Here is a 72,089-nt window from a genome sequence, read left to right on the forward strand (position 1 = left end):
ACATTTCTCATGAAGTCAGAGAAAAGATTTCCTTCTGATGATGATTCTCCCAAGCAGAATTGTACAAACAATATTTGTACAATTGTGGACAGCATACTCCAACATCAGCCAATTTTTCCAGAAGGTCATCTGCATTGTTCTATGGATTCTGCTTTGCAGATTTGACCAGTTTTCATGTAATTTTGGCAAATATTTTATCACAGTCTTCAGGCAAATATCTCTATTAGTGAAGATGTTGAAAATGAAAAAAGATTGGATATTTCAGCAAGGCAGCAATCCAAAACGTATCTTCAAATTAACCATGGAGTTTTTACAGGAAAGAAAAATAATTGTTTGGAAATAGCTTTCATAGTTTCCAGACTTGAACACAGTTAATGAACTCTGCATACAAGAAGACCTCAGAATATTTTTGAGCAAGAAGAGTAAGGAAGATTGGGAAAAATCCAGTAACAAGATTAGAAGGGATACAGGAAAAAAATGGAAGGTGTCACAACCAGAAACAAAGTTACTGTTACAAAGTTCTGCATAGCTATTTTGTTTTCTTATTTGAATGCATAAATAGCTATACATAAATAGAAAGCATCCAGTTAAATTTGCCAAAGGATCAAATTATTTTTGCACCATGTAGAACTGTGTCAGCTGGAATCAAACAAAGATTAGGGAACAATTTTTTGTATGTTGAATTGATAATGCTGAATTTTTAGCATTCTTTATTGTTAGCCATGCTGACTGGCTACGAGGAATAGTAATTCATCAATATTTGCAGGACTACAGGTTTTTCACCCTTGATTTATGCTGCTGAAAACTGGGCTGAAAAATTTCATCCCTACTCCAGTGGTCTCACTTCCTTACCTGACAAGCTTCTTGCATCTTCTAGGCAAGAAAGAAATTGAAAATACAAATCCCAGATTAAAATAGGATACCCGCTCCTGAATCAAACAGTATTAGGCAAAGTGGATGTATTGTCTTGCTCATGATCTTACATTTCTTTCCGTTTCCCTCTTTGGGTTGGCAGTTCTACCTAATTGTATGCCATGCCAATTCTGTGTAATGTTATTCATCCCATTGGGCCAAGCACCTTGAAACATTTTTTTAAAATCACTCTGCACCACTCTGAATTGATCAGATGTGGTCTTCATTTTTAGTCTGATGAAGACATGAAGAGTAGAAGCTGGCTATTTTAGTGCTGTGAATATAGAAGTATGACATCTTAAAGAAGTGAACCCCAATTTTCCATTTCACATAATTACTGTTTTTTTCCTTGTACACAAACATATTTCCCTTTGGTCTCCCAGTTGCTTCTGATTTTTGTTCTTTTTTCTTGTCCTTTATAAGGAGTTCAGCCAGGCAGATGGTTGCAGCGTGGGCAGCTGTGCTAGCTCCCTTTCACTGTTAACAGCTAAGCATGGTAGATTTGACTTAGGTGTTTGTTCTAAACGGCTGCTTTTCTGGATAAGCTGGAGCAAAGGTTATTGGAGGCTCTAGCTTTAGAGGCTCATTAAATTTAAATTAGAGGACTTTCCCCCCCCTTTCTCAGTGAGACAAGGGAATCTATTTATTAGCAAATGAGCAGGAAGCATCTTCTGTAAATGGGAATAATCACAGTCTTTGCTCCTGATGTGATTAGAATGCTGGAGAGACCATCAAGCTCTAACATTTTCAATTTTGGAAACCAGATTCCATGCCTCAGCCTCCCCTGAATTTTTTGGGAAAGCTGGCTTATTAATTTTTCTAAAGACCTATCAACCCACCCTTAATGTAATATAATTCCAACTTTTAGAAAAAGTGTAGAGATATTTTCTTTTCATTTTATTTAACAGTGCTATGGATCATGAAATATTTTTTGGATTTCCTCTGCCCTACACTTGATCATAGCTGGGTAGGGCTTTTACTGTTCCCACTTTCCAGTTGGGAGTGGGTCATTAAGGCAGAGGACAAAACATTTCCTACAGTAAAACAATTGGGATTCACATCATTAGGATTTTCAAAATTTAGGAAGTTATTAATGTTGCAGCATGTTGTGTGGATAGACTGTATGGGAGAATCCAGGGTTATTTTCTCTTGTTTAGGAGGAACTGAACTGAAGCTCATTGTTTCTTTGTAATTGTTTTCATGTATTATTGTACTTCACACAAAGATGATGATTATGAGTTGAATGAATGTTTGTTTATCTCAAAGGCAACTGTATCTCAGTCAAAGAGATAAATAGTACAGAGCAATTTGTGCTTAGCTTTAGGTGCAGTTTTATATAAACATTATGTCCCTGTACATAATATTCTATTTACTAATTCTATTCAAACTGAAAAATGTTACTGTTGTGAAAGGTAATAAATCAATTTTAGGTCCCTAATATATATATATTATATATTATATATTATATATATATTTATATATTTATATATTATATATTATATATATATTTATTATATTATATATTATATATATATTTGATGTGTGTGGATGCTAAAATGATATGGCTTTGGGTCTTCCATAAGTTCCAACAGATGATTGGTGGTTTTTGTCCCCCTGAAACATCAAATGGTGTGTAAGGACATGTTGCAATGTGTTGCAATCATTATAGCTAGCCCTTCTTGTTGATCTTCAAAGTTCATATTCTGACTAAGATAGTTTCTTCTCACAAGATAGAAGCTGATTCTGTGAAATTATAAAGACTGAGATAAAGCCTCTTCCTTCCAGGGGTATTAATTCAAAGCATGGACATTAAATTGCCATTGCAGCAGCTTTATTAAGCAGTACTACCAGCTGCTTTGTGTTGCATATCAAATTTTATTTCAAGAACGAACTGATTCTCTTCTGATTTCTTTTTTTAAATTTGCGCTACTCATGTACTCTGATTTGTACCAGGTGCTTTGCTCCGATGTGTTCAGAGTGTAGTTGTATCTTTTGGAACACCACAGACCATATCCAGTGGTGTAACACATGTATATCTTAAAGTGTTACTTGTATATTTCAGGATATAGCAATTTTGCAGAATTGGGCATTTGCCACTAAGCAGCTCCACAGATGCTATAGCATCTGTGCATCCTTCTGCTCTTCAGTGGAATTGGACTGGGACAATAGCCTAATAAATCATCTCCAACTACCATTTATTCTGTGTTTTTCCCTGCCCCACCAATCCTATCCTGATACTAAAATGTTACTAGGTGTAATCCCCCTGAAGAAGGAGGGACTTCTTGAAAAATAACCTACTTCAAATGCAGAGCTGAGTCCTGGTTTAAGAGAAAATTAAATTATCTCAACATTGCAAAGCTCTGTGGAAGGCTGGGTAATTTGATGTAACTATGAGTACTGTTTTCTCACATTCTCCAGCAGTATGTTATATCATTAGTAGTATGAGCTTAAATCTGGGCCAGAATAAAAGTTCAGGTTTATTTTGTGTTGAAATGGAGAAAAATATAAGGTGTCTTAGAAAGTCATTTTTGGACTCTGGCAGTTGCTCAAGAAACTAAGACTGATCCCAAATGCTCAGATGCTGCTCAACATGGATCATCAAATTTAAAGTCCCATCTCAAGAAAGAACAATGAATCCAAATGGGTACTTTTTAAAAAAGAAATGGGACTGACATATCTTTTATGGGGAGAAGGCAAGTTGTAAACAACTTACCTTAAAATTAGAGAAACACTGGCAAAAACATTATTTGATATAGATGTTCATCCTTCATCAAACACATCTGACTTCTGTTTTTAATTGACATAAGAACTGAACTCCTCCTAGAATGTTCTCTTTTGATATTAGTAATCCTTAATGGTTGCATTTCTTTGGCAAAGACAGCATCTAATCAAATTATGTTCTGTGGATCCCTAGAGCTCACTGGAGAAGAGATGTGGTGTAGTGGTTAAGGCATCAGGCTAGAAACTAGGAGACCTTAGGCATGAAAACCACTGGGTGACCTTGAGTTAGTCATTTTCTCTCAGTCTTAGGAAGAAGGAGGCAAGGACAAACTGCTTCTGAAACCTTGGCATAAAACTCCAAGGACATGTACTAGCAGTCACCAGTTGTCAACACTAGTTCAAAGACTTGCATACAAACACACATAAAGAGGTGTGTGTGTGTGTGTGTGTGTGTGTGTGTTAGGGCATAAGAATTTTAGGGGGTGGGTTCCTTGAGAGAATAAAGGAAAATATAATTCAAATATAGCATTCTATTCTATTCTATTCTATTCTATTCTATTCTATTCTATTCTATTCTATTCTATTCTATTCTATTCTATTCTATTCTATTCTATTCTATTCTATTCTATTCTATTCTATTCTATTCTATTCTATTCTTTTTCAACCCAATCCATTCCATTAGAAAATATTTTCTTATTGATGAAGGGTTCTATTCTATGTTTTTAAATTAACAGGTCAATGCAGCCTGAAAAAAGTTTGAAAACCCTTGATGGAATTTGTGAACACCATTTTTGAAGGGCATCCATCAAAAATGAACCAAATCAAAGTTGTTGAAGAGCAAAATTTGGACAAAAAGAATCCCATAGAAAGGAGCAACCCATTTCCCCAAAATTCTCATTTTTGGTGCATTTTTATGATCCATCTCTTCATAAATGTATTAGCCTAGACAAAAGAGGTTTCTGTTAGCTTTCACAACAAAACCAAAAGCCACTTTTCATACTGCCCCCCTGCGATGCAGAAGGAAGCTTTATTCTCCATTTCAATGACAGTATTAAAAATAAATACATGATACAGTCAGTGTGGCCATTCTTTAATCAGAGAGAAAGAGGAAATAATAGAGCAAATTGTAGACAAAATAGTGATCTGGCACAAAGAAGCAGAAGAACCCTTGGAGAAAGATGAATGTTAGGTAGATTGATGGGAGCAGCACTAAAACTTGGAAAAAGCAGGAGAGTAGCAAACCTTTTTCCAAACCTTTTTAATAACAATTTCTCACAGCCTCATGTCTCCTAAAGATATGGGACCACAACTCCACAGCATTAGCCATACTAGCTGGGGATTATGGAAACGGAAGTTCAACACTTCTGATGGGCACCACTTTGGGGAAGGCTGTTTGATAGCACCAAAGATTCTATAAATTATGATCCCATCTCTTACAATAACCTCTGAGGTCAGTCATCAATGCATAGGCAGCCCATTTAGAATTAATTGTCTGGGGCAATCCAATGAGTCTAGGTTTAATGTTAAAACAAAGCCTGAAATCTGAAACCAGAAAAGTTAAATTAGGAACTCCTAGGGAATATTTCTACAGGTGAATTTGCTATATTAGGCAAATTAAAACTACCTATGTACAATCATAGTGTGATTGTGTACTGCCATTTGCACAGTGTTTATCAGGAGTCAGCAACTTTTTCAAGTCCCAAGTGACATCGCATGGGGGCTAAGTTGCCTTCCCCTCACAAATCATTTGTAATCTCCTGAGATCAAGTCTCCTGAGATGGTGAAAGCCCTCCCCTGCATTTTTACTTGAATCAGAAACACGCGACTGTAATGTTGTCAATGAGACTTTGTGAAATCTTGAGCAAGCTCTATGAAATTTTATAAGATGTGAAGATGATGAAGTTAAATTTCGAAAATTTTTATTAGAGGGCATGAGAGGCTCATCTTCAGATGTAGAGACAATATGGTTCACTTCATCAAGCAAATTAACATTACCTTAGAGCTTTGACCAGCCATTCCAACAGCCATTAGAGGTTTTGTGTCTGCTTAGGGCATGTGCAGAACATCTTTTCTGTCTGTTGGAACTGCCAGGAGAGGCCTCAGAGCTGAGATAAAATGAAGTAAAGTGGCCGCTTTGTTGATGTTTATAAGCAAGGGGGTCCACACTGCTTTACGAAACAGTTTCATAGCGATGCTTTACACAAACCTTTGTTGAAGTAAGGAGCTCTTTAGAAGCTTAACACTGGCTTATTTTCCCCCCCTAACATTAATTTTATTTTAATTGAGCAGACTGCAGATGCTTTTTCTGAGGACCAAAAGATGCCCAGGTGCATGGAAGCTCTTTATGACTGCCACTTGCTGTGTTCATTGCCCCCACAGTCCCTCCATGTGCTTCTGTGCCACTGAGCATCAGAAAGCATTTGGTACAGATGCAGAATTTCAAACAAATTTGGCATCTTTCCTTGATGTGAAGGTATATCTGTTTGTAATGAAAGAATAATGAATTTCTCTTTGGGAAAAAGCATAAATTTGGAACTGAGAAACAGTAACATTTCTTACAACTGAATTTGAATAGCGCCAAATTCTACCTTCATGCAATGTGTGCAATGCTACAGCAACTGAGTCATTAAAAAGGTTGTTTGGACAGAGCATTAGAACAAGGTGGACTCTGATTTTTTCCCCCTATCATTTCCTTTGTTATTTCTTTTTTCTCAGAATATTAAAACTGCAGCTAGAAAATATGTAGCCATCCAAGACTGAAAGCTCTGTAGGAGGTTTGCTAAATCTTTTATAGACAAGTAGAGGTGTGTTCAGGGTAAAGATAGGGGCACAAGTTTCACTCAGTACAAGGCTCACAAGCATGCAAATTTGTGCCTATTTCCTGCCAAATAGAGACTCTCCAAAGACCATTAAGCCAGAATCTACAACATGTGAATGGTTGACCAGTGAGGTGGAAATGGTTGTCAATGCAGATATTACACATAGTATGTCTTTCTCCATCCCCTTTTCACACCTCAAGAGAAAAATGCTATTCAAAATATATGGGAAATTTTCTCTATGTGTCCCCTATATCTTTCAACATTCTAAAACATTTACAGCTGGAACCAAATGATTACTCATCCTTTAAAGTAGCCTTTAGACTAGGATTCTTCAACTTGGTGCCATGCAAATGAGGATAACTCCTGTAGTCAAACACATTCTGACAATATTGGATTGTGGAAAGACATTTCTAAACTGCCATCTGTCATATTTTCTCATAATCTTGGAATAGTAAATAATGTCTTTCTGCAGTGTTTAAATCTGCAGAGGGGTATATTCTCAACACCATTTTCCTAATTCCTTGAATTGAAGATCTACCTGTCTCTTCCAGTATGACATTTTCTGCCTTAGACAAGTGGTGTCAATTCTGCAAGGCTGCAGCCAAGGACTAATTTCACAATTCCTAGCAAGCAAGCTATCTCTCCTCTGAGACAGCTTCACCCAGATTTGAATCAATCTTCCTTTGTCCAGTAACGTGAGGATGTGCTTTGTCCTTCTACTTCCTTGAGTAAACAGTGTTTCTCCCTCCTTGTCTCAAACGTTAGGAGAGACATTACAAGAATATAATTGAAAAGGTATGGGTTTTTATTCCCTAAAGTAGCAGTTTCCAATGCTGGCAAAATCTAATCATCAAGAAGCAAATACAAGCTTCCAACAGTCCAGGGAGCTCCTCAAGACCAAGTAGATGAATATGAGTGAAAAAGTTTCTCTACCTTCAGGTCATATCTACTACTACTAAAGTTCTTGCTATGACTCAGCCCCAATCCAATTCTTCCCAGTTTGTTTCTGCAGATTTGGCCAAATCTGTTTTATTTTTTTTTTTAAAAAAAATCATTAAGATTAATTTAAATCAAAGGAACAACACTATGATTCCATTTGGGTAACTTTTATTTTCTCTGGCAATGCTAGTCCCAAACCCTCAGTGTTTTGATAGAGACATCATCACAGCATATAATCTATATTTGTGTTCTATTCAAGGAAAACTGACCCATAAGAATGCAGTTAGGATCTGGCTATATATTGGTTCAAGTTAGCGATTGGGAGAGAGACTTAGGGCAATAGTACTGAAAAAGGATTAGAACTAAAGGATCAGGTTTTCTACCACTATGTCAAGTAGGGGATCATGTATAAATTATGTCCCTGCAGTGCTCTTTGGAATGCTGAATGTTCTAGTGTTTCTATTCAATTTTCTAGTTTCAGACTTAGAAATTTTCAGGGACCATGGGTAGAGAGTGAAAGCTAGGGAAGCAGAATTTTTTTCAGTTTTTAAGAGTGGCCAAAAGGGAAATATACATATCAATCCCAAGGGATGAAAAACATTCCTTAAACTGTAGTGTACCATCTGGGACTCAGATACAGATACCTAAATACAGCCTTCCAAGTCTTTTATTCAGATCCTCTTACTGGCTGTTAATTTTTAGTGAGTTAAAATTAAACTTAGTGATATTAAAACTGGATAAAATGCGAGGGATGGATGAGATGGTGAAGTGCTCAGGCAAGGAAGTAGATGGGGTAAAATAGTTTATTTCTACCAAGGTGCCATTGGATCCCTCCCATCTGGAACCCTGATATCTTCCATGTGACCCATGGCGGTCCCTGTTATGGGGAAAAATGTTAAACAGCACCCATTCAACAATGTGGCATGGTCAAGAAGCATCTTATTTCATCTAATTTCTATGAATGATCCCAAAGCTCTCTGACCAGTTTAGATTTCTCTTAGCATCAGTCACAGGGATACTGAGAAAGAAGCAAAGGGGAAATAGAAAAAGCAGTAACAAAAAGAGAAAAAGACATGTCAAATGGCAAAATATGGCCTCTTCCACTTTTGACTCTGACCATGACCACTGTTTGCTTGAGTCTTATGCATTTTTGACGCATGACCTCCTACAGATTGCTTCCCCCACATGTGGCTGTTGACAGATGCAAACCTCAACAGTAGTACCCCTGATGGATTACATCACTTGTTAAATAACAATGCTGAAATGAAAGCACACTGTGGGCTTTCCACCATAAGCACTGAAATATTTTGGCTAAATGTATACATGAAAGGGTAAAGTGTTTCAAGGATATGTCCATTCATGTCCTCTCCATCTCTTTCCCAAACTCAATGTCTCTTAGTAGAAGCCAGGTGTATGCCTGGCATTGGTGAGGCATGTTTCAATCTCTTCATAGTCTATTTTCCTTCCCCAGTCCTCAATCAAGTGACATTTGAGACATGAGTTGCTTTACATTCAAAAGAGGTATGTCATCACCCAGAAGGGTAATAAGGAACATTGTTGTGGTAGTTGTAGTCAGGACACACTTTTTGCACAAGTCTGTAATCTATGCTGTAGAAGGTTATGTAGATACAGATAACTTTGAATGGCTTGGAGCAAACCCAAGAGACCTGACTCTGTGTGTGGTTCAGGAAGCAGGTTTTAGAAGGGTCATAAGTGCACAGGGTAGTCTTCTTTGATTTGCTCACCTTCTCAGACTCCACCCGGCAGTTGAAGATCTTTGATTCTTTTGCCTCTATGAAGATTTGCTGCTCAAGATCAAACTCAACTGCTTTGTTTGGTGGTACCAAGCTGACTGAGATGTTCCCTTGGCCAGTGGAGTTATGACGAAAGAACACATTGACTGTGCCATTCCCATGATCAACCACTTTGCCTGTAATTAAGAGGTTGAGTTTTACTGTCTTGATGTTGGAGTAGAAATCACCCCACCCAAATATTTTTTTGAACTGACTAGGATTGGTGAGGGAATCTCTTCTTCCACGAGGTTGTTTGCTTTGTCCCTGCTTGGACAAACTATCTAGGATATTCCAAAATTCTGGTGCATTACTGGAGACCAATTCTAAGAGAGTTGTGTTCTGGAAATAAGATGGAGTTACAGAGGACTTTAAGGAGACTTGGGCTTTTTTCTTTTGCACTCTGGATCTTTGTTGAGCTTTGGAGGATTTTCCATTTTCTTCTTCTTCCTCTTCTGTTGCCTCATCTTGGCCACAGATTACCTATATGGAACAAGAGGATAGCAGGACCTCATTACCTCATTTTTCCTTCAGGGAGGCAGCTGGACTCCATGGTTTCAATTGCACCTTCCAATTCCATGACTGATAGTTAGAATCATGGCAAAACACTTTCCCAACACGTTGTCCTTCAGATCAGTTGCATCCACAGCTCCTAGAAAACTTAGTCAACATAATTATTGACTGGGAATACAGATGGTTAGATAGAATTTTATTTGTATAACAAATTGTAATTTGTATATAATCTGGCCCCTATAAGGGGAGAACTTGTGCAGGATAACTATGAAAATTCTGACTATTATCTAAAACTTGATAGTCACAAAATAATGTGGTTGAATTCTTTTGGTCTTTCATATGTATGATTTTATCAGTTAAGATTTAATATTACAAGCAAATAAGATTTAATATTACAAGCATTGTGATTATTGATCTCTCTCTCTCTCTCTCTCTCTCTCTCTCTCTCTGTGTGTGTGTGTGTTTGTGTGTGTGTGTGTGTGTGTGAGTGAGTGTTTTAAATAGTAGTGCAATGTGATATATGAGTAGCCTATAAGTAGTTTTTATGTATTTATAAACCTTTTAATTTCATGAAAAAATTGGCTTTTACAGCAAGCTAAAAGCCCAGTGCCCTGAAAAAAAGAAAGACCTGCTTCTATGTGGGCAATGATCTTTTAAACTTTCATCTGTGCTAAATTTGGTTTTTTATTACATAATACCATGAAAAGATTTAGTGCTTGACAGAAAGGTCTCTACCCCAAATATGGTCCCAAATGGAGAGACGTCCAAAATTAGACATAAACTAATAGGTGAGTTGTATGACTTCGGATTTTATTATGCCTGGATATGAAGAAAAAAAAGGCAAACAATGAATGGGAAAAGATTCCAAAACTCATTTTAAAAGAGTAGGAGAGAAGAGAAGGCAAGACATATTTTAAACAGGCACTAAGCTATAGTTTATCATAATGAAACTGAACCCATTTAATCCTCAGTTTTGTGTGTCTTCCCCCACTTTACCCCAAGAAAATACATTTCCATGATTAAGATGTTAAACTGAATTTGGAAATTATGGAATTGTGGATTAGGACCAAAAAAACTCCCCTACTTTTCTCTTCCATGACCCTCCCATTAATTCAGGGAAACATTTTAGTGCATATAAACCCCAAAACTCGTTTTAGATCCTTCCCATACTTTACAGGGAAGTGGAACATTAGATTCCATAGATCCAAATTCATCCCTCTTCATGACACCCAGACATGGAAACTCACAGTAATATTTCCAGAAAAACTAAAGTAAGAGTACAGTGTATACAACCGTCAGCTTCTGGAGGATTTAAATCTAATAAATAAACAATCAAGCATTAAAGAAGGAAATAGTATATTGTAATATTGCTATCCAAAAATGATTGCTTGAGTTGAGCAGCCCTAAAAGCTCATTAAATAATAAATTAATTAATTAAAAAATTGTTTGAAGGAAAATAACTTCATGAGCTATTGTGAGAAATATTGCTTTTATAAGCAGACAAAAGTGAAGATCAACCATGGTTGGCAGGATCACAAAACCAATTAATGAAAACAGAATCAAAAGCCGCAGGATTTCTTACAGAAAATGGGAAGAAGGGAGAAAAGAGATATGAACCAAGGAGAAAAGCAGGGTTATTTTTGAACCATAAACAATAGTTCCTCAGGATGCCTGAATTCTAGATGGCGTCACACCTAGAATAAAATTTCATGCATAAGTAACAGTAAAGTGAAAACAAACAAGCAGAGCAATGAGCAGCACAATCCCATGTACACTTTTTAAGAGTTCCAGTGTTGGAAATTATGGAATTCTTGAATTAAGACAAAAAAAGAAAATAAAAAGACTTTTCCCTCTTTATCCCACTGTTGATTCAGGAAAATGCTTTACTACATATATAACCCCAAAGTAGTTTGAAATCCTTCCCATATTCTGATTTTGTAAGGAAGTGGAACATTAGATCCTACAGACCCAAATTCATCCCCCCTGGATTTTTTAACCCATTCTGAATTCTGAATTCTGATGCAAAAACTTTTAAATCTTTGGGAGATTTCTAGCATTTGATTTCTTCCTTTCCCCTTCTTTGATTTCAGGAGGAAATGAGAAAAAATTATATAAACCTAAGAGGTACTGGAGGAAGGTATCAGGTAGAATTAAAATAGTGTATAAAAAAGAAAACAAATTCTGAATTTTCATAGGAACAAGCATGGTCTTCCTTCCTTCCTTCCTTCCTTCCTTCCTTCCTTCCTTTCTTCCCATAACCTTTCCAAGGGCTTCTCAGCCTTGGTCATTTTAAGATGTAGGACCAACTCCCAGAATTCCCCAGCCAAAATACTGGCTGGGAATTCCAGTATTTAAAATCCATACATCTTAAAAGTGGCCAAAGTTGAGAAGCCCTGCTCTGGAAGGACGGTCCATCCCTGAATATTTGTCTTAAACATGTTTTTTTTAACTGGTGGACAGACTCAGTGAGTGGTTGAAAGCTATGAACAAAGAAAATAATAGGCAGGTGTCAGGATATTATCAACTTCAAATGGAAGAGAAATATTTAAATGAATGGTACACACCGATAGTTGCAAAATGTTGATTCTTTCCTCTTGTCCAATTTTAGCATGACCTGTGGATCACTCAATATAATTTGATTGGCTAGGTAACCAAGGGTTTTAAGAACTGGACTGCCTTAAAAATATAAACATAAAACTGTTTACTCCCCCATCTATGTCCATTTGTGTGTATAGGTATGTATTGGTTTCTCCGTGATATCTTGCAGAGCTCAGGACAAACAAGGAATCAATGGCTGCAGGCTTGTGATATTCAATGGTTTTCCTGCAATGCAGCCTCATTCTAGGGCTGTTTAGGAGAAACCCACAGCCTCCCACTCTCTCTCTCTCTCTCTCTCTCTACTTCTGAATTGCCTGGGAAAGCTTAAAGAGAATCCAGGCTCTTTTGGTCAGAACCTCTTCTTTCTCCAGTAGGAAATTTCATTGATCAGATTTGTATCCCTCATTTCCATCAAAAGAAAGAGCACTTGAGAAATTAAAACAGAAAGCAATTCATTAAAAAAATACAGTGGATAATGGTAAAATGAGCATAATGTAACAATTGCAGACGAAAAGTTTAATATGATGGTGAAATTGTGTAACCATTATAAGCAAAAAAAACAACAGTTCAGAAAACTATAAAAAGAGTTTCACTAATCTATATACCATCTTTTAGCAGAGAACACCTAATCTTTTATTCCAATATAACCCATCTTGTACAAAAAGAAGGAAACCACACCATTTATTAAAGGGAATAAAAGCGATACTAATATTTCCCTGATGTTCCAATATCCTCCCATGGATTAACCAGGATATGTGTTGTCCTCAAAATCTCCAAACAACTGTCATGCAGAAATAAAGCTTATGAGAATTGTAGTCAAAGACACTAGGCAAATAGTTGGTTCACAAATTTTGCTATTGACATTTACTGTTAAAATAAATGCTGTTGCAATGCCAATTTAAGATTTTTTCCTGCTTGAAGCAAATCCCAGATCATGCCCATCAACCTATGCTAGATCCAGCACTTTCAATGGTCCAGTGTCATCTTCAAGTTTTTACCTCGTTATCTTTTTCTATTAGAATAGGAACAGCCTAGAAATGCTATATAATAATGGTTGTTCTTTAGACACATAACAAGAGCTGATTCATCACTAGAAAATATGATAATGCTGGCTAGGTGGAAATGAGGAGGAGGAGGAGGAGGAGGATCCCACAGTGCATGAAGTGGATACACAAAAATAGTGGAAACGACAGGAATGCAACCACAATAATTGCATGAAGTGGTGTGATAGAGAACAGAGAGTTTTTATCTGTGGAATCACTAGGAGCTGATTACAATTTGACAGACCATATCAACAATAGAAATGCCACAACATAAACTCATAAATGTCTCTTTATGGTGAGGTTTGAAGACAGCCTAGAGACAGTCTGGACACATCCTTAGTCTTAAAACCATCAGTGAAATAAATATAATCTTTAGAAGAAACAATAAATTGATGAATGCTTAAAAGTTGATTTCATCAGAGGTCCTTTTTCCAGAAGGGGAGGTATATTTTAGGGATAAAAAAATGTAGCTACCAGCTGTTGTCCCCTCCCCCTATCTCCCATTAGTATTCATGATGAAGACAGCATAGCAATCTGCCTGATAGATGGCCAGAATACATTTCCACCAGCCCCATATTGACTATTCCAAATTTTCTAAAGTTAGCAACTCATCCTTCTCTGTGGGCGCCCCGGAGCTATGGAATCAGCTACCGGTTGAGCTCCGGACGGCGCCCGATCTTCGCTCCTTTCGCCGTGACCTAAAAACATACTTTTTTGAACAAGCTGGCCTGGCCTGATGAGGGGAGTGGGGGGGTTGCTATTGTTATTTTATTGGGGTTTTAAGATGTATTTTTAGTATATGGGCATGTATTTAATTATTTTTTTAACTTTTGTAATCTTGTATTTTTATTCTTGCCCTGTTCACCGCCCTGAGTCCTTCGGGAGAAGGGCGGTATAGAAATATTATTAAATTAAATTAAATTAAATTAAATAAAGACCTCATTCTTATTTAGCTTGAGCATTATGTTGTTTGTACAAATATGAGAATTGGAATGGGACAAAGTAGCAAGGCCTGTACATTTTGATGTGAAGCAAAAACTCCATGTATCAATACCAATACCTTCAACTGAGAAATGCCAGAGATTGAAATAAAGATATTTTACATATGGCTATAGAATATGCAAATTATAAACCTTTGCCCTGATGTTTTATTTGGCATGTGTTTTGTCAGATAAAAAAACATTAACATAACAAGGGAGTTGTAAGGAACTTTGGAGGTCTTCTAATCTAACCCCCTGCTCAAGCAGAAGACTTATACTATTCCAGACAAGTGGCTGTCCAATCTCTTCTTAAAAGCCTCCAGTGATGGAGCACCCAAAAGTTCTGAAGGCAATTCCTTCCATTGGTTAATTGTTTTCACTGTTAGGAATGGTGGAGTTTGGATAGGAGCCTATAAATATGAAATAATATGTAATACCCTCTTCTGACAGACTTGGATGTACTCTGCTTCTGATCCTGGAGGCAGTATATATAGCCTTTGAGAAGATTACCCAGATTTTGGAATTTGTTTCCAATATTATATAATGATAGCCATCAGCTTAGATTGTGTGAAGAGAGAATGAGACCAAGGGTGAAGAGAAAATTCATGTACGCTAATGCACTATCTGTGGCTATTAGTGGGTGCGCCAGCCCTCTGGAACAGCTTACCAACCGAAATCCGGATGGCCCCCGACCTCCGCACCTTCCGGCGCGAATTAAAAACTTACCTGTTCCAGCAGTCCGGCCTGGCCTGATAGCTCTAATTGGGGTCCCAGTTTGTATTTTACTATTGTTTTTTTCACTATTGTTCATTCTGTATGCCTACCTTATTCTGTACACCGCCCCGAGTCCCTCGGGAGAAGGGCGGTTTATAAAAACAAATAAATAAATAAATAAATAAATAAATAAATATTAGAGTTGATGGCTGTATAGGATCTTCTGAATCAGAGACTGTGGTTCCTTAAATAGTAGCTGCTCTAGACACATTCTGGACTGTACTTATGAGCTCACCGGATCCAGCTCTCTGGATCTGGTTAGACAGTTTTTCACACAAAATTGAGATCTAGAATGTCCCTTGGCTTGTCCAGGTATGCTCTTCTTATGTTCTTAGTATTATAATTCCCTGTAAGGGTGTAGGTCTATACATATGTTGTATATAGTATGTTTAAATGTTTGTTATGTATGTGTACACTTTGAGAGCAAGCAACTAAATTTCATTTTTAATGTGTGTCATTGTGCGCACCGTAAAAAATGACAATAAAGGTTATCTATCCTTTCAAACCCAACTAAATTATGGGCATCATAGTATCTTGCAGCACCAAATCTCACAGCTTAATGATGCCGCTTGCAAAATACTTCCTTTTCTCCCACCATTTGGCATTAATGGATGATTAAGGCTTCAAGAATTGTGGAAGAAGAAAAACTATTCTTTCCTCACTTTCTTTGCAACTAGAATATTTTTATTCACAGTTTTTATGTTGGCAGTTTTGTTTTTAATTGCTTCCCTAACAATCCCAACAAGCACTGTTTCTTTTGACAACAGCTACAGCAAATATTTTAATTAAAGTATCTACCAAACCCTTTGGATTCCTTTCTTGGCTAATCACATTTTTTCATTATCAAATGAAATCAGGATTTTTCCTCTCTCCATGTCCACCACTTCAGTTGCTTACCTTGTGCCATATGTGTGAGTTTAATGCCTGTTTTCGTTCTTTGAAGAGATCATTTGGTAGCCTTTCAGAAGCTGCATTTCTTTTAATCATTCCAAATAACTTGACCCTGTTAGAAAATTTGGCCACCTTCCTGATTACTCCTAAATCCAAATGGTTTAGGAACAAATTAAAAAGTAATGATCCCAATAAAAATCCTAGGGGGTGGGTGGAGGAGTATTCAGCTATATCCACTGCAAGTTCTGTCCATCTATTCTTATTCTCTGCATTGGGCACTTAATCTGACTGATCCATAAAATGACCTTGACTTCTATCTCATTATTGTCAGACTTATTCTGATGTTTCTGATGCTTGGGTTCTATCTCATTATTGTCAGACTTATTGTGATGGCTGGGTATTCTGAAATTGTATTCTGGTGGTTACACTAAAGCCTACTCTAATGACCCAGATTTATTTATATTTCACTTTTTCGTTGTATTTTTACCTTCTATTTCATCAGGGGTTCTTCTTTCTGAACCAGATATGGTCATGTCCTGCTGGCTTCCCCCAAGGAACTTCGTAAATATGTTGCTCAAACTTATTTTTTTTATTATTAAAAATATTTGAGAAGAGGAGGGCAGGGGTAGATACTGGGCATGGTGATCTGTACAGAACCCTGCGGCACTGTTGTCAGGATGACTAACGTATTGGTAGGCTGTATTACTCATTCACTTGATCTAAGCATCATTTTCAATTCATATATTTGCTGGTAGACCATCTTAGCAGCAAACCAGTGCATGCCTGTTGAGAATATCACCAAATTCAGTGGGGCTTTCTCTCAGCCTTAGAGATGAGCAGCAACAGTGGTAAACTTGTGGCCCTCCAGCATTCACTGAAGGCAATTCCCAGCAAGCCTAGTCAATAAAGCCATTGGGGAAGTTTTCCCTTTCTAAGAATTGTAGAATTTTAGCTGAGGGTAGGATAGGAATATTGGCTCCACAGCTTCAGTCTAGTGCAGTAGTTCAGAATATTAACTTGATAAATAAACCTCAGCTCAGCATGGGTTTTTGATGTTAATACCAGCTTGCCCTTCAAGATGGCTATTTACTTGAATGCATCAAATATTACAAAAGGATTTCCTCCTAGAACACTTATTCACTCATACATACACACACAAGATTCCCTCCTAGAACACACACACAGACAAACATACACACATAAATGCATACATTTAATTTTTTTTCTTAAAAATCTCTCTTTCTGACCTCAGGAAGAACTTTTATGTATCCATCATGGCATTAAGACTGTAAATGTAAACAACCATACAAATCAGCCAGGCCACAATAATTTTAGTTGGGGCACACATTATTTTTGGCCCAACCAATCTTTCAGAGTTATTATGATGCTGCTCTAAATGGTTTCACTCTTAAAAATAATGAGCTGTGCCACCAATAACTTTCTCAGAATTGCTCACATGTAGGACCTGGATTAGAACATTTTTGGTGAGAACCCTTGACCTTCAGTTCTGATGGCCATCAAACTGGGTGGCTCTGTACATATAATAATAAGTTGGAAGGGACCTTGGAGGTCATCTAGTCCAACCCCCTGCTCAGGCAGGAAACCCTATACCATTTCAGACAAGTGGCTGGCCAGTCTCTTCTTAAAAACTTCCAGTGTTGGAGCATTTACCACTTCTGCTTAAATTTAACAGTACTTCCACTGATATTAACTCAGGGAGCCACTGGGACTGACTCTGCTGGGTGCCAAATAAGACTTGGCTATTCTTATGACATTGGAGCCAGTGAGTGAGTATCCCCAGTTCCAATCTAGAGACAGGCAAGTTGTTTATATATTCATCTTATGGTGATCTGGATGCTGGAGTCAATTTTTAAAAGGAGGGGATTTATACAAAGGAGAACATAAGAGACCTTGTGGTGCTCCACAACTGGTAAGCTTGTTAAATGGAGCCCTGTCTCTAGGCAGGCATGGGGGGGGGCCCCTGCAATTTAAAAATCCTTCATCATCACCAACTTCCGTCTGCTGTGCATTCATTAAATGTCTGCCTCTTAACACTTCCTCCATTTCCACATCTTGAAAATGGGGAAAGTAGTTGCTATCTCACCTGGTGATTATTTAAAAACAGTATATTTTTTGGTCTTCTGGAACTTCAAAGCAGCATTAAAATATCCCAGGGTTACAAAGTGAACCCCCCCTTTCATGCAACTTTTTTTTAAAAATAAGGACATTACCAGTACATCTGTCAGTAGTATAATATTAAATTAAAATCACTAATATTGTTCTGGTACAAAAACATCTTGCTGCACTTTCTAAATTAAAAGGCAATGAAGGAAGACTTGCAAAACAAGAGATCTCTCCGCTCCATTTTTAAGCTAAGTGCTTACTTTGTGTTGTAAGGAGTGACCACAGCTGGTTGAAAACAAGGTCTTTGAAGAGTTTGGTTGAAGGAGCTTCATCTTTTCCTTGCTCCTGAGTTAAGGAGACACTGCATTTCAAGATAAGTGCATAGGTTTTGCAGATAAAAACCCCCTGGTTACCCTAAGCAAATGTCTGGGTCCCAATACGTGAATGGGAAGAAGGTCCCTTAGATGTCCCAGAAGAGCCAGATGACTTCATTTTTAAACCAGTGAGATCACTGTAATATTTATATTGGGAGTCAAAATGGACAATATGTAACTGCACAATTAAGAATGTACTGGGTTCCATCCCAAGTACCTCCAACCTAGATTCAGATGAGATACAGTATTTAGGAACCAGCTTCCCTTGAGAACTAGGAGAGCTACTGCTACTCTGAGCAGAGAACACTTGGCTGAAAGTGCTCAAGCTTTGATTCAATATAAGGTTGTTCCTGTTGCAACAAAAGACTCTTCTGGCTCCTTGTAATTTCTAGAATCCTGCCAAGTGGCCCCTCCCAACTTGCCCCCTTAGGAAGGACAAGAGATTGCAATCTTGCTCCTTGGTGCAATCCAATTTATTTCCATCTGCACAAATTTTGAACAAGCCATTTGTTGGTGAGAGAGGGTATGCATTTTTAAAAAGAGGGTGAGGCAAGATGACAGAAAAGAGGCAACCACTGACCAGACAGGAGGCAACTACAAAATTCAATCAGTCAAACCCAGTCTGTTCAGCCAAGCTGCAGTGCTGGGAGGAAGAGAGATCTGCACCAGATCCACAGGGAGTAAAGGGCACTCAGCTGCCAGAGAAAACTAGGCTTCTTTCCCTGTAGACTAGAATGTTTTTCCTTCCTTTTGCAATTAACAATGCACAATTGAGGGAAAAGCAGTTTTGCAAAGAGGAGAGTTCTGGTCTGTTTGTGCCCATCTCCACCAGAGAACATGAGATTGTTCTCGGCTGCAACCTAACTCGCTTCTAGAGGAGATGAGGCTTGGAGCCCTAGTTCCAAGTGGGGTGTCTGCTTTTTCCTGAGCTGAAAAATGCAATATGAGGAGGTGGGGAGGCAAGAGATCATTGTAGTTTTCAGTGATGCTGATCAAGCCATTCCAAGACAAAAGAGACCTCTTGCCCTATCCTCCCATTTAATCACTGTTTACAAAGCCTCAGGATCATTTCCCTGTTTCCTCTCCCTTCTCCACTGCTGGAGAAAAAACAAGCAAAAAAGCTTTTTGGATCATAGAAGTCCACTGCTGTCGATCAATCAGTGAGCAGCACATCTTGAACTCGCAACTCCAGAGCACGGGGGAGGGGGAGGGGAAGATTTTAAAATTAACTTTATGGTTGTGCCTTTCCATTCTGACTGACGCAAATGCTTCCTCTCTGTTGATAGGTAAACAATGCTTCTCAGCACTAGTGAAACCTGTTCTGTTCCTATGGCCTACTTTGCTAATTAATTTTGTGAATTTCAGCAGCCGCTTAGAAGACAACTCCTACAGAAGATAGATGCAAAATTATTTGCATTTTCAAAGGAAAGATAAAAAAATATATTCTGGCAATCACATTGTTTACCTTATTTCAGCATGGGTTTCTGGCATTCGATTCAAATCTCTCCATGAAACTCAAAACTCATTCAGGGACAGACTTTTATATTTCTATTTGTCTATGCTCAACAGCTTCCCTTTGCACCCTTGTGGTTGGGAGATTATTTCACTTCCCTGAGTTGCACCTTCTTCTTCTTCTTTGGGGCAAAACAGACTTCTGTATGTAGTGGCTTTCTAGTAGTCGCTTCAGAGAAATATGCAGGATGAAGATTGCTTGGGCAGATGATATTGCTACGAGAAGATATAAATTTATCCTCCTTCCCCCCAAAAAGTGAAACTGGCTGGAGATTCTACAACTTCCAGCTTGTGACCTGGGTCACTTATCCGACATCTGTAACAGTTCAATAAACTGTTTTTAGCACTAGACTCAGTGCTTTCTCTTTAAGAACTCGGGGCTGCAAAATAATGTTTGTTCTGGATGAAATGCCAATTCCTCAAAATCAGTGTCCTTATAGAGCTGTGGTCAAAGTATTGAACAACATCTGGAAGGACAAAATCTGGTCAAGTCTGTCCTCAGCCATGGAGGTTCAGTGGATGACTTTGAACTACTATCCCTCTCAACCCTATCCAGCAAGGCTGTTGGTTTGGGGGGTGGGTGGGCGGGTTAATTGGAGGAAAGGAATGCTATGTAGTCTTCTGTTTAAGCTCCTGGAATAAAGGTGGTATATACATCTAGCAAAATAAACATATCCTGGTAACTGTTAATAGGCTGCTGCTGAAAGCACAAGCAAAGAATCATTGCAAAGGAAAAAGAGGTGGCATTTATGGAAAGATGAATGAAAGGATGGTCCTAAACAGAAGGTTCCTCTGAAAGCTAAGATGCAATGACCTGCCCGGCAAAGTTGGTGCAAGGACAATTGGAGAACAGAGCGCAGCGCATGCCAAACTAGAAGTGCTATTGAGACAGCAGACCATGAAACTGCTTGGACATACTAATGTAAGGAGGCGGTTTAAGAAGCAGCCCTTTGACTTTACATTTGCCAAAGCCATGTCACTAGCACTAACATTACCCTTTCCCCAGCCCCTCGGTCACTCACCAGAAGATAGATGCTCCCCTGGATAAGAAATATGAAACAGCACCGAGTCAGCTGCATATCTTCAGCCTCTTTGCTCTCCTCCTTAGCGATCTAAGAGAGCTCTGTAGTGCCTCCTTGGTTTTGTTTGGTGTGTGTGTGTGTGTGGGGGGGAGGAGGATGATTTGGCCTCTGGCCTCCTAGGATCCCCCCATTCCAGGCTTTGTCTTGATAGTCTCTTTCCAGCCAGGCATGGGCAAAACGCAGCCTTCTTCTCACTCTCTGCAGCTGGAGATCTCCATGTGGCTGCTGCCTGCTTTCCAGCTTTGCTGGAGACTCGGGCAAAACTCACTCCAGTCTCTCGCTGCTTCCCTCCCACTGACAGGTGCCACTGCTGGAGCAGCGGAGTCCTGCCTTAACCCTTGCCTGTCTGCAAACTTTGAAACTCAGCCCTGAACTGGAAACTTGCTGTAATACTTTGAAAAGGAGGAGGAGGAGAAGAAGAACTGAGTTCCAGCTCATTTATCCCCTGCTCAGCCGGGCTGGGATCCAGTAAAAGGAAAGCTGAAGAAAGACAAGAAAGAATACAGTAATGCTATAGTTATCCAGTATTAAGTTGACCAGGAAGATTTTGATAGCATTTTATAGGGATGGGTGAAGATACAGATTATGACAATGTAGGAAAATAGGCAAGTTACTTCAACAAGAGGTTTTTCTGAAGGGGAAAGAGAAGCCCCTCATGAGACTGATCACAGGGTTTGAAGGGTTGCCTCTGATATCCCCAAACCAGCCATCCCAGCACCCTGCTCAACAGTGCTGCCCAGGCTGAGGGGCTCTCAGCAAAATGCCACTTTTGGTTTTTTTCCCCCCCATACTCTCTTATGAATGAACTATCTGCCAGATTCTCCTGCCCCCACTAATCCCGTCCTGATGTTCTTTTTCCTCCCTCATTGTTTGTCTGTTTTTTCTCTCCTTATACCATCCGCCTTCCGATGCTTTGTTGAATTTCAAGGTCATCCTTTACCAACCTGTGTCCTCCACTTGTGTTAGGACTGCACCACATCTCTGAATCTCAGTATGATTTATACAGGGCTGGGCTGAAACATCCGAGACTCTGAGATGGCAATACTTTCTGCCTCTACTGTGGATAGTCTGCTCTAGACAATCTCCTACTTAAAGCCTGATGAGGATGAATTGTGGGCTCCAGGTCCAATTTGCTGCAAAGGAGCTTGAGCAAGAAAACTTCCCAGTGAGTCATACCCATATAAAAATATTAATTAAGCTTTTTTGTCTGATCAGTTCTTTATTTTTGTTCCTCCCCAACCCCCGTCACTTAAATTTTGATTCATTTATGCATTAGTGCTCTTATGTTTTAGTGGCGTAATCATTAAAAAAAATCATTTCATTTCCACTTCTTTTTCTCTCTGTAACACATTCCTTTTACAATAAAGACTGGATATTGCATATTATATACATTAAGGATCATACGTAGTTTAAACCAGCAGTGCTGTTGTTTGGTGGGCAAAGAGAAGCTTTACGTGCCAAAGATCCAAGATTCAATATTTGCTTCTTCAAGTAGGGCTAGAAAAAAAAAGTGAGTGAAATCTTAGGAGAAATGCTTTGACCAAAATTGATTGTCTTGAACTGATAGGAACAATAGCCTGATTCCATAATCCATTCTAGGATTGCACTATTCAGGTAGCTAGACTGCCTTATCTCAGAAGAAAACTTCTCTTTTCTGAATTAACATGAAGATGCGGGTGTGCCTTTTTCTAAATTAAACCAAAAAGCAAGTAACCTCTACTTAAAAATAGCTTCTGACCTCTAGCAAAACCTGGTCTGTCCTGGTAGTGCCACTGGGCAGCAGAATGAAAGGCTAGGGCATGCTTTTCAACCTTGGCAAGTTTAAGATGAATGAACTTCAACTCTTAGTATTTCCCAGCAGCACGTTGGTTGGGAAACTCTGGGAGTAGAAATCCACATAGCTTAAATTTGCCAAGGTCGACAAATACTGATGTAGAGACAAATGATGCATTCCAGCAGTCTCTTACATGCTGGACCGAACACTGGATCTGGATAGAGAAGAGCAACAATAAACTTCTTGCAAGTTTAAGGAAAATGAGCCTTTCTTCTTTGAAAAAAGAAAGAAAGAAAATAGGGTGCTTAAGGACACCAGGAACTGGTCATTTCTCATCAAGGATCTTTTCAAGCTTACATCCTTCAAGCTCTACATCTTGGATTGGTCTTTAGCAGATAGCAAAACACAGCTCAGCCAACCATATTGGTGTAGGAGAATCAAATACCAACACTTTCTTCAAATAATACTGTGGGACTTTCATATTGGTAGTGTGATCAATGAAACCATGATTTTTTTATGCATTGGCTGACCTAAAAGTGGATAGAAAGGTTTCTACAAACAGAGAAAGAGATGGTCTTTTATCAATGCAAAAAAGTTGGAGATGGTGCTTCTGTTCAATGGACACAAAACATTGAACACTGAAAACCTAAAGATCAGTTTACAGATTCTCCATTTAAAAGGCTCTTGGGAAGTGTTGGTTGGGAAGAGTTTTTATCTGAGATATTGGATACAATAAATATTCCCACACTGTGGAACATGAGAATTGTACTTCACACATTGTAAAGATAGTGGCTATTCTATGAAGATTGAGCTGGACAAATAATGGGCTAAATGGAGCCACGGTCTTGCTCCATGACTAGGTTTTGTCACTACATTTATCCACAATTGATATTCCAAACCAGTTGTAATTTGTTTAATAAACCATGGTTAAAGAAATCATGGCTTCTATAAATCATGGCTTTCTATAAATCTAATCTGTAAAGACACATTCAAATCATTAGGCAAATAGGGTTAAGATCTGGGTTAGATAATCTGCTGTCCTCCAAGGACTGTAATCCTCATTTCCTATGAATCACAGTTAGCATAACTGATGGCAACACATTGTATATATCTGGTCAAGGTTGATGATCTTTGTACTATGAGTTCAATGTGATAAAAAGATTCCACTGATACATTTCCATGAGAAACAATTTAGCGAAGGGGGCAAAAGTGGTCTGTGGTGGTTTTCTTGCAGATATTTCATTGCCAAGCTAGGTAATATCATCAGTGCTAGAAGGGAGTGGTGTTTACTCTTATTTTTATATACTAGTGGCTTGCCCTGTCAGTGTTGGTTGGAGTGTTCTTGGTGGTTTCTTCATTAGGTTATTGTTTATTGGTATTTTGTTTGTTGACTGGGATATTGTTTACTTGACTGTTAGTCTAATATTAATCCTGGTGTTAATGAGGTGATAGGCTTTGGATGATTCTTCCTCCCTTAATCAAGAGGAGATAAATGGGGTCCATGACTGGAGGAAGACTATTCTGTTTCAAATCTGATTTGAAACATGAGATATGGAGGTTCTCAAAAGAACTAACACTTGATTAACAATTAACCAGTGGAATAGCTTGCCTTCAGAAATTGTGAGTGCTCCATTACTGGAGGTTTTTAAGAAGAGACTGGACAGTCACTTGTCTGAGATGGTAGAGGTTCTCCTGCTTGAGGGAGGCTGGACTAGAAGACCTCCAAGATCCATTCTATTCTATTCTATTCTATTCTATTCTATTCTATTCTATTCTATTCTATTCTATTCTATTCTATTCTATTCTATTCTATTCTATTCTATTCTATTCTATTCTATTCTATTCTATTCTATTCTATTCTATTCTATTCTATTCTATTCCATTCCATTCCATCCCATTCCATCCCATCCCATCCCATCCCATCCCATCCCATCCCATCCCATCCCATCCCATCCCATCCCATCCCATCCCATTCCATTCTTGATTTAAACTTATCTGTAACTGTATGTAGGCATTGATGTTGGAAGGAGGTTGATGGGTAAGCTTAGGTTATAAATGATTGCAGATGGGCCGATGCGTATACCTCGCAAGTCTCAACTAAGTGTTGTGTGGAGATGCGGGTCCTGAAAGCTGATTGGTTGACCCGACTTCCGGTTGGGAGGTAGGCTAAAAGACAAGGCACATTGTTGTTTAAGCAAATCCTAGCTGGAACATTAACATTCACAGAAGTATAAATGTGACAGCTATGCAACCGTTTCCAAAGACTGACACATACATTCCCTGATGTGCAGTGACACAGAAGTCTAAATCATGTCTAACAAGGAACACAGAAGCCAAGTGTAAGTATACAGTAAGTTCCATATTAGGAGACTTCTATGCCTTTAACAGTTACATTTCAGATGAAAATTAAACAGATGCAGAATTTTCTAGTACAGAAGAATACATTGCTTTAATTTCTGCTTGCAATGCAGATGATAAATGCATAGGACCCACAGGAAGTTTTGTTACAAAAAGGGATGACATTCCTTGAGAACACAGTGGAATAATCTGAGCCCCTCAGAAGGCAGACTGCTGAACAAATGTTTCCACTGCTTGATAGTTCCTTTTCTTTTTAATTTAGTCAACTTTGATTACATGGCTAAGGGCATCGTGGCACTACAAAGATAATCAGTCAAAAAGCACGCAGTAGCTATAGAAATCCAACTAGTTTTGCCCACATCAGATCAAGCCAATTAATCACCCGTGCTTTACAAAAAGAAATCAATGTTTCCATTGAGTTTGGCATCCTTAGGTTTAAAATATGCACATGCAACATGCAAATAAAACTGGGACTAAATTGCACAAAAGCTCACCACTAAACATTTCAGAAGGCTGACCCAGATTCCTCAGTGTTGGATCCTGGTTGGGACAGCTTGGGAGCTGCTTCTCTTCAGAGGTGTTGTGGAATTGGCGGGGGAGAGGGGGGGGCAGGTTGTACAGAAAGATCTGCTCAGCAGCTTGATCTGAAATGCGGGCAATACATAAAATGGGCATGGACTCTGGTTTGGGCCCCTTTGACTCATGGAAGTATCATTGCATCATGTCTGGTAGTTTCTTCTTCAGCCCTATATGATTACAGATAAAAAGATTTATATTCAAAAAACAAGAGGAAGATTAGCTGCTTCTTCTATCTATATTTAACCCTTGCCTATTCCCAATATACAATATACAAACTCTAGGCTTTTTGTTGCAGGTTACCATTTTATTTCAATTTCATACAGGAAAAAATAACATCCCAATAGTCCCAATACAAAGATTCTTTTGTCAAGGAAAATAAAAATATGTATGTTCCAAGACTGGATTCTAATTACACAGATACTCTGCATCTAAAGTAGGAAATTTGCTCAAAGGCAATACTACCTGTCATTTAGAGTTGTTTGCAGTTACAATGATGATTAAAAAAATAACTTTATAATCAATCCTTACATTTACTATCTCTGCAATGTAAATGCAAAAGAGAGCTAAAGTAAGATTTGTAAACCCAATATTCCTTTTGCTTCACTTAATGACCAAGTTGCTGGTCTCAATTGTAGTTGTTAAATGAGATCTATCTGTATTTCACTCATTCCATCTTGCTGGGTTCACACAATTCATTAAGCCTTAAACCCAGGCAAATAAAACATAGTTGCTACATTCATATAATTTATATGGCCAAAATCCACCCATTTTATAGTTTAACATGACCTGTTCATGCAAAATATTAAGAAAATGGTTAGATTCCTATAACATACTGTACTACCTATTTTAGTTTAATCTAGTATATTGTACAAATCTAACCTCTAAGTGTCAAAAAGTACCGTAGAGCAAGTATGAGGGAATGTTTTATTATTAAAATCCAATTCACAATATCCTTGATCTAGAGCACCAAAATGATTCCATGGCTGAGTTTACTGAATGCACTAAATGTTGACTTTTTGAATAAGTCATAGTGGCCTGATTTCCACACAAAACTGAACTGCAAAAAATGGCTGTTTTTAACTGTGGTTATGCAAAATACAGCTTAGTGGATTATGTGAATGTAGCCAACCAGTTAAATAGGTGTTGGAGCAGATCCTCTGGTCAACTGTTAGCAATCAGTGAGAATAAGGCAGACAAATAGACTGTGTTTGCATGACACACTGTGATGCAAAATAGCCAATCAAATTTTAGCTTCAGTTATGTAAACCTAGACCATTTGGTTAGTTTAGGATTCAATGTGTGTGCAAAGTCAGAAAAGTGGATTAAAAATCATGAAGAAGCCTCTCATGCAAATTACAGGCTTCTTCCGAATTAGCTTCCTGGATTCCTGTGTGACACCAAATATTGTAATCATTAAGCCAAGTTTTTAGCATTTATATAGAAGTCATTGAATGAAGTCTATGGCCAAGCTAATAATGGGTAGTGTTGTGTAGTGAGTTCTTCGTGCAGGAGAGGAGACGAGGCAAGTGAGTTCAACAAAGCTCATGGTTTATTGCTTGCAGGATCTGAACTGAGAATTGGGCTGCAGCTTGCAGCAACTTATAGTCTGACCCTAGGCGGCAGCCAATAGGTTTAAAGCAACCCATTGCCGCCTAGGGACAGCCAATAGCAGCACTGGAGACCTGGAGTCTGGGTTACTGGAGAGCCGTTAGCTGCTCCAGCTTACCACATGGTGTTACAATTAAGCCCAATACGTAACAGGTAGAATATACCTGAATTTATACATTAAACTGAACTATAAAATTGATTAGTTTTAATTTTATTATATTTATTTATAGCCTATGTAGACTTTCTAATTGGACCATTATAGCCTGTTCGAGAAATCATGAATAAAAATTGTGGATTAGCATAATATACTATTATGAAACTTGTCTGTGACTTGGATCACACATTATGTTGTACAATATGGTTTATTTAGCTATGCCTTAGGATGATGACTGAAATCAGACGTGGCTTATTCAACAAACCATAGATAATAAAAACTATGGCTTAACAGATGTTATGAACTGGGACTAGAAATCTAAACAAAATAATTCAGAAAAATAAGAGTGGTTTAGCTGAATCTATACATGCTCCAGTTTTTTACATATATAGTTAACACTTAGACTAATACCGAGTTTCCCCCAAAGTAAAACCTATCCTGAAAATAAGCCCTAGTTTGATTTTGGGGGGTAGGCCAAATATAAGTGCTACCCCAAAAATAAGTCCTAGTTTTGGGGTGAGACACACACCTAAAAATCAAATTAGGGTGGGGGTGAGGTTGTGGAGCTGCCCCACACTCACTTACCTTGCAGCCAAGGCCTCTCCTCACCGATCCACTTCTTCTGTGGTGTCCCCAGGCCTGCATTTCAGTCAGAGGCCTTTCCGGAAGGCCACTGCAGCTGAGATCCTCTTGGCTGCAGTGGCCTTCCGGAAAGACCTTTGACTGTGAAATGCAGGCTGGGGCTCCATTCTAAGCTGCAGAATGAAGTTGCTCATTTGGCTGCAGAAGAAGTGGGCCAGCTGAGTGGGGCTGTCGGTGCTGGAGGTGAGTGGAAAAGATACCTCGCCCCTGAAAATAAGACAAGGTGTCTCTTTTGGAGGCAAAAAAAAAAGACCGGGTCTTATTTTGGGGGAAACATGGTATACTTCACAGTGCTTTACAGCCCATTTTAAGTAGTTTACAGAGTCAGCATATTGCTCCCAATAATCTGAGTCCTCATTTTACCAACCTTGGAAGGATGGAAGGCTCTCAATCTTGAGCCGGTGAGGACATAATTTCATAATATCTTCATCTCCATTAATTAACAAATATAAAACACTTTATCCCATAATTTATCTCTTAACAATAGGCAAATAAGTAATGTCTTCTCCAATCCAGTTCTCAGGAAAAATTCTAAACACAGCTCTAAAACAATAACATTAATTAACATATATTAAACTCAACATTCAAGAGCTCAACTCTTAGCTGAAAGCAAAACTCATTTAAAAGGCATAAAATGGTCCCAACAGCATAGTGTAAACAAAAATTAAAATATAACATTACAAAGAGGGACCATATCTCCTTTAAAAAAGACAAGCTTCAATGCACATTTCTCCATCCACAAATCTACATTTAGCAATATAAAGTAATCCCAATACCTTAATATAAACAAACTATTAAATTTTAAACATAACAAGGAGGGTTACTTTCTCCTTTAAAAAGAACAAATTCACAAAACTTATTTAAGAAAAAAAGGCATTTAAATACAGATAGTTTAAATGCTATCAAATTAAGACACAAAGTAATTGCAGGGAAAAAAAGTTTAAGCACCATATTAAATGTAAACAAATCCAAGATGTCACATTTTTCCAGTTCAGATATCAGTTTCCAAGGTCAACCGCCCAAAATGATAGCATGTCCCATTTTAACTCTGGTCAAATAATGCACCTTGTATTTCTCTCCTTTCATCCAGAACAATCTCTCTTATCCAGTCAAATGGTTGTTGATCCTTTTTTATGAGCATTTTTCAACTTTCAACAGCCTCTTTTGTAAGTTCTTACTCAGTCCTAAGCCCACACTGAATCTGATTACCTATTTAGTTTTTAGAATATTGCTTAGATAATGGGCCAGTAAACTGTAGTCCTAAAGCTTCTTCATATAATCTGTTGGAAAGGATAAAAACAAAAGAGAGAAAACATGCCAAGCATGGCTTTTGGAATTCTTTCTAACCTTTTTAATAGCAGTGGCCATAGGAGGGGTCTGTATTATCTCCCAAACATGGAGATAACACAGACACAAAGCAATATAATGTATATGTGTGCCTGTACATGTGTAGATGTTTCGTTCTCTCCTTATCTTGTATCTGTCTCTGGGTCTATTGGTATAGTAGGAAGCACAGGATAGATCATATGCTTAGGGTTGACCAGGAAGGAAGAAGGAAGGGAATTGAGAAAGGAGAAGTAGTCAGCATCCCTCCCATAGAGATGCATTGAGGGTTTGTTTTTCTTTGTAACCCTACGCTGAATCCCAAGCTGGGTCCAGTCCAACTTTCTTTTATTGGCTTCTCCCCAGGAGATCTCAGGAACCTGTGATGTGTTTAGGCTTGCTTTGTTGACTCGGTTCCGCTGCCCGAGGTCATCTACCTCACCTCACCAAGATAGAGATGCCTGGGAACATTTTACCACAGTTTCTGCCTGAGTTCTCACAACCTCTTTGCAGCTCTGCATTGGCTCCTACAGACTGAATAGTAGGGAGGGGTTTTGAACAATGGGGTTTAGCCTAACAATTTCACCTGGGAACTTCAGATTCTGTTTGCCTTTTTTTGCTGTCACTGACTCTCAATAAAAGTTCCTTTTGAAATGATGCCAGTTTCAAGAGTTCTGCTTTCTTGAGAGATTCAGCTGAGGCAGGCCCTTACTGCTTCCAGAAAATAAAAAAAAGAGTTAGCTCCATGGCTGATTGAATTTTCTGTGTGCGTGTATGTGCATGTGTGTGTCTTTTTTATATATATAAAAAAAACCATTTAAATGAGACTATATTTGACATATTTATTATTTTTTACATTTTTGTTGTACACAGTCACTTTTTGTGAGATGGGGGGGGGCATATAAATTTGGTATAAATAAATGAAAGCTTAATTTAGTTTCATTTTGTTCAGGTGGTAGAAAATGATTCTGATCATAAGAGTCCAAGCCACTTTACACATTCTCCTTCCAACATTTTCTTGGGATGGAATAAAACTCACCCTTAAAAAAGGCCTACAGCAGTAGCCCAGTATAAGAGTCATTGTGGGAAAATCTTCCCCTGCTAATAAAATAGTTGGTTCTTGAGGTTTATTTGGTAGCTGATCTGGTCAACATCAGAGCTGACATCCTGCACCAAACCATAATTTGGCTTGCTTGGTTTCATCTCACTGCAAAATGAAAGCCCAGCTACTCTGGCTTAACACAAATGATGCCTTTGCATGATAAGGGAATGTGTCTGCCTGTGGCTTATTCAACATCATCCCATGGTAGCATAAGTCTAGCACGGTCTAGCACCTCTCTTGAAAGTTCAGGACTGAGACCAATAAAATATTAGTACAATAAAATATTATAAAGAAAATTAAAAATAAGGTTGCAGAGGAGAAGGTTGCATTTGGAAAAAAAAATCAACCTGACCTTGACAAGAATCTTTTCATTTTGCTAGCAAATATCATCTGGCAGGTTTATTTATTTGTTTTAGAGTTTTAATTTTATCTTAGAATGGTGGCAGGAATAATGTACAAATTCTTCTCTGCCATTTTTAGCTGGCCTACATTACACCTGGTGCCCTTTCCCCTGCAAGATCCCCAGAGGAAACCTGGAAACGGTAGCAAGTGATATCAGCTGGTGCAATATTTCATCACAAACTCATTCACCTGTTGAACAGCTCTGAGAGCAAGATTATAAAGCCCCACTGGCTTTGCAGAGGTAGGTGTGATGCCAAAGGATCGGTTGATTATGCCCCCCAAAATGCAAGAGAGTGACATCTAATTTTGTTATTTTCAGCAAACTGAAATGGACAAATCAGAGAGTAAGGACCTGGTAATTGGTTAGTTTTTTTTAGATCAGAATACAAAAAGTCAATCCGTCCTGTTCAGGCCGTGAACCTATGGGAAAGGGACAACTTGAAGCCATAGGACAATTTTCAGCCTCTTGGTTATGGTGTCTGATAAATAATAATGCTGGGTTTTTGTTTTTGTTTTGCTAACCTGAAGCAGAAAATACATGAAAGTTTTGGCATAAACACTAAGATAGACTTCACACCATTTAAAACTAATCCCTCTCTAAATGAAGAGGAAAAAATGCTGGCCCTGCCAATATTCACAACAAAACACAATTCTTTTCACGTTGCATTATTACTGTGTAGGATAGGGGTGTCAAACTGCTGACCTGGGCCTGGTTGCATCATGCGGAGGCCACGCCCACCCTAGCTTTGGCAATGCAAAAAAAAAGTTGCAATACATCACGACACATCACATGATGCAGCGAGTTTGACACCCATGGTGTAGGGCAATGACGTATCAATGACATATTATTGTGTTATGCATATTCGCAGAACCAATATTTTCCTCCCTAGCAAATAGCTCTGGCTCACCAATGCTGCCTCATCTTTGCCTAAAATATGAATTGCCTCACGTTTTCACCTGTCAGATCTACTGAGTCTATAACTCTCAGAATCTTCATAAATGATTGGGAATTATAGTTCCATTTCTGAATATCCTCACAGTGGGGAAGCTACCCCAAGGGTGCTTTTTCCAAAAAGCAGAACTAAAGAAGCTTCTTGGATGAAAAACAAAATGTTTTCAAAGGGACCGCTCCCTCAAGAAAGTCCAGTTGCCTTTCAGAAAAAGCACCCAAGGGGCAACCATGACCTATATGATTGAGAATATTATTCATAGACAGTGAGAGAGCTAGCTACATGGGTTTAACCGGACTAAAAACTTTTGTAACTCAGTGGAATAAGCATATAAATGCTTGATGTGTTAAAATTAGCTTCATGTTGGCAATTGAAGACAGTTCTGTTCAGCACTACATCAATATATTCCAGCAAGAAGTCAAAGCTTCTGACTCAGAAGGGGAAGACTACACTAACTCACTAGAGGCTGGGATTGGGGAAAATCCGCAGTCTGAAGGACTACAGGTAGTCCTCAATTTATAACAGTTCATTTAGTGACCATTCAAAGTTACAACAGCACTGAAAAAAGTAATTTATAACCATTTTTCACAGTTACGAACTTTGAAGCTTCTGCATGATCATGTGATCAAAATTCAGATGCTTGGCAACTCAGCCATACTTATGACTGTTGCTGTGTCCCAAGGTCAAGTGATCACCTTTAGCAAACCTCTGACAAGCAATGTCAAGGGGGAAGCCAAATTCACTTAACAACCAGGTTACTAAAATATCAACTGCAGTGATTAACTTAACCGTGGCAAGAAAAGTTGTGAAATGGGGCAAAACTCACTTAATTTATTTATTTATTTATTTATATTTGTTTGTTTTTATATACCGCCCTTCTCCCGGAGGACTCAGGGCGGTGTACAGAGAAATACAGTAAGAATACAATAAAAATAAAAAATTTAAAACCCAAATCCATCAGGCCAGGCCGGCTTGTTGGAACAGATAAGTTTTTAGATCACGCCGGAAGGAGCGAAGGTCGGGGGCCATCCGGATTCCAGCTGGTAAGCGGTTCCAGAGGATTGGCGCACCCACCGAGAATGCTCTCCCCCTGGGGGTCATCAGCCGACATTCTCTCACCGGTGGCACCCTGAGGAGGCCCTCTCTGTGGGAGCGCACAGGACGGAGGGATGTTGACGCTGGCAGTAGGTGCTCCCGTAGGTAATAAATAAATGTCTCACTTAACAACAGAAATGTTGGGCTCAATTGTGGTCCTAAGCTGAGGTCCACCTGTGTCTGATTGAGCTATACTGGTGTGTGGGGGGAACCATGTAGACAAACATGTCCCCTATTTGCAGTCCTTCCAATACAGCAGTATTTTCGAATTAAGCCTTCAAAGTTTTGTTCTAGTTACTATTACTGGATTTCACCTTTTACTGAAGTGAAATAAAACCTCAATAAAAAGTGGTTTTATTACTTATAAATTAATGATGTATTATAGTTAAATGGTCTTTTTAAGAGTAAACAGGCTTTGGGAATTGGGGTATAAAAACAAATAACAAATATAATAAATTCTGTGTAAAAGACCACCTTAGTTCAATCACTGAAAATAGGTTTCAAGAATGAATCCTGGCTCAAGTTAAGTCAAGAATTTAGAATACTGACAAATGCTGTGTACAGAATGGTGGCTTTGTGAAGCTATAATCAGAGCAAAGTCATCTGATGATGGCAGTGGAAGCACTCAAAAAACTCAGGGTATTGTGCAAACATGCAATTGAAGCCCCATTATTTTTTTTCAGTTGTAATCAACTCTTCACTTTTACATCCCCCTCTGTAGACATCCCTGAATCTCAGTTTTTTCTTCCCAAATGATTTAGATGCTGTTGTCTGCCCCGCCAATGAGAGTCAGCTTTAAGAATGAGAGGAGTAACAAAATTTAACTTATTTTTCTTTCAAAGTAATGCTATAGGCAACCCCAAATTAAAGGGCTACACTAAAAGAAACCCATACAACTATCTTTTTTTTTAAATGCACAATTGCAAACTTTTTTTTTAAAAAAAATAGGATGGTAAAAAGAGCAGGGACCTATCAAATAGCACAGGTGTGGATGAGCCCTTAGGCCGATGGTTTCTGATGGAGCTTTCCCCTTTTCATAACTTCATATGCTGAGAGGGCCAGTAGTGTTTCAAGCAACTGGTTCCAGGAAATTGATAGGCAATGTGGGTGGGATCCATTACACTTTATTCACTTCCTTTGGTACGTTCCAAGCTTCCCACCACCAAATATAGTTTATTTCTTTTAATTAAATAAATGAAAAGGAAAGATGGAATGCTACATTGTAAAGTTAACTGCAAGCCTCAGACATCTTTATTTCTAGGAAATCCTCTGCAGTTATAAAGAACCCACTAGCGTATCTGGAAAACAGAGCGACTGTGGATTTTGTATTTCAGAATCTGCAAGATAATAAGAGGGCTTTGATCAGAAGGCATCTTGTTGTCTTGCAGATTATACCTCCTCTCCCATGGATGTTGCTGTAGTGCAATGTTTCTTAATCTCAGCAACTTTAAGATGTGTGTACTTCAACTCCCAGAATTCTCCAGCCAGAATTGAAGTCTACACATCTTAAAATGGTTGAGATTGAGAAACACATCTGTAGTGGATACTTGTCTAGTTCTTTGTTTGGAAGTCTCCCCAGTTTCTCTGAAAGAAGGAGAAGTAACTTGGAGTAATACTGAGCCTCTTGGGAGGCAAGTGATGTTAGAAAGCTGAGGAAGAAACAACTTTATCACTACCTTCTGGATATTTGGTTATTGGCTGCATCCTTCCCTCAATGACAGTCGGGGTTTTTTTTTGGGGGGGGGCAGCCCACTGTGGGAGAACACCCACAAAATGTTCTCACAATTCCTTTTCCATGAAATCCAAATGGTGATGTGGCTTGCAATACAGTGGAAAATTACAACAGAAGTGCAATTGTGAGCTGGGATATATACAATGTCCCTGCTCACAATATGAGTCAGAAAATCCCCCTCCACATATATCACAAAATAAATGAAAACCTATCAATTTGCTGCCCTCTTATGTGATCACTATGGCAGATGTTTTATCATTCCTATGGTTGAACCACCCTGCATGGATTTTTTTTTCTAATACTTAAAACAAATATGGTGTGAAAAGCAGCAGAACGGCTGAATTTTAGTAATGTTTCTGGGGAATCAAAGATAAAACAATTTACAGACAGGAGAATACAACTTCCAGACAGCTCTGCCACTTGTCTTCTAGAAATTAAGCACTGAATATTCAGAGCAGATGTTCTTATTTGCTCTCTGTTCAGAGTTTTCACATTTCAGAAGCTTAATACGTACACACACACATGCTTTAAAGGCATATATAGTTAAATGTCAGTGGTTGTTATACAAGAAAGGAAGAGGAAAAAAAGGGAAGGGGGAAAAATTATTCAAAACCAGTAATTAAAGCTTCATTCCCTGCAGGAGCAAAGACTAAGTTTGGAGCAATTTCAGGGAGGCTATTTTGAGGATTAATTAACAATGCAATACTATACATGTCTATCAGAAGTACATCTTACTGAGTTCAGCAGGACTTTCTCCTTAGATAAATATGCAGAGCCGACTTCCCCAAATGGATTGGTACTACAGCTCCCATAATCTCCAACCAGCAAAGCTGATCGGTGCTTGCTGGTGATCATAGCCATTCAAATTTAATAAATCTAGAGGTGTAAATTTGGGTAAGACTGGTACATAGGCTTTTATAATTAGTGTATCCCCTCCTGAGTTTATTAGCTAGCAATAAAATGGGTTGAACTGGCAAAACATTTATCTAAGGGCACAGGAGCTCTTAAAAGCTTCAAAAGCTAATTGGTTGCCAGCTTAAGCTGGTATTTGCATAATTTCAGGTCCCTTGGATAAAAACACCTACTGCAAAAAAGAAAGCACCAAAGTGCACTGATATGGCGGGGTGGGGGTGAGGGTGTGGAGGTGTGGGTGGCCTATCTAAATGCATGGGAATGAAAGGGAGTCAGTCCGTTTGTACCGTGTCCAATGTTTTAAATAATAAATTTAATAAAGAAATTTTTTTAAAAAAGAAAGGGAGCATTACCAGAGAGAGGGCTATTGTGGAAATAACTTTTCAGGCCAAAGAGTCTGTGAATTTCCTCTTTCGAAATAGGGCTGATCATCTTCTACAGCATATTTGCACCAAGCTGTAAGGTGGCTTGTTTGCTTTCGAAAATCAACTACTGTATGGCATAATTGACAAGCCTAACTTTTCCTGAGCAAGTCCATTAAGGATGCAACTCTGGAACTTGCTACAATGGATAAAACTTTCACCACACACACTCAGGCAAGGTTATCCATGGGCTATGATTGCTCTTTTCTTTCTTGGAATTATTTTGGATTAAAGGGTGGTGGAATGCTTTCAAAATTAGTTACAGGTATTCCAGGGCCTTGTACAATTGCCTGCCTGCCTTACCATCATTTGGACTCCTTTTGGAAATGATAATACAGTTATAAGTCTCAGCCTGACACTTCTGCTCATGGATGAGCAGGCAAGTTCTCCAGCTGTAGAGCTGCAGAAGGCAGCCCAAGGGGAAAGACAGTTGCTAAGCGCTAGTTGAAGTCAGCAAGTCACTCGCCCTGTTTAGACTGCTGAAACTAGATATGCCTTTTGGAGGGAATCACTGCTGATTGCAGTCCTAGTGAGCCTCGGCTATACAAGGCACCAACACACTATGCTTATCCTAGGTCCCTTGTTGGGTAAGATCTCTGAGGCTGGCTTTCTGATCTGAATAAGATTTGAGAGAAACTGAAAAATAGCTTGATGTTTATTGAATTTAGAAGAGAATAGAGTTGGAAGGGACCTTGCTGGTCTTCTAGTCCAGTCCCCCACTTAAGCAGGACAACCTATACCATCTCAAACAAGTGACTGTCCAGTGTCTTCTTAAACACCAGTGATGGAGCGCCCATGATTTCTGAAGGCAAGATGTTCCACTGGTTAATTGTCCTTACTGTTAGGAACTTTCTCCTTAATTCCAGGTTGCTTCTCTCTTTGATCAGTTTCCAACCATTGCTTCTTGTCCTGCCCTCTGGTGCTTTGGTGAATAACATCACCCCCTCTTCTTTGTGGCAGCCTCTCAAATACTGAATAGTGCTATTATGTGTTCCCTATTTCTTCTTTTTTTAGACTAGCCAAATCTAAGTCCTGCAGCTATTCTTCATAATCTCCAGGCCTTGGATTATCTTAGCTGCTCTTCTCTGAACTTTTTCCAAGGTCTCAACATCTTTTTTAGTAGTATAGTGACCAAAACTAGTTGCAGTTTTCCAGGTGTGGTCTCACTAGGGTTTTATAAAGTGGTACTAATACTTCATATGATCTTGATTCTATGCCTCTGTTTATGCAGCCCAGGATTGTATTAGCTTTTTTGGCTGCTGCTGCACATTGCTGGCTCATAGTCAAGTGATCGCCCACTAGGACTCCAAGGTCCCTCTCACAGTTACTGTTTTTGAGCCAGGTCTCATTTAATCTGTACTTATATCTTTGATTTTTGCTGCCTAAATATAAAACTTTGCTTTTCTCCACATTAAAACTCATTTTGTTGGATAGGGCCCATTGTTCCAGTTTGTCAAGATGTTTTTGAATCCTGAGCTTGTCTTCTTGGGTGTTGGCTATTCCTGCCAGTTTAGTGTCATTTGCAAATTTGATGAGTTGCCCTTCTATTCCCTCATCTAAGTCATTGATGAAGATATTGAAGAGTACTGGGCCTAAGACGGAGCCTTTTGGTACCCCACTGCTTACTTCTCTCCATGTGGATGTAGCACCATTGAGGACTACTTGTTGAGTATAGTTTGTCAGTCAGGTACAAATCCATCTTGTGGGGATGTTGTTTAATCCACCTTTTTCTAACTTACCAAGCAGTAGATTGTGGTCTACTTTGTTGAATGCCTTACTGAAATCTAAGTATACTATGTCCACAGCTTTTTGCTGGTCTACTAATTTGGTCACTTTATCAAAGAATGAAATAAGATTGATTTGGCATGATCTGTTTTTAACAAACCCACGCTGGCTGCCAGTTATAACTTTGTTTGCTTCTAGTTGTTGTGTCTTCAGCATTTCTAAAGAGAAATATGGGGTGAAGATACATGTTAAGAGTAGAAACTGATAGAGATAAGCATGTATGCTGTAAACTCACTGGTGTCTCCTGAAATAGCAGGGAGTTCTCTTTCTTTTTATATGTATGTGATTTTTGAGAATTTTCCACAGATAAAAGACAAATTCAGAAATATGTAAAGGAAAGAGAAAAAAACATGCTGAGAACAAAACAAAGAAAGAAATAACATCCAAATTTCCTTACGGCAGTTACAAGCTAATCCTTCTTCCCTCTTATATATCACGGTAATCCATTCAACTCCTTATTCAATTCTTTTTCAGTCACCAAAGCCAGAAATCATCATTTCACTTTCCCCCTCATTTTCAGCAAGAAATCCATAAAAGCTTCTACGTCTTTTATAAAAGTACTTTTGTTTTGTCCCTGATCACACAGGTTAGTTTGACATTTCTGTTCATTCTGCCAGCCTCACAATCTGTTCCTTGTCCTTTCTTGTAGAATTTGCTTGGCCTTTTCAGAGATCTCCTTTGCAAGATGAGTGTGCAAACAGAGCAGAAAATGAATGGAAACTGAGATTCCCCAAATCTCAGTTATACACACTTATATGCTTATAAGTGGCTGAGAATGACAGGGGTGGTTGGCATTATATAGTAAATGGTACCTGAAAGCTTTGGATGTTGTTCCCAAGGTTGCCACCTGAGTGTAATTCATAGTGGAGAATAATTAAATATGTGAGGATTATTATAATAAACATAAATGACATCTAAATGTAAATTAAATACAAATTAGTTTTTACTATGATCCCAAATATTACTGCGTTCTGACCCACTGCTGTTGTTATGTTGTTTGTTATGCTCTGACATGTCATGGTTGTTGGTTTGGGGAGGTGGGAAGGGGAATTTACACATCTTCATTAAGGATAAAATTATTTGATTGTTTATATTTTAAGGTTTTAAGTAACAACAGCAGAATAAAGGTCTAATGAATTTGGAATTGTCTTGGTAAAACATACAATTCGACAGCTTGCTTGTTTCCAAAGGGATTTCAGATGAACATTCAGGGCACAAGCAAGTACCCGCAAAGTGCACAGAATCCTTTCCTTGCTTTTCTTGGGATTTTGCTGCTCTCTAGTGGGCAATTTATGTAAAAAAAACCCTCTACTTGTGCAATGAAAGGCTAATATTTGGGATTCATTAATAACACAATAAGATCCACCAAATTAAATGCGATTAAGATTGCAATGTATGGATTTTAGTCTCCAAAGGATTATCATTTCTGTATTTGAAATTAAGTCTTACTGAATTCAATGGACTCTTGTATTGGAGTAGGTTATAAAGACAGAAATTAAAATAAAAGCAATAAATGAAGAGTGTATCTCACTGCAGAGTAGCAATATAAGTAAAAAATAATACATGTGGAAAAATGCCACTTTTCCTTATTCCATCATATAAAGATACCATAATAGCAAGATCAGCTTGCCCTGTTTATATTGATTAGGACTGTGCATTACTTGACTAAGGAATTATTCTCATATCCTAATAACTATGTCACAAAGATGTCTTGCTAACCATTTTTAGGGGATGTAGCTTCATGATATCACTTTCAGCTTGTCACCAGCTAACTGCAAGAAATTTGACATCAGCAGTCCAGATTTAAAGGAATGCCAGTGACCTTATTGGACTCAATGAGACCTGTTATATTTGTACAGGATTATGTTACAAAGTGACTGTCAGTAAATCCTAACCCAGTATTTCTCAATCTTAGAAACTTTAAGATGTGTGAACTTCAACTCCCAGAATTCCCCAGCCAGCAATACTGCCTGGAGAATATTGGGAGTGGAAATCCACACATCTTAAAGAGGGCAAAGTTGAGAAACACCAATCTAAATTTTCATCCTTTCCATCTCTGTTTAATTTTTCAAGATCATCCAAAATGGGATTAAAACTGCCTTGCAAATAAATGCTGCCAATGACTGTGTTTACACAAAATGTTTAATACAGAGACTCTGAGAAGAGAAAAATTAAACACACACACACACACACACACACACACACACACACACACACCCCTTTCCTATTGCCAGTGCCCAAGAAACAAAAGGGAAGAGAAATATACAGTAGTCTGCAATTGTATTCAGCAGTACTTGTAGCATGTTTGTCTTTCTGACTGAAAATAATCTAGCATATATTTGCAGCAAAAATGCAAGCTCATAACAGTCTCTGAAGGAAAAGTCAGAGGACTGTAGTAGTGAATGGCCATATTTCATTTGATATGAAGAAATGATAATTTACAATTTCAAAGAAAGGAAGCTTTACAGCAGAAATTGGCAGCGAATGCAACTCTGCATAAAGAAGACAATCAAATGGAGCATGACTGATAGAGGAGAGTAATACCAAAAGCAAGGTATGCAAAAGGTATTTTATGCCATTGGAAATCAGAAATAGTGTTCAGACCTTTGGTGTTGAAAACATGGGATTCAGGGGAAGAAAAAGAAATATGGTAGAATGGAAGACAGGGCAGCTGACTTCTAAAGCACAGAGAAGATGCAACTATGATCCAAATAATATAAAGGAACTCATGACTGTGGTAGTTGGGGATTCCAACAATGAAGAACTGAAAAAATATATGTTTATGAATTGTGCTGTGAGTTGTAAGTATCAGAAATGTGACAAAACAACTCTTAAGATGCTACATCACCCCTGATGCTTCATGGCAAGGAAGATGGGTTGGGAAGTGGAAGGCCTAATAGGAATCAGTGAGAGACAATGGCCATTTGAAATAATATTTCATACATTAGACCAGACATGTCAAACACAAGGCCCGGGGGCCATATGCGCCCCGTGAAGTGGTTTCATGTGGCCTGCGAAGCCATCCTGGAAACAGTGAGGGAACGGCCCCCACTGCCTTGGCCCTGGCCCAGAGACCCTCAGATCTGTCCCACTCCTGCCCAGGCCCCCATAGGCACCCTTGATGCGAACGATGTGGAGCTGGCCATGCCCACCCAGTAGGCCATATGCACTCCAGCCACGTCCACCCACTAGGCCACGCCCACCCAGGCCATACCCAACCGGCCCCCTGAGGGCAACCGCAATGCTGATGCGGCCCTCAATGAAATTGAGTTTGACACCCCTGCATTAGACCCTGTGGGGAAGATTAGCCACTGAGGCAATTTTCTTCATCCTGCCTTGTTTTCTCTTCCTCATGCCCTGCGTATTCTCACATAAGAAGGTTGTTGGAGTGTTGATGCTATGTTTTCTAGTAATACATGTGTGGACAAATAATACTGCAAAGAATAGTTACAGTCATGTAAAAAGTTTGAAAATCTTGAAAGGAAACCCAAGCCAGGCAGATAGTATAGCGTGTTTGTCCATCTTTTAATCCATGGAAAAAAGATCAGAAAAAAAATATTGTAAGCCAGTGATTACCCATGAAAATGGCGTCAACAGGGGAAAAAACTAATCTATTTCTGGGTTTGAGGACTAAGTTATCTGAAGGATCAGAGGGAACCATAAGAGGATCACTTATGCTTGACCTGATACTAATCCACAGGGAAGACTTAGTTGAGGAAAGTAGATGAAACTAAAATTAAACACAGTTAAACACATTGCTTGGATGTAAGAAATGTGGATTTTAATAACTCAGGGCAATGACTGTTAAGTAGGTCTGCATGGCTGGAGAAGCTAATGGGAAAAGAAGCTAGTGATAGGTAGGAGTTCCTAAAGAAGAAAATGCTAAAAGCACAATTGAAAACAATTCCCATGAGGAAAGAAAATGAGGATAGCAGAAGAAGATAATGTTTCTACACATAAGGGAAAACCTGAAAACGAAATGAAACAAAGAAAACCACAAAGAGGAAATGAAAAGAGCACTAAATTGCTAAGAAAGACAGCAGACATACAGTACAGCCTGGAACTACAGAATGGGTTTTAAAAGAGCAAAAGCTCAAACTGAGCAGAACTGAGTGGAGGATGCTAAGAAAAAAAACACCGCTTTAAATATGTTCAAAATAAAAAGAAAAGAGAAGAATCAGCATATCAGCTGCACAACAAAGAAAACCAAATAGTAATAGCAAAAACAGATCCCTTAAGTTACAAAAGTATGCATTCTACCAGAAAATTGTGAGGAGCAGGACAAAGGGGGCAGGCTCGAAGCTCGAGATTGGTAAAAACACGCTTGGAGAATAACAATTAAGTTTGAGTTTAATTTTTAGGATCAGATGAATTGCATCCTAAGAAACTAGGGCCAAACGCCAACATTCCTAAGAAATTCTAGAGAATGGATGAATGCAAAATGTAAAATACAAGTAGTTCTCACTTACTGACCATTAGCAAACATTTGAAACTGAAATGGAATCCAGAAAAGATACGATCTGAACTCAAAGTTGTGACATCTGGGTTCCCACTGTGGTCATGTGATTGCATTTTTGTCCTTGGCACATGGTCTGCAGATCAATGTTTTTTGCCAGAAACCAATGTTTGCTTCTGGTTTCCAGCAAAAAATACTCACTGCAAAGAATAGTTTTGCGCTCCCACAGAGAGGGCCTCCTCAGGGTGCCACCGATCAGAGAATGTCGATTGGTGGCCCCCAGGGGGAGGTCCTTCTCTGTGGGCGCCCCGGAGCTATGGAATCGGTTGCCGGTTGAGCTCCGGATGGCGCCCAACCTTCGCTCCTTCCGTCGCGATCTGAAGACACTCTTATTTGAACAAGCCGGCCTGGCCTGATGGCGGATGGGTTGGGTTTTTATTGTCATTTTTAATATATGTATTTACTGTTTTTAGTTGGGCATATGTTTAATTTTCTTTTAACTTTTGTATTTTTGTATTTTTTATATATCTGCCCTGTTCACCACCCTGAGTCCTTCGGGAGAAGGGCGGTATATATTATTATTATTATTATTATTATTATTATTATTATTATTATTATTATTATTATTATTATTATTATTATTATTATTATTATTATTGACTGTGACATTCACTTAATGACCACCACATTCACTGTATGACCACCAGGTTTGCTTTACGACAGCCACGTTTGCTTTATAAATTTTGTGTTTGCTTAATGACTGCCACAAAAACTGTAAAATAGGGTTGGTTGTGTGATGATTGGCTTAATGACCAGCATAACTAATGATTGTAATTCCAGGCTCAATTATAGTCATAAGTCAAGGACCAGCTGAATTAGAAAAAAGCCCTTACATTTAAAAAGAGGGAAAGATAAAATCCTGCAAACAACAGTCCAATCAGTTTGACACTGATATTTGGGAAGATTCTAAAGCAGACCATAAAGAAATCCTCCTGCAACCACCTTGAAAACCATATGGTATTTACCACTAATTGGCATAGATTAATCAAGAACAAATCTTGGAAGATTAACTTCATCTTTTTTTGAATTAGGTACTTTTTTTTACAAGGTGGGAATATATTATCCATAGACATAGTATATCTTGATCTTAGTATTTGACATAGTACCACTTGGCATTTTGTTTAACAAGCTAATTAAGCGTGAGCTGGATAGCATAAAATTAAATATATACATAGCAGGCTCAAACTATTCTCAATTGTTCATCAAATTAGAGAAAAGTATCTAGTGAAGTGACTCAAGGATCACTCCTGGGCATTCTTTAATATTTTTATTAATACTTGGATGAAGAGATGGAAGGAATGCCTATTAAATTTGCAGATCTTACAATTGAGGCGTGGTGGTAGTGAAGGAGGATATAAAATACTCTATGACAAGGAGTATGGTGTTGTGGTGTTGTGACTCCCCCTTTCCATTTGCAGAATGCATTTTTCAGTTTATGTGGCATTTCCATTGTGCTGCAGAAGCCTAAAATGCCGTCCTCCATTGTGGCAATCAGCTAGCTGTGGGTGATGTTTTTTGAACTCCCCATATCTGAAAAGAAGTTGAGAGAAAAAGGGAATGTACTGTCATCATTCACTCTTGAGAAAGCCAATTGTCTTCAAATGGCATATCAGCTCACAGAGCTGGCACATTGGCATACATGCCACTGGGTGCAAATGCCCCCCAAAGGGAGGCCAGCCAACATTTCCATTCTCTTACTCAAGTTGGGAGTTTTTTTGCTCATCTGAACAACTGAGCTACCTTGAAACTGTGGCTAAAGCAGCCCAGCAAGTGTATTATTTTATCAGAAGACACACAGAGGGGCAACCTTGGTACCATGTTCTTCCCAGTTCCAAGAGAACTGCTGTTATGCTAAGTCCTGCACTTCTCCCTGTCAGATGTTGTAATGGTATGTGAGAAAGACCTTCTCTGAAGGAAGAGAGGCTGCTTGGGCAATGATCAGGTAAGAGACTGTACAACCCACAGCTGCATAACAGGCGGAGAAAGAGCTCAGAAGGAATCCTACCTAATGTCTCAGGCTGAAGAGGAAATGCGGGTGATTAGTACTTTCAGGTAAGATCCTCTTAATGTAGCTTTATAATAAATTAGAAATAGCTCATCTGATATGTTTCTGGTATACTGAGAAGGCTGACAGCTACATACCATGTTAGGCAGGGCTTTTTTTCTCATAGAACGCTCAGAACGGAGTTCCAGCACCTTTTTTGGATGGAACCTTGTAGGGTAGGCAAGGCAGGTTGTATGACATGTGTGATTTCCAACACCTTTTTCTTTTAAAAAAAAAGCACTGATGTTTATACCTCCTTCATATTTGCTAGTAACTTCAGAAGGTCATCACAGTTTAGATTCCTGCCCTAGAAACAGAAATAAAATTCAGAATGATACTGATACATTAAAGAAAAAGTGTGAAAATAGCAATGACATTTAACAAAGGCAAATTGAAAGTACTTAGATAGAAAATTAGAATTAAATATCCTGATTTTCAGCTAGTTGATTGCAAACTGACAATAAGCTAGCAGTTCATTAGGGCTGAAAACATGGGAAGTGAAAGGTTAGCCTTTCCAAATTACAGGAAGTATAAAGCTGTAAGTTCTGCTTTGGTCAAACCCCATCTGAAGAATTAGTTTTACTCACCACCACTGTTATGTACTGGGCTCTTGTGAAACACCACGTGGGTCGCTGGAGCAGCTAATGGCTCTCCAGCAACCCAGACTACAAGTCTCCTGTGCTGCAATTGGCTATCTCCAGGCGGTAATGGTTGATTCAAACCTATTGGCTGCCACCTAGGGGCTAGACTATATATTGCGGCGAGTTGCAGACATTTCCCCAGTACAGTTCCAGCACGAAATAAACAATGAGTTATCCTGTACTCTGTTCCACGTCTTCATTCCTGCACCAAAGAACCCGCTATGTAATGGTGGTGACGAAGGTGGGATCCTGCTTCACTGGATAAAGAGTTGAAGTCTTCGAGGGAAAGGCAGCATATGCTGGAGGGAAGAGGCATTTCCCCCCCCTCAAGGTCGGCTAGCAACTACGATAGTGACCACGTGCTCAGTGGACTCATTCCCTGAGCCTGAAGCAGGATCCGGAAGAATGCAAGAACCAGCAAGAAAGAATGCCGAAGGTTGGCAAACTGTGAGAATTTGACGTGAAACACCCGGAGGAATGGCCATCATATGTATCGCAAGTAGAAAACTACCTCAGAGCCAATCAGATCGCGGAAGAAGGACTGAAGGCCGCAACGCTACTCTGCGTGTGCGGCCCAGCTACCTTTGATTTAGCAGAGAATCTTTTCACACCGACACCAATCGAAGTGGTCTCCTATGCAGATCTCAAAAAGAAGCTAACCGGGCACTTCCAGCTCAAGATGTCTGAAATGGCTTGGCAGTTCAAGTTCGACCAAAGAGTGCAGCTTCCCAGGGAGTCAGCATCGGAGTTCATAGCGGGCCTAAGGCAGGCCGCATGCCTATGCAAATTTTCAAATTTGGAAGAGCGACTACGAGACCGGCTCGTCTGCGGCCTACGAGACAGAACACTTCAGCAGAGACTATTTGCTAGGCCAAATGTAATGTTTTCTGAAGCACAAGATGAGGTGATGGCTGATGAAGCTGCCGGGGGCACCGTTCAAACAGTACAGCCCACCAAATTGACAAAATTCGAAGAAATGGTCCATCGTGAGGACGCCAAATGCACCAAAGAACTCTCCGAGGAAGAAGAACCTGAAATCAACCGACTCCAAAAGCAACCGAATGCGCCATACCGCAACGGCCAGCTGTGAGAGGACAATTACAAGGCAGTTCTCTTACCGAGATGTAAGGGGTGCGGTGGCAACCATTTTCGCGCCAAGTGAGATTCCGTTCAGCCACGTGTAGAGTTTGCGGAAGGACAGGCCACATCATGGTAGTTTGCAGAGCCCGCCAGAGAGACCGGCCATCCAAACACCAGTCAGAAGAACCAACTAGGAGAGGTACTGGGGCCCAGGTTCCAGTTAGTGTGGGATTTTTCAGAAGCCGTAGAAGCATATGTCGTACCGGGGCTCGATACCCCCTCAAACCCAAACTTAAGCTCATGGTAGAGCTACAAGGAGTTCCATGTAAGATGGAATTGTACTCTGGCTCTGCAGTCTCAATCATTTCTCAAGACACTTTTAACTTCGTGTGTAGGCGCAGTAACAATTGGGCCAAACTAAGACCCTCAGATATAATCCTAATGGATTTTCAAAATGCTCACATTAAAGTTAAGGGAGAAGCCACCTTGTTGGTAAAGTTTAAAGGGTTTTTGGGGCACCTGGATGTAATAGTAGTAGGGGGCCAGAGAACGAGTCTCATTGGACTCGATTGGTTTGATGCCTTAGGTATTCAGATTACTGGCATAAACCGGACACAAACTGCAGACCTCGCATCAGTGTGCGAGGAATACGCGGATGTTTTTGATTCAACTCTTGGAACATACACAGGCCCACCTATCTCTTTTAATCTTGATCCCAACCTAGTTCCAATCAGGGTTAAGCCTCGTAGGGTCCCCTTTGCCTTAAAACATAAAATTGATTCCAAAATTGATACGCTGGTAGAACAGGGCGTGTTACAGCCTGTTGATGGTGGGGAGTGGGAAACTCCTATAGTCACCCCACTTAAAACCAACGGGGAAATTCGCATTTGTGCTGACTATAAGTGCACACTAAATAAAGCCTTCAAGCAACACGCTTACCCGGTCCCAGTGGTCAACCATATTTTAGCCTCCTTTCAAGGGGGTACTATTTTTTGTTAAACTTGATTTAGTACAGGCCTATCAGCAATTGCCGATTGATGAGGCCACAGCCGCGGCTCAAACAATCATGACTCACAAGGGGGGCTTTCAAAGTTAAACGCTTACAGTTTGTAGTCAGTGTTGCACCTGGTATTTTTCAGGAAATCATGGAGCGTACACTCAAGGGTATTCAGGGCATCTGCCCTTATTTTGATGATGTTCTTATTGCAGGGGAATCCCCAGAAGTGTTGGACAGTAGGCTCAGGGCTGTTTTGCAGAGGCTTTGTGAAGCAGGCCTCAAATTAAAAAAAGAACAAGTGTAGTATTGGGGTTTCTTCAACAGAATTCCTGGGTTTCCGAATTGATGCTAACGGCATTCACCGTGCTGTTTCTAAAGTGAAGGCCATTAAAATGGCTCCTAGGCCCAAATCAAAAGGAGAGCTACAAGCATTCTTGGGTCTCCTAAACTTCTACACTATTACACATTTCTACCTCATAAGGCTGCAATAGCAGAGCCCCTCCACAGGCTTCTAGATAAGAAAGCTCCATGGAAATGGACTAACTTACATGAAAAAAGTTTCCAGGAATTAAAAGCACTATTGTCAGAAAAGTCCACTGTAACTCACTACAAAGAGTCTAAACCTGTATGTCTTACATGTGATGCATCTCCCTATGGGGTGGGGGCAGTTTTAAGTCACATAGAAAAAAATGAGAAACAGGTTCCTATAGCATTTTACTCAAGGACATTGTCTTCTGCTGAGCGCAACTATGGTCAGATTGACAAAGAGGCCCTAGCCATTGTTGCTGGAATAAAAAATTCCATGACTATTTATATGGCAGGGATTTCATGGTCTACACTGACCACAAACCTCTGTTGGGACTTTTTACAACAGACAAACAAACCCCCCACATACTATCTCCAAGAATGTTGAGATGGTCTATTTTCCTATCTGCATACAATTTTAAATTAATTCACAAACCGGGCAAGGAAATGGGCCATGCTGATGGCTTCAGCAGACTACTACTGCCACTAATGGATCCAGATCCAGCTCCTGCTGCTAGAATATTGTCCATACAGGATATACCTGAATTTCCCCTCCATGCAGGGGACATTGCTGCTGAAACTGCCACAGATAAAATACTTAGTAGAGTGTTGTCATGGGTATACATGGGCTGTTTGGAAAAAAGTCCAGGCTCAGAATTTCAAAGCTATTTTGTCAGGAGGCATGAGTTATCTGCACATAAAGGGTGCATTTTATGGGGAAACAGAGTCATAATTCCCACTTCCCTAAGAGACAGGGTTTTACAATCATTACATGAAGGCCATCCAGGCATTGTCAGAATGAAAGCTTTAGCTAGAAGCTACCTCTGGTGGTGCGGCTTTGATAAGGACATTGAGGCTCAAGTCCATGGTTGTTATACATGCCAGCAATCTAGGCCTGAAATGCCACAGGCTCCAGTTCACAGGTGGGAGGAAATGCATACTCCCTGGTCTAGGGTTCACATAGACTACGCTGGGCCCTTTCAGGGGCAGCTCTTCTTTATAGTAGTGGATAGCCACTCAAAATGGCTGGAAGTAATTCCAGTTCCTAACATGACTACTGCTAGGACCATCCAGGTGCTGAGAAAACTCTTTGCCACACATGGGTTGCCAGATGTCTTAGTTTTAGACAATGGGGCCCAATTCACTGCTGCTGAATTTCAGCCCTTTCTTAGAGCTAATCTCATCAGACATGCAACGTCTGCACCTTTTCATCCATCTTCTAATGGTCAAGCTGAATGCATGGTGAGGACAATGAAGGAAGCACTCAAGCGCATTGTTACAGGTGACTGGCATCACAGAGTGGCAGATTTTTTACTCTGCCAGCATTCTACGCCCTGCACTGCTACAGGAAAAAGTCCTGCAGAACTACGTTGGGGGAGGCGTTTTATTACTAAACTGGACAGGTTGCATCCAGACAGATTGGCAGCAGAAGCCTCTCAACCAAAACCCCTGAGGGGGCTGCACATGGGCGATTGGGTTTGGGCCAGGAACTATGGTCATGGGAATCTGTGGGTTCCTGGTCAAATCACCAAGGCATCCAGACCCCTATCTTATGAAGTGGGGTTGGAGGGAGGGCGAGTTGTCAGACAACACATTGATCAGATCAGGAAATGGTTTCCAGAACAGCCACTAAGCGAGGACTGCATCATAAGTCCCTCCCAAGGTCCTCAAACTTGCGGCCAAGCCAGCCCTGACATGGACTACCAGGACTTTTCCTTCTTAACTGAGGTGGAACCAGAGGGAGAACTGGGGAGCCCTGGAGTTCAACATGGATCCCCTGAAGGAGCAAGCCAACCGAACTTCAGCAACCGCTGTGCCTACTCTGCTGAACAGTCTGGCTCTGGGGTGGGCCAACCTGGAGAGGCCAGGCAGAGTGCATCAAATCCCCTTGACTCAGGAGCACAAAGGGACACAAGTCTACCCAGCCCACTGGGTAAGCTGGTAGACCACAAAGTGATGGGAACTCCAAGACATTCCTCTAGGGCACACAAGTCTCCTTCATATTTTGCAGATTACGTTGTAAAATAAAGAGCTATATATTGTTCTAAATCCTGTTGCCACTAGACTACAGAAACTAGTGCTATGTTGTAACTGTCTAATAGTGCAACTTGTGAAGCCTGTTCATTGAGACGTTGTTTAATGTCATTGTATCCTACATTGTGTTTTTTATTTTTTTATTATTATTATCACTTTACTTTAGTGTGCTTGGATAATGAGTCTTTTTTTTTTTTTTTTTTTTATTGAAAAGTTTTAAAAATACAGTTTTCCTTTAAAAAAACCCCCTTCCCCCTCCCTACCTCCCCTCCCTACCTCCCCCCTTCCCCCCCTCCCCCCCTCCCTCCTCCCCCCCCACCTCCCCCTAACCCCCCTCCCCCCCCCGGACTTCCCAGAGCTAAATACAAGGTATATATATATAAAAAGGCAATCATAAACAACCATATACTAACAACTATAAATTCTAAAATCCATCACTCTCTAACTTATATAGGATCAAACAAAACTTAGCATTATTAAATATATATAGAAGACAAAATAAAAAAAGAAAAAAGAAAACGAAAGAAGACTTATTCAAATGCTAGATAAAACTTCTTGACCCTATACTTATTCTGGATAAACTCAATCCATTTTCTCCATTCCATAATATAATGTTCTTGCGAGTAATCTTTCAAATAGGCCGAAATCTTCGCCATCTCTGCCAAGTCGGAAACCTTTAAAATCCACTCTTGTATAGTCGGCAGTTCCTCTTTCTTCCAATATTGACCTATCAAAAGTCTTGCTGCCGTAACTAAATTCAACATCAACTTAGAGTCCACAACTGTAGCGTCAACAATTATTCCCAACAAAAAAAATTGCGGACAAAACTTTATCCTCCGTTTAAAAATCTTCTGCATATTCCACCAAACTTTTATCCAAAAAGCCTTGACCTTTTTACATGTCCACCATATGTGAAAATATGTTGCCTCTTCATCACCACACCTCCAACATTTAGGCTGATAATTCGGATACATACTTGCAAGCTTTTTAGGATCTAGATGCCATCTATAAAACATTTTGTAAAAGTTCTCTCTTAAACTTTGAGCTTGAGTGAATTTTACATTCCTCACCCAGATCTTTTCCCACGTGTCCATTGTAATAACTTCCTGAATGTTTTGGGCCCATTTTATCATACAATCCTTAACAAGCTCTGTTTCTGAATCGATCTCTATCAATGCAAGATATATCCGTTTAATATGTGCTGGTCCTTGATTTCTAATTTGCTTTATCAAATTTTCATCAGTCGTTGCAAATCCATTTTTTTGATCTTCTTTCCACCTGGCCTGTAACTGAATATATTGAAACCAAGTCTGAACAACCTTCTCTTCTCGCAAGAAACTATATGATTTCAAGCACCAAATATTCCTTTCCAAACTTAAAATTTCCTTGTAAGTAGTCTCATCATGTTTGAAACCAGCATGTATATTTTCTATTGCGTGTTTTGGGATTGCCCACAATGGTATCTTGCTGCTTAACTTATGTCTATACTTCTTCCAAACTCTCAGCAATGCCTGTCTTAAAATATGCATCCTAAACACAGTATCTACCTTCTTATCATACAGCAAATATGCATGCCAGCCAAACAACAGATCATGGCCCTCAAGATTTAATAACCTCGATTGTGTCAAATTAATCCAATCACTTATTCCTACTAGTGCAGCAGCTTCATAATATAATTTAAAATTAGGCATTTTAAGGCCACCTCTCTCACGAGTATCCTGCATAATCTTAAGTTTAACTCGTGGCTTTTTCCCTTGGATAATGAGTCTTGACAATTGTTGAGACTAATTGGTGTTATTATAGTCTGATCTAAGAGGGGAGGGTTGTTATGTACTGGGCTCTTGTGAAACACCACGTGGGTTGCTGGAGCAGCTAACGGCTCTCCAGCAACCCAGACTACAATTCTCCTGTGCTGCAATTGGCTATCTCCAGGCGGCAATGGTTGATTCAAATCTATTGGCTGCCGCCTAGGGGCTAGACTATATATTGCAGCTAGTTGCAGACATTTCCCCAGTACAGTTCCAGCACGAAATAAACAATGAGTTATCGTGTACTCTGTTCCACATCTTCATTCCTGCACCAAAGAACCCGCTATGTAACAACCACACTACCAGAAAAAAATTGGGAAGGTGGAATGGATTCAGATAATGAGCAACAAAGATGTTCAGAGGACTAGAATTAAGTCATATGAAGAGAAATTCAAGGAACTGAAGTATGTCTAATCTTGATGATGAGGTGATGGTGGGTACAACAGCACTCTTCAAATACCTGAAAAGGTGTCACACAGAAAAAGACCAAGATGGATTTTCCCTGGTTTTAGAGGACAAAAGACAGAACGGTGGATGGATTTTGTTTTAGGAAAGCAGATTTGGACAGAATCAATATACTACTAAAATGTCTGTCTGTAAACTTGAACTAGCCAAAATGGTGCATCACGGGACAACAGGTTTTGAATCAAAATACCTCAGATGCACTAATTTAAAGAATGAGTACAAAATCGGGGGGGGGGGGGGCTTTCTCCAGTACAATTGAAATTTCTCCATATCAGCTGTATTTATAACTTCTGACTGCTATAGTGCCATTGTAGGGATATGATGTGATTTCTGATGCTCCCTGCCAGCTTCCCACAAGCAAAGTCAATAGAGAAGCCAACAGGAAGTTTGGAAGTTGTTCCCATTCCCACTGTTTTTTTTTTTTTGCCTGCTGGTGGTCATTTTATTTATCTCTCTAGGTAAGTAAATATCGACAAAAAATGACCTAACAAGTTGTCAGTTGTCTAGCATTAGTTAAAACTACCTAAGAGTAAACAGTTATTAAACAGTAGATGATAAACCCCAGAAGCATTGTCGGGTGTGTGTGTGTTAAAAAAAAAAGTCAAGATGGTGGTGATTGCACGATTGAAGTCTATCTCTTTTCTGAGTATGTTGCATGTACAATACACATACAACACTGAGTAAGGACATCAAAATGAATGGCTTATTTGACCCTGTCCTTCTCTGTGATTTTGTAATGGACTTTTTGAATAGGCACAGTATATTGATTCATAGACAACCAACAGGCTTGGTTAGAACAACATGCAAAGTCATACACACATAGAAAACCTCAATATGGTTAACACGAAGCATAGCAACTTGGGTAAGTGCATTCATCTAGCCACTGAAGTATGCAGTTGAATACAGTACAGCTTGTTGATTTCTTGGCAGGATTAAAGTCATCAAAAGAGGGCAGCAGAGAGCTGCTATAGAGGTAGGGAAAAAAGGGGCAAAGTAATAAGCATTTATCATCTATTTTGTAAACCTACTGTAAATTTCCATAATTGACTACTAGCTGAAAGCTATACAAGCAGGCAAAGCCCTTCTTTATGAGATAGAAGAGGTCTTCCTCACTTGCGCCTAATCATGGCTCTATATGCCCCAGTAACTATTTTTTGTGACATGACTTTGCTCTTGTCTCATCCCCGGACCACAGTAAAAGCAACTGGAATTACTATTTCACTGTTCCAGTTTCCAATTCTCATAACATACTTTTTGTTGTAGTCATGATCTATGGTGCTGCTTTAATTGAGGACACATTCCAAGGACAGGGAATCTGCCCCAGCTTCTCTTTCAGACTGCTATGGGGCATCCCTGTTTTATCCTATCAGAGGGCTCTGCCCTCCATGGTCATCTTAGCTTGGGCTTCAGAAAAGTCTAAAAGCTTTTGACTGAGGCATCAATGGAACTTTCTGTAGCTCTTGTCTGATCTCATGAAGACATGAGTTTAGCACTTTTTTGAAAGAGCATTACGCACACGTTTGGAGAGTGATATATCTATGTTTGTAATAGCCCAACTGACAAGCATAGAGGAGGGGTTGCAAGCATCATCTCAAGAATTTTCTCCTGCTTTACCCCCAAGCTTCCCCTTAATGCCTGGCATCTGATATCCATCTAGGTGGTACTTCACTCAATAGTAGTAACTGTGAGAGGGATCTTGGAGTCCTAGTGGACAATCACTTAAATATCAGCCAGCAGTGTGCTGCAGCTGCCAAAAAACCCAACTCAGTGCTAGGCTGCATTAACAAAGGGATAGAATCAAGATCTCAGGGGTTACCACAAAAAAGAGGGAGTCAAGCTATTGTCCAAAGCACCTGAGGGCACCTGAGGGCAGGACAATGGATGGAAACTAATCAAGGAGAGAAGCAACCTAGAACTAAGAAGAAATTTCCTGACAGTTAGAACAATTAATCAGTGGAACAACTTGCCTCCAGAAGTTGTGAGTATTCCAGCATTGGAAGTTTTTAAGAAGAGATTGGACAATCATTTGTCCGAAATGGTATAGGGTTTCTTGCTTAAGCAGGGCGTTGGACTAGAAGACCTCCAAGGTCCCTTCCAACTCCTATTCTATTCTATTCTATTCTATTCTATTCTATTCTATTCTATTCTATTCTATTCTATTCTATTCTATTCTATTCTATTCTATTCTATTCTATTCTATTCTATTCTATTCTATTCTATTCTATTCTATTCTATTCTATTCTATTCTATTCTATTCTATTCTATTCCATTCTTCTTTCCAAGCAGTGTCTGGATTCTCTAATCTTACCCCTATGTTATAGACCAATCCTGCATTAAACATGAAGCAAAACAAGCATTTGCTTAGGGCACAAAGAGAATGGGTGGCATTACAGAGTTCCTCCCCCCCTCCCATCTATCATGCTCTTAACTCTTCCACTGCCATACTGGATTTTAATTTTCAGCATTTATTGAGACATAACATGAATTAAGCAACGAAGGGTTGGCAAGTACTGTGGTTGCCCTATGCTTAGGGTATCAGTTGGTTAGAGACAGTGATGGGTGGTTTATTTTCCTTCTGGTAGGTAATAGTTGGTGAGCAAGTAAACAAAGCCAGGGAATCATCCAAGACTAATTTTAACTTGACCTGCAATAAATAGGAACAAGATGTTTCATCAGGCCTGTGAGTGGAGCAGAATAAGAACCAGGAATGGGAGTAGCAAATTTTAATTCCAAAGATTTTTTCCCCCTATGAGAGATTAATAGTTGGCACTAATGCAGACATGAGGAAGACCCCTAACATTAGGGCTGTAGTTCTCAGAAAGCTGCATGCCGAAACCTAGTGCTTCTTGTTCTGTGGTTGCTTTACCTCTAAGAGATCCTGAGATTGGGGAAATGGCATTTCCTGCCACCTAGGAAGTGCCTGGCAGGGAAGTATTTGGGAAAACAAAGTGATTAATCTCCTTTCTCTTTGACAAATGGGAGAGAATTTCTAGTGTCCAAGTAGGATTTGTATGCAAGATACATATCCCTCATTATTTTCAGGACTTGAGGAAGGAAGGAGGAGACAAGTCAGAATTAAGAAAAATGATGCCAATAGGTTCCACATCTCCCTGATTTTTGTGGGCTCAGCTCAAAAGATTATCTAGCCATCTTGTCACAGTCTTAGTTGTAACAATAGTAGGAATGTGGTTACTTTTTCAGTGCCGAAAATTTTTTATTTATTTATTTGTATCCTGTCTGTGGGAAATCAGTCCCCCAGAGAAGGAGATATTAAAAGGGCAAAAAAAAAATTCCTCAGAGGATCTTAAAGAGGCAGAAAAGCATGCCCAGTTTTTCTTAATAGCCCCAAGTCTCCCTCCCTCAAGCAGAAACCAACTCTATAGTAATGCAGATGTAAATCCAGGAAGGTTGGAGCTAGAAGATTAAGAAGACAAAGACACCTAAAATCTACATATCCCACCCAAACTCTAAGACAGGACATAATAGGATTAACCCACAGATGCCAAAGGGACTCAGGTCAAAATACATGACACAGAAAATACAAAGCTTCAAACAGGAACAGGAAATAACCTCAAGAGCCCCAGAGGGTATAAAAACCCACTCCCTACATGTGCTCACTCCTTTCTTCCAGAGCCATCTTTCTGTCTGGCTCTCCTCTTCAATAAACTGTAACCTCCTTTCTAAAGCAGTTGCCATGTTGTTTATCCCCGGCTTGGACTGAACCATGATGAAGACTTTTCCTTCAACATATCATTTAACTGAAGGCAGCAAATATATCTAACACCTTCTTCCTCCTATTTTCCCCGCAACAACCTCTCTGTGAGGTGGATTAGAGTGTGAGAGAATGACTGGCCAAAGGTTACCCAGCTGGATTTCATGATTAAGGTGGGACTTGAATTTACAGTCTCCCACTTTCTAGCCTGGTGCTGTAGCCACTAGACCAAACTAGTTCTCTAGAAAAAGTTAGATATATCTGGGTCTTGTTAACCAAAAAATTATATTGGGTTTTCCTCTCATTAGAAGTAATGGGTGTAATTATTATTTAAAAATAGCTGGTAATATCTTTTTTGTGTGGAAAACAGGAGCTCATGATGAAATTATTATTTTTAGTCAGTAGTTTGGTATGATTTAATTTTTAACATTTTGGAGATTTTACAAAAGGAATACAAGTTTCCAAGAAAGAATGAATCATAACACATATTGTTAAAACATTTGTTATCCACATTGTTTGGTTTTGAAGCCCTTGCAGCCTCTGAAATTTCTGAGACATGTTTTGTATTGTAAAAAGTCATCATCAAAAGTAAATGGACAATTTATTAACAAAAATAAAAAAGGGACAGTTTATATGAAATTTGAAATAAAGAAGTGGGTATCCTTTAACTGTGGAATTGATGGCTTCAGTTTTAAGGAACATTAGATATGTTTCTTATGCCTTAAAAATTGTTATAGAAAGAATTATTATTTTCTTCCTTTAATTATGAGGAAATATTATGTTTGTAATTATCCCAATTGGGGAAGCAGCCTGCGGCAATTACAGATGTAAATTCACCTTGTCACAATTGCTTTACAAGTGATTCCTTTTAATAAAAATAATTATTATGATATCATAGGGAATGATGCCCTTGGGAATTACAAACTCAGTTTATGCTGTTTTACTAGGAGAGGCAAGCAATTTGAGAATCAGAGTGACAGAGACCCAAATCTATCTTGAAAGCATAGACTGAGTTAAGACTCAGGATAAATCCATCATATCAACAGGACTGAATTGTGAGTAACTCATTAAATTAATAGGCATACCAAAGTATGTACAGGTAGTCCTCCACTTATAACTATTCATTTAATGACTGTTCGAAATTACAAAGACACTGAAAAAGTGTCTTACAACTGGTCCTTTACTGCTGTTGTAGCAACCCTGAGTCACATGATGAAAATTCTGGTGCTTGGCAACGGGCATGTGCAGTGCCCCAGGGTCACGTGACTTTACCACTTGTAACCTTCCCAGCCGGCTTCTGACAAACAGTTAAGGGGAAAAGCCTAAAGGATGGCATGATTCAAACAATTCATTTAACAACTGCAGCAATTTGCTTAAAAACTTTAGCAAAAAAAGGTAAAAAAATAAATAAAGTGTGATTTACTTAATAACCACCTTATTTAGAAACAGAAATTCTGGTTTCAGTTGTGGTTGTAAGTCAAGGACTACCTGTATAAGCCTAGATCCAGTCCTATATTTTCCAACCTGCTAGTTATTCTAAGTTATGGAATAGTCAATAAAGTTAATGGTAGTAAACTACTAGCTTCATGTTTTGCTGACTTTTGATTTCATGGATTTGAACACAATCATTCTAATCAGTAAACCCTTAGGTCAAGGACAAGCAACTGTTTTTGGTTTGGCTTCGAGACTATACTTTTTATTATTTTATTGTTTGAGGATGAAATAATCTTGTCCCTTGGGTGGTGATGGTGGACGGTAGAGTCTAGAGATTTGATGCATGAAAATGGTCTTGTTTTGCTCCACAAAGCCATAATAAACCATTTCTATTTCTTTGTTCAAAGATATTTGTAAAACATCAGGTGTTTGTCAGTGTTATGTATCCCAACTGCTAGTGAAGCTAAAATGAAACTAACCTTTAGATGACCCTGACTGTTAACTCCAACTGTTTTGGAGGGAAACTGAACATTCATATTTGGGCGGGTTTTTCAAGTATTGTGATTGGTTAAAGCCCTGTGGGCTCTGAGTATAAATTACAGACAATTGCCTGCAGCTCTCCAGTTCTAGTTTGAGTCAATAAATGATGTTGTAACTATGCTGGTCTGCTCCTTGCCTACTGAAGCCCACTATGCAATAGTGGTGACCAAGGTGGGATGCTGCAGAGGAGAGAGCTGCTACTAATCAAGAGACTGGAATCACTGGGTGATAGGTTGGGTAAAGAGCCCTGGCAGGCCTAGTTCTGACCCCCCCCCCCGCCTACCAGTAAACCACACTGGAGGCATGCTGAAATCACTGGGTGTCAGACCAGGTAAAGAGCCGTGGTGGACCATGCTCCCTGCCCTGCCTGCCTGCCAGTAGGACACACTGGAGGCACAGATATACCTGAGGGATCAGTCCCCAGGACTCCTAAGTGCAACACAGCTCCAACCGCAGCAGTACAGGCATTAACCAGCACTATAGGGGCCTCCCCAAAATTGCTAAACAGGGAAGGCTCAATGAGCCTTACTCATCCAGAACAGTGGAACTCATACGTCTCCCGAGTAGACAACTATCTCCAGGCTAACCAGATCACAGATGATGGCCTGAAGGAAGCAACCTTGCTATGTGTCTGCAGACAAGCCATGTTTGATATCGCTGAAAACCTGATAGCACCAGCAAGTATAGAGACCATGGCCTATGCAGACCTCAAGAAAAAATTAAGGGAACATTTTGAGCCGAAACCCTCAGTAATCGTCTGGCGCCATGCATTCAAGCAATGTGAGCAGAGATCTGGGGAATCTGCAGCAGAGTTTGTGGCAGCCCTTTGCCAAGCTTTGCACCAATGTGAGTTCCCTGATCTGGAAGACCGTCTCAGAGACAGGCTCATTTGTGGCCTGCATAATAGAGAATTATAACAGTGCCTATTCACCATGGAGACACTGACTTTCCAAGATGCCTTGAAGGAAGTCATGGTGGAAGAGGTTGCCAGAGGGCCAATGAAGACTCTCCGGCCACCTAAAACACATTCCAACCCCACAGCGATCCACCAAGAGACTGCAGAAGGCTCGGGAGACCAGTGAGAGTGAAGAAATTGATCGTTTGTGGAGAGAGCCACCCAGACGGCCACACTCCACAGAGCAAGCAACTTCCCCACAGAGCTGCGCACGCTGTGGGGGACAGCATGAAAGAGCAGAATGCAGATTCCGCACAGCAGTATGCCATGCCTGTGAAAAGTAAGGGCACCTTGCCAGAGTTTCCTGAGGTTGTCAGCGGGAAACGAAACGTGTGACACAGAAGTACAAGGGGAAATGGCCCCCAGGACAGAACAAAGTTGAATACTGCTCAGGAAGGCATAGCATCCAATGCACAGGGGCCCAACGTTCCATCAAAGAAAAGATAGGCTCCATCTAAGACTGCAAGGGGTCCTATGCTCCATGGAGCTAGATACTGGATCAGCCTTGTCCATTATCTTCTCCAGGACTTTTGACCACATTTGCAAACATAACCGATGGAGGGTCCCATTCAAATCATCGAGCTTAGTGCTAACGGACTTCCAGAATTGCCATATTCCCATAAGGGAGGAAGCTACCATTAGAGTATAATTCAGAGAGTTCGAGGGTCCCCTCAGCATAGTGGTTGTAGATGGACTGCGCACCAGTTTCATAGGACAGGACTGGTTCGAGGTCCTGGGCATCAGGGTGATGGGTGTCCATTGAACACAAATAGCTGTTCTAGCAGCAGTATGCCAACAATATGCTGACATATTCAGCACAGAGTTGGGACAATACAAAGGGGCACCCATTTCACTCAACCTCTATCTAGCAGTAACTCCAATCCAATTAAAACCGCACAGGGATCCCTTTGCATTGAAGCCTAAATTGATGCAGAACTAGACAAGCTGGAACAGCAGGGAGTGCTCCAACCGGTGGACTGTAGCCAGTGGGAGACTCCAATAGTGACCCCAGTTAAGCCTAATGGGATGTTCGCATCTGCACAGACTATAAGTGCACCATAAACAAGTCACTACAGTAGTATGCTTACCCTGTACCACTAGTGAGCCACATCTTTGCTTCGCTCCAGTGAGGCCGAATCTTTGCTAAGTTAGAGCTTGCCCAGGCCTACCAGCAGCTACTGGTAGATGACACTACCACAGAAGCGCAAACAATCATCACACACAGAGGTGCATGCATTCCAAGTGCACTGCTTGCAGTTTGGGGTAAGCATAGCACCGGGGTTGTTCCAAAGTATTATGGAATGAACACTGAAGAACATTCCCACGGGGTGTCCATATTTTGATGACGTCCTGATCGTGGGGGAATCAGCGGCAGTCCTGACAGAACGTCTCCATGCAGTACTCCAATGTTTCCAAGAGGCAGGCCTAAAACTCAAGAAGAAAAAGTGCCAGATCGGCATGGAATCCACAGAATTCCTGGGTTTCTGCATCAATGCTGCTGGAATCCACCCATCTGAAGCAAAGCTAAAAGCAATTCAGCAAGCCCCCACACTAAAACCCAAGGGGGAGCTACAAGCATTCCTGGGCTTGCTCAGTTTTTACCACTCCTTCTTACCGCATAAGGCTGCCCTGGCAGAACTGCTACACCACCTACTGGACAAAAAAATGCCCTGGGTCTGGTCGAGCACTCTGTTCAACTGGAGATGGATACTGTTCCACTTGAACAGGACTCTCCAATAACATTGTGGAGGTCCAAAAGAATTCATGGGCCCCCAGCCTATCTCAAAGGTTATGAATATTGAACAGACTGAGGATGATAACTAGGGGGGAGGGGTGTTATGTATTGAATATATATAAAGTTGTGTTAAGCACTGTTAAAGTGAAACTAACTTAACTCCAACTGCTAGTGAAGCTAAAATAAAACTAACCTTTAGTTCACCCTGACTGTTAACTCCAACTGTTTTGGAGGGAAACTTTGAATATTCATATTTGGGTGGGCTTTTCAAGTATTGTGATTGGTTAAGGCCCTGTGGGCCCAGAGTATAAATTACAGACAATTGCCTGCAGTTCTCCAGTTCTAGTTTGAGTCAATAAATGATGTTGTAACTATGTTGGTCTGCTCCTTGCCTACTGAAGCCCACTTCACAATAGTCAGTGTAATCTGGGAGGTTTGGGAAGCTACAAAATGAATGCTTGGGCTTGCATGCAGTTGATGTCTACCCTTCAGTCTGGCTTAACATGAGATCTGAAGCAAGCTATTTTCTTGTATTCCATGGCTATTACTTAGCTTGATCTGCAAAACATGTCTCCTGCCTCGGTCTGTCAGTCAGTTTGTCTTATTTAAGAGGCTTTGCTTATTTGGCTTATAATGGGCAATTCTGAGCCATCCTCTGTCAAGATGGCAGCTAAATAATGAAGATGCTAATATTCACCTAGGGAGATCCTACTTTAGTTATGCACTTCCTATTCTTGCTAGGGCAATGCCATAATTCAGTGGTTTACTGCTGAGATCTTTAGTTCCCATTCTTCTATCTCTTCTTCTTCTTCTTCCCAGCTGTTGTGTAGTGTTGTTTAAAATCATCAGATCATCTTTATACAATTTATTTTTCCCTGTTCCTAGCCCTGGGAGGGGACATCCCCTGGGCCCCCCTAACAGGGGCTGTTCTTCCTCGAAATAACCAGAGCTGTCAGGACCTGGGTACAATTCAACCGTCTGTTCTTCCCAAAGGTCCTGACTCCTGTCAGCTGCAGGAGTTTTGCTACTTCCAGCAAGCCCTGCCAGAGTCTATCCATCTGCCTCCATTTAAGCAATTTTGACGTTTTGCTGATCCACAGGGATCAGAATGTGTGTCTATGTTTTGGAGAAGCAGAGATAGCTGGGGGTTTGTTTTCTGAACAAACACTCTAATAAGTTCTGGGTTATTTTTTAAACTAAAATGTGGGCCTCAGAATATGAACTTTCACACCTTCTTGGCTGGTCTCTTAGATAAAGAGATTAGGATGGATGTCTGGTTCCTTTTTGCTGTCTTGACATTAAGTATGCACCATTTCCCCACTCAGCCAGCCTGCATATTTTCTGGGGTACACCAATATTAAAAGTCTTAAAATATATTTCTAGTCAAGCAGCAGCTCTCTAACTTATCAGGTCTATAAAGCTTTAAATGGCCAGTTATTAATTTGTTTAACAACTCAAGCAAACCAAAGTACTAAATTCAAATTCCACCTGGAAGGTGCATCATTAAACTGTGAAAAATACAGTTCCCTAATGTGTGTGTGAGTTTTTCCAGTGGAATTGGTGTTGAAAGAAGATGTGCTTTTCATAAAAAAGTGCTTATGATGCACGGATGATCCACATGGCCTTGGTAACCTACAGTTTAGGGCAGAGATGCAAAAAAACAACAACAAAAAACCACCCCACACAGTTCACCAGAATACTTCTATAGCCAGAGTGGTCAGGGCCAAAAAAAAAGGTGGGATCTTTTTTGTATCTTTTTCCTTAGGGGATGGGTTGGGTCCTCCAGAGAATTAAGGCAGCCATTTCAGTCCTTCAACCTTTCCCCAAACCATCCTTTTTATAGTGTAAACTTGTCATAGGATTTTAAACTCTTTGAATTCTTAGTCAATTCATGTTTCCAAGACAGCAATTCTTTTTTCTGGTTCATATATTGCACTAAATCATGGTCTGCTTAACCGTGGTTTACAAATCACAATTCAATGCCAAAAATGAGGATTGTCTGGTTTTGCTTTAGCAGGCTGTGTGAATTCAATCTCATAGGATTCTATGGTATTATCAGAGAGGTAGTTAATCCATATTAAAGTATTTTGCACTTTGCAAATTGTTATTCTGATATTGCCTAATACAAATTAGTTTCTGATCCTTATCTTGATATTTTGCTTCCTTGCTGTTAATCCCCATTCCTGTGTCACTGCCACTATACAGATCCAAACCTTAGTTTACAGTTCCTGATTTATTTTATAGGGTCAAACGCACTAATCAGTACAATCTGCTTTCCTAAGCTTTTTTGATCTTATGATAGGGGTGAAAATGAGCATTCATGTGGGTAATGTTGGATCAGTGCAATTTGGCTGGAGAGAACAAGTGCTAGGAGGAGACCCATAAATTGGTATTCTGGTTTGACACAAGAGTTTTTCATTTGTGATGAAGTTGCTTGCTAAATTGTCTAACTCAACTGCGACATGCAGTTCAGATCTCAACCACAGTATCTTATTTTTTGTGATCTTCCAGAACCATGTTCAGTAATTCTACACACACACACACACACACACACACACACACACACACACACACACACAGAGAGAGAGAGAGAGAGAGAGAGAGAGAGAGAGAGAGAGAGAGAGAGAGAGAGAGAGAGAGAGAAATTTATTTGTTGGGTTTAAGATTTATGTGTTTACATGAGATTTTTTTTATTATGCCATGCTTTTAAATAAAATGAAATTTCAGTTTGGCCGATTGTTATTTTAATGATATAATCAGTGGTTCTCAACCTTCCCTTCACATGGACCCCCTTTAAATATCTTTTGTGGTGTTGAAATAAAAATCTACATCAGGGTCCAGTCCAAGCTGGGAATAATCAAAATGGAGACTGCTTTAGAAAGTAGGTTGTAATTTATTAAAGGGCAAAGCCAGACAGAAAGATGGCTCTGGGAAAGATGACCACATGGTAGTAGGGAGTAGTGGGTTTTTATACCTTCTTGAGCTTTTGTTTGGAGTAGTTCCTGTGGCATGAACTTTGACCTGAGTCTAAGTGTGCCTTTCTGGTATTCTGATGGTGGTGGGTTAATCCTATTATGTCTCAAAGGTCATATCCTGCTTCCCTGGGGCTGTAGCTGATGACTATGTCCTGTGTTGGTTTTTTTGGTGTGAGGGATTGTTGATTCTAGGGATCTTTGTCTTTCTAATCCCAGCTTCCTGGCTCCAATCTTTCTGACAAGATTATCACATCTGCATTTCTGCAGACCTAGTTTCTGCTTGGGGGAGGGAGACTTGGGGCTATTAAGAAAAACTGGACAGGCTTTTCTGCCTTTTTAATATTTCCTTCTCTGGGGTGGGGGCTGACTTCCCACAGTGGCTATAGACCATGGCCCTGGACCCCCAATATTTAATTAAAGATTTAAATCATAACATTTCTTCATTTCTTCTTTGTGAACCCTTGTGATGACATTGCGGCCACAGGGGTCTGAGGACCACAGGTTGAGAACCAGTGGTATAAGTAATATTATTTTGAGTTTGCATTTTGTTCTTTCAAGTTTGTCATCCAGTTCTTGGAATTTTTTTTCCTTCCAAAGCATTAAACTAACCAATATTAAACTAACTAATCTAGAGATGACAGAGAAGTTGTGAACCAGTCCTTGGAGGCTGTGAGGATTTAGATGAGGTGAAGCAATCTAAGATTAAAATCTATCAAGATGCAGTGGCTATGAGCTAACAACCTTAGCTGTTCCACTCATCAGGAAAATTATATTTGATCTCAGGTTATTAGGAATTACGTACTGTAAAGTATGTATTGGAAACATATATGAACAGGCAATCCTTTGGCAACCAGGATCCTGTGTTTTTCATTTTTTTTCATTTTGCTTTTTATAGTCAATGGAGAGGCAGTGACAATGCAAAAGGGAGAGCAGTGACATTATAGTATCATGCAAATAATAAGACAGTCCGGCTAGATGAGATTTGGGTGACCTTTCCTTTCCTTTCCTTTCCTTTCCTTTCCTTTCCTTTCCTTTCCTTTCCTTTCCTTTCCTTTCCTTTCCTTTCCTTTCCTTTCCTTTCCTTTCCTTTCCTTTCCTTTCCTTTCCTTTCCTTTCCTTTCCTTTCCTCTCCTCTCCTCTCCTCTCCTCTCCTCTCCTCTCCTCTCCTCTCCTCTCCTCTCCTCTCCTCCCCTCCCCTCCCCTCCCCTCCCCTTTTCTTTCCTTTTTAAAAATTGTTATCTGCACAATATATTTCACACAACTGCATCTCTTTTATTAATTTCACACTCTAATGCCAGAATTTTAAAGTACCAAAATTTATTTATTTATTTATTTATTTATTTATTTGTTTGTTTGTTTGTTTGTTTGTTTGTTTGTTTGTTTGTTTTTATATACCGCCCTTCTCCCGAGGGACTCGGGGCGGTGTACAGAGCAGGTAGGTATACAGTTAAACAATAGTAAAAACAATAGTAAAAACAAATGAAACCCCAAGAGCTATCAGGCCAGGCCGGACTGCTGGAACAGGTAAGTTTTTAAGTCGCGCCGGAAGGTGTGAAGGTCGGGGGCCATCCGGATTTTGGTAGGCAAGCAGTTTCAGAGGGTTGGCGCACCCACTGAGAATGCCCTCCCCCTGGGGGCCACCAGCCGGCATTCCTTGAGCGGTGGCACCCTGAGGAGGCCCTCTCTGTGGGAGCGCACAGGATGGAGGGGTGTTGACGCTGGCAGTAGGTGCTCCCGTAGGTAATCCGGACCCAAGCCATGTAGGGCTTTGTATGTCATTGTTAGCACCTTGAATTTCACTCGGAAGGCAACCGGAAGCCAGTGCAGCTCACGGAGGAGAGGTGTGATATGGGAGTATCGGGAGGCCCCCAAAAGTGTTCGTGCAGCTGCACTCTGCACCAGCTGAAGCTTCCGAGTGGCTCTCAAGGGCAGCCCCATGTAGAGAGCGTTACAGTAGTCAAGGCGAGAGGTCACAAGTGCATGGGTGACTGTACGTAAGGCATCCAGGTCCAGATAAGGGCGTAGTTGTTTTTTTGGTATAATTGCTCCCCTAGTTCTGTTTCTGTATTTACTTTTTCTTTCCTTGAGACACTGTTCAGCACAAGGCCCCTCACTCCATTTTTGGGTCCCCTGAATGTGTTCTTCCTTCAGTTTGCAAAGGGGAGGGAAAAAAACCAACCCCTCCCCTGCCCACTTCCCAATAAGCATCCACTGTGCTATGGCCAAATCACTGCCCAGAGCAACTAAGGAGGATGAGAAGGACAGTGTCTTGGTTCCAGGAGGAAGAGAGAAACTCTCAAGAGTTGGGAGGCAAGAAAAAGCAGGAGATCCCACCACTAGGTAACTGACCCTTTAGCAGCACCAACCAATTTTACCCTGTTTCTTTGGTGCAGAGCTACTAGTTAATTAGATCAGCAGCATACAAACCCCCATGTGACTTTAGTTGGGGAAACAGCAACACGGAGCTAGTCTCAGATAAATGTAGTAATTTCTTGTGGGGGAAAAAAAACTCTGTCACACCTCAGGAAGACCTACTGAAAACAGAAGGAATTACAGGTAACCCTCAACTTATAATAGTTCATTTAGCGACCATTCAAAAGTACAATGGCACTGGGAAAAAGTGGTTTATGACCATTTTTCATGACCATTGCAGCATCCCCATGGTCATGAGATCAACATTCAGAAGCTGAGCAACTGACTCACATCTATGACAATTGCAGTGTCCCCAGGTCATGTGATCACTGCCTAACAAGCAAAGTCAATGGGGAAGCCAGGTTCACTTAACAACCCTGTTGCTAACTTAACAACTGCACTGATTCAGTTAACAAATGTGGTAAAAAGGCGCAAAACCCACTTAATAACTGTCTTACTTAGCAACAGAAATTTTGGCTCAATTGTGGTCTTATAAGTCAAGGGTGGAATTGGTATATCACCACCAGTCCTGGCTAAAACACGGATTTATTGTTTATTTATTTGGTCACCCAACTCATACATAAATGATTCTGACTGGTTTACAAAATTCTAAATAATTCAAAAGTATTCCACCCTACAATAAGAGCCATTAATCTCCTCCCTCCCACCCCCACCTCCCCATACAGCAACACATTCAAATCAGCCAGGATTGGCTTCCTCTCTATTTGTAGTCTCCAGGCCTGCTGACAAGCCATGTTTTTAGGGCCTTCCTTTTGGAAAAGCTGCAGAGTGGGGCCTGGGTTTTCCTTTCCTTTCCTTTCCTTTCCTTTCCTTTCCTTTCCTTTCCTTTCCTTTCCTTTCCTTTCCTTTCCTTTCCTTTCCTTTCCTTTCCTTTCCTTTCCTTTCCTTTCCTTTCCTTTCCTTTCCTTTCCTTTCCTTTCCTTTCCTTTCCTTTCCTTTCCTCCTGTGGTAAGCTTACCCAAAGCTTAATGTTTCTTTTTGTTTAACTCCCCCCCCCCCGGACAATTAAAAAATGTGGTGCTAAGATCCTTCAAGGACTGCAAAAATGAAGCTGGGGAACTTATGTGGGTTATGTGACTGATACAGGCTCTCCACTGTGCCTTATTACAGTGTTAATTGGGTCAGAAAAAAAGCCTAGAGATGCAAAATGTTGAGCATCTGAGGTTGGTTGCATGGAAGACAAAAGCTTTAATAGAAGCAGAAGCTGTGCAAAAGTGATCTGATACGCCCAAGTAGAACAGATTTTATTTTGGTTTTATTCTGGAGTTTAAGACAGAATGAGATTAGGCCTTTGGACTGACACAGGGTTTTTTCTATCCACCCTTAAACGTATAAATGAACTCAATAAATGTATGTTGTTGTTAGCTGCGAAGTTGTGTCCGACCCATCGCGACCCTATGGACAATGTTCCTCCAGGCCTTCCTGTCCTCTACCATCTTCTGGAGTCCATTTAAGCTCACGCCTACTGCTTCAGTGACTCCATCCAGCCACCTCATTCACTGTTGTCCCCTTTTGCCCTCAATCTTTCCCAGCATTAGGCTCTTCTCCAGTGAGTCCTTCCTTCTCATTAGGTGGCCAAAGTATTTGAGTTTTAGCTTCAGGATTTGGCCTTCTAAAGAGCAGTCAGGGTTGATCTCCTCTAGGACTGACTGGTTTGATCGCCTTGCAGTTCAAGGGACTCACAGGAGTCTTCTCCAGCACCATAGTTCAAAGGCCTCAATTCTTTGGCGCTCAGCCTTTTTTATGGTCCAACTTTCACTGCCATACATTGCAACTGGGAAGACCATAGTCTTGACTATACACACTTTTGTTGACAGGGTGACGTCTCTGCTTTTTAGTGTGCTGTCTAGATTTGTCATGGCTTTCCTCCTGAGGAGCAAGCGTGTTTTAATTTCTTGGCTACAGTCCCCATCTGCAGTGATCTTGGAGCCCAGGAAAATAAAGTCTGTCACTACCTCCATTTCCTCCCCATCTATTTGCCAGGAATTGAGAGGGCCGGATGCCATGATCTTGGTTTTCTTAATGTTAAGTTTCAACCCAAGTTTTGCACTCTCCTTCTTCACCCGCATCAAGAGGCTCTTTAGTTCTTCATCAACTGGAAACAGCCAGTAAGATTATATAAATGCCCCTCCCTCCCTCCTTTCCTTCCACATGGAATTGGTAATTGACTGGATTGTCCTGATTTTATATTTTGGTGTAGATATCTTGACCAGTTTACAATAAGTTCCAGATCTTCAAAGGATGAGTATGAGTTCAGCCATTTGTCTAGCTGTAAAAGCATATGCAGACAAAGAGATTGAGAAAAGCTAAAGCCACTCTTTCCTTATGCCAAAGATCATTTGACAAAACTTCCTCTTTGCAATTTTGAAAGAAAACCAGTGCAAAATTACTCAGCTTTGCTTGAGCAACCCTGCTTCTTGTGAATTTTTTCCTTGTTTAATTACTTGAAAATACAGTAAACCTAGTGTATGACATTATTCCTAGATTAGTCCCATGTCCCCATGATTCCAGGCCATCCTATGAATTTTCTTTTGACTCAAGATGGCACAACTCAAATTTGGAGTTTGAAATATGTGAGTAGATATGTGATTCCTTACAATTTCCATTTCCCAGCTTCTTGTCTCTTTCAATTCCTGCAATTGCTTCAAGCTTCAATCACACAGTCTTGATGATTTATTGATAAACTTCCCCTTCCCCTTCTGAACATGTTTGCTGCCAAAGGGAAACTGGGGGATGCAGGTTGCCCTCTTCTAACCTACAGCAACTAAATGACTTGGACTGGTTTCATCCAATACAATGGGAAAGATGAAAAGAGACTGGTGGGGTTCTCCCATTGTGTTCTGACAAAATGCATTTATTTGGTTGTCTCTTAGCTTATAGGATGAAGACAATCTGAGAGCCCAGTGAATTATGATTTAATGAGCCATGCATAATTTGAAATTCATGGCTAACTGCATTGCATTTGTAAACCACCCAGAGTTACTTTGAGATAAGATGGGCTGGGTGGATATAAATTTAATAAATAAATAAATTGTATGAATCCCTCTACTAAGCCCATAGGATGCTTTTATCTATCATTGTCACTAAGACTTGTGGTCTTGCATTTAGGACAATGTGTCATTTGATGTTGAGATAGTCCTGGCCAAATTCTACTTTAAAAGGCTCTTGGCAAAATGTCTTCTAATGGGTTTCAATGGATTGGAGGTGGGTCAGTAGGCACAGAAGTGTTGAGATTAGGAGTGAATGTCTGGGAACAGTGGTTCAATTAGGTCATTTGTAATGGTCCCAGAAGGGCAAACTCTTAACCCTTTGGATATAAATAACTTCACTTATTTAAAAACATGGTAATAATTGTGTTGCATTGGGAACCTCTCTGCTAATTTCACTGAGTAGAATTGGATTTCTGCTCTTAAATCTTATCTTGATTGACTTGCAATGGCATTTTAATTCCCCACAATGCCCAGAGTGAAGCTACATTAGGAGCACAGTGGGAAATTAAAATGGTGGAGGCATAACACAGCATGGGTTCTTCTATCGCTTGGAGAAGACTGGGTATTTTTTCTTTCTGAAAATATTAAGAAAACCTCAGCGAATCTCTCATCTGTTTCTCTTTTAAAGAATGGAGATTCTCAGAGGCTACCTTGAACTGTCCACTGTTCAGAAAAGCAGGAGAAATTGAAGGAACAGTTTTTATTTCATTCCTGTCTATTCTCAGACTGACCCTGTCAGCCTACTATGTTGGAAATATAACATTTGTTATACTCTGTTCAAGGATGTTAGCCAAAATAGATTTCACTGGTTGGGAGACATTTATATCCCAATAAATGCCCTGACACCGAGGGCCTTGATCCTCCAACAGAAGCTGATTAGAGGCTAGCTCCCATTTTGGAAATCTGTTTTCCATCAGGTGGAGTAGAAGCAGGTTGTTTGGGTTGATGGCTTTATTTGGTCATGTTTTCTTCTCAACCTAGAGGAGTAAAAGCAGGGAGAATAGCAAAAAAAGTTGGTAACTGAGACATCCTGTCTTCCTAGTTCATTAAATCTTCTACATCTGTGACTTGTTAATACTACAGAGCTGAGAAGGGACTTGGCTTTAGAAGGAACCAAGCTAGAAAAAAGTTAAAAAGCTAGGGGAGTGAGTTTTGGCTCTCAAGCTGAAATAGACATAGGGTTACATTCCCCATGGTTTGACCAGCTCCTGGCATTAATATTTTCAGAGTGTGGCCAGATTCAGATACAGTAGCTTCTGGAAAAAAATCATACACGCCATCATACTGTTAATGTGCTGCATTAATTCAACTGTAGAGGTATTAGTTATATAAACTGCTGTGCGAATTCAATGCCTTACTCAGTTAAGTTGCAGTAAAACAAATAATCTTCTGCCAACCTAGCAGTTCGAAAGCACGTAAAAATGCAAGTAGAAAAATAGGGACCACTACGGTGGGAAGGTAACAGCGTTCCGTGCGCCTTTGGCATCCAGTCATGCCGGCCGCATGACCACGGAGACGTCCTCGGACAAGCGCTGGCTCTTCGGCTTTGAAACGGAGATGAGCACCGGCCCCTAGAGTCGGAAACGACTAGCACGCACGTGCGGGGGAACCTTTACCTTTACCTTTAAAACAAATAATGGATTAGTAGTGTACTAGTACAATGTACTAGTCCAGTGAATCCAGTCATTATGGTTCAGAATTTAAATCAAAAAAGTAATTCAAGAGTATGAACTAGAATGGTGGTTTGCATAATAACCACTTATTGAATAACCACAATCAGCTGCATTTGCCAAACATGCTACTCCAAAAGCCATGATTTACAAACCGCGGTGGCTGAAGGCATCCACCATGGTAAGCCAAGACCTTTATGCTCTTTTCATTTCCCCCCTCTTTTTCTTTTTCTTCCCCCTACTACTTTGTTTTCTTCACTGAGTTTGTTTAGGGAGGCTGGTCACCTAAGGAAGGAGAGGTTGGTTTAATTGACAGAAAAATTTGAGAGCCGACAGCAACATCCCACATTTTGCTGCAGTTCGTTACTTCTGGCCCATAAGTCATCCAAACTTCTTAAATGATTTGGAAATAATTTCAGATGGAGACAAAGAATACTATTTCCTAACCACTTTGGATTCAACAGTGGTAATAGAGGAATGTTCTACATAGCTTCTTGACAATGCTGCTTTTTCAGAGTCATGTTTTCATTCTTTCCCAGGTCCACAGTAAATAAATTGTGTCCCTTGGGCAATAACCCTGAAAATATACAATGCGGTCATTCTGCTGAAGCTAAGTTAACTTTGACAGAATCTGCACTGGAGCCCTTTTCATGGGTGAGAGTTTTCCAAAATAGAGTAGCTGTTCAGAAACAGCAAAATTGTGCAAAATAATATCTGCTGTGTTCAGAATGTGAGCATGAAGCACACAGCCATAAATGCAGGATAAATAAGAGAGACATGGTTTTCATGGCTGGTATTTAGTACCTGAAGTACAGGATCCAGTTGCTGCTGGTTTGGCTGGTTGGTTCAATTTTCACCTGTGTCCAGGTTTGTATTGTTTTGTCTTCATTTGATGTAGGCTTGCCTGCCTCCCTACATTCCCATCACTTCCTCAGGGGAACCATAAGGCTGCATTTATCTATCATCTCTTGGCTTCTCTTGGTTCTCCATTCCAGGGGTGGTTTCAAACTTTTCAGTTTTGGTCACCACGATGTAAAAAAGATGTTGAGACACTAGAAAGACTACAGAGAAGAGCAACAAAGATAATTAGGGGACTGGAGGCTAAAACATATAAAGAACGGTTGCTGGAATTGGGTATGTCTACTTTAATGAAGAGAAGGATTAGGGGTGACATGATAGCAGTGATCCAATATCTCAGCATCTGCCACAAAGAAGAGGGAGTCAAGCTATTCTCCAAAGTGCCTGAAGGCAGGACAATAAGCAATGGATGGAAACTAATCAAGGAGAGAAGCAACCTAGAACTAAAGAGAAATTTCCTGACAGAACAATTAATCTGTGGAACAACCTGCTTCCAGAAGTTGTGAATGCTCCAACACTGGAAGTTTTTAAGAAGAGACTAAACAACCATTTGTCTGAAATGGTATAGGGTTCCCTGCCTGAGCAGGGGGTTGGACTAGAAGACCTAGAAGGCCCCTTCCAACTCTATTATTATCTAGACCCGTACCAATCGGGTTTCAGGCCCGGGTACAGCACGGAGACGGCATTGGTCGCGCTGGTGAATGATCTCTGGAGGGCTCGGGACAGGGGGCATTCCTCTGTCCTAGTCCTATTAGACCTCTCGGCGG

The 72,089-nt window shown here is 40.0% G+C and overlaps 1 protein-coding gene across 2 annotated transcripts; it reads right to left on the bottom strand.

The window, feature by feature from the left end:
• Positions 1–4,659: 4,659 nt before the first annotated feature.
• NXPH3 (neurexophilin 3) lies at positions 4,660–21,301 on the bottom strand. Of its 2 annotated transcripts, XM_081344411.1 has the most exons (3): positions 21,013–21,301; positions 18,365–18,449; positions 4,660–9,664 (listed from the first exon to the last, which is right to left on the bottom strand). In XM_081344411.1, exons 2-3 carry the CDS (start codon positions 18,434–18,436, stop codon positions 8,921–8,923), a joined length of 816 nt encoding a protein of 271 aa, XP_081200537.1. In that variant the 5' UTR covers positions 18,437–18,449; positions 21,013–21,301; the 3' UTR covers positions 4,660–8,920. The 2 variants fall into 2 exon arrangements, with proteins under 2 accessions (XP_081200537.1, XP_081200538.1); XM_081344412.1 differs by lacking the exon at positions 18,365–18,449.
• Positions 21,302–72,089: the final 50,788 nt, after the last annotated feature.

This window comes from Vipera berus (assembly GCF_964194415.1).
Source record: "Vipera berus genome assembly, chromosome: Z".
Classification (NCBI taxonomy): domain Eukaryota; kingdom Metazoa; phylum Chordata; class Lepidosauria; order Squamata; family Viperidae; genus Vipera; species Vipera berus.

Bases quoted from the DNA above. Each gene is read 5' to 3' on its own strand.
- NXPH3 (XM_081344411.1), bottom strand. From the start codon at position 18,436: ATGAAGCTCCTTCAACCAAACTCTTCAAAGACCTTGTTTTCAACCAGC. The intron at 9,665-18,364 runs GTAAGCACTTAG...TGTTCCATATAG, and splicing joins GTCACTCCTTACAACACAAA to GTAATCTGTGGCCAAGATGA.